The sequence below is a fragment of the Camelus bactrianus genome, chromosome 10 (genome assembly GCF_048773025.1).
Source record: "Camelus bactrianus isolate YW-2024 breed Bactrian camel chromosome 10, ASM4877302v1, whole genome shotgun sequence".
Taxonomy (NCBI): domain Eukaryota; kingdom Metazoa; phylum Chordata; class Mammalia; order Artiodactyla; family Camelidae; genus Camelus; species Camelus bactrianus.
Genome location: NC_133548.1, coordinates 12,301,737 through 12,373,825, shown reverse-complemented (window position 1 = coordinate 12,373,825; position 72,089 = coordinate 12,301,737). Strand labels below are relative to the sequence as shown.

Below are 72,089 nucleotides of genomic sequence, written 5' to 3'. Positions count from 1 at the left end.
TATACACACAGAGACACACACAGTGACTACTATCACTCTCCTGTTGCCTGCTTTTTTAAATAAATATTAAGAAAGTGCAAGTAAAATTTATTAAATTATACATATGATATAAATGCCATGATGCCACAGATACCATGTGCCAGTAACCTAAAATGGAAAAAAAAAAAAAACCTTTTACTATTGCTTTTTACTATCTTGGGGAAATGAACTAGGGAATGAAATTTACTTCTCAAAAGAACAAAACATAAATCAAAAAAAAAATGATAGTTATTATTTTAATTTAAGGATTACTGTTCTATGAAGGATGGTGTAGGCAAAATTAAAAGGTGATAAAATGTGAGGGAAATCTGTTAAGTCAAAAACTGACAAGGAATTCAAATCTTGGATAAACAAAGAATGTCTAAAATCAAGTCAATACAAACGTCTACAAAAAATATAAACTGGCAGTTTACCAAAAAAAAAATTAGAATCCCAAAATTCTAAGAACATTAGACAGTGATCCAATTTACTTGTCATTAAATGGAAAGAAAACAAATAGAAAGTATATAACACATTACACTTGTTTTTCCTGGCAAAAAAAGATTAGGAAAATACCAGTGTTCACTGGAAAGTGACAACATGGAAACCCCCACGCACAAATTGTAGGGATGTAGATGGTGTATGCATTATGAAGAGTGATCTGGAAAAAACGTGGTCAAGTTAAATGTGTGCACACCCCCAGACTCAAAAATGTTCTCCCAGGAATATACCCTAGAAAAATTTCACACTGAGTTCTTTGTAGTGGGAAAAAGTTGTAGGCAATCTGCTACCCATCACTAGGGAAGCTCATAGGTGCTTATATTGGATGGACACGTAGAGCAGCGCTACTCAGTGTGTGGTCCTTGGACCAGCACCTGTGCTTAGATTCTGCTTCTGCTCTATGATGAGATAACCACTGAAAGTGAGATCAATCATTTAAACTATCACAGAATTTTGACAATGCTGAGACCTTTTTATTGCATTTTATAAAAATACAGGGCCTCAACAGATTGGAAATTTTACAAAGAAAATTATCCTTTACCGTAATACCTTGATAAACACTTCCATAAAGGATTCTACAACTCCATGAGACCATCGTGGCAGAGAAGAGTTACTAAGGAAGGCAAAAGGATAAAATGAAAATATGGAGATAATTGTGAGCAAGATCATTTAGAAATCTATGGATATGTGAAGATTTCAAATATAATGCTTAGTATTTAAGCAAGTTGGGTTTCTAATTAAAATATAGTGAGCATAAAAGAAAGCATACTTAAATGTCTATGTATATTTCATTTGTTGCTGAATTGATAGATTTATGAAATACCAATCACTCTGCACCCTGAAAAACATAGATACCAAACCATGACAACTTCCCTCAACTGTAAATGAAAATATCTGAGTCAGGTGTCAAGGTTCAGTCTTTAAAATCTGAGTTAATTATGTCACAGAAAATATTCTCTGACCCCACTATGAGATTAGATGTTATACCATTTTCAATTCCAGAATTAGGTAGATGATCATGATGGTCTTAGCTTTCTCTGCTCTTCTTTCTTTGCGCCTTTTCAGCTAATATTTCATCTTTGCCAGCCATGGAACAAAACAATGGCACCAAAGTGACTGAATTCATTCTCCTGGGATTTGCTGGTCAACACAAGTCTTGGCATGTCCTCTTCATAGTATTTCTAGTGATCTATGTGCTCACCCTAGTGGGTAACATTGGCATGCTCCTACTCATCAAGATTGAGTCTTCCCTTCACACCCCCATGTACTTTTTCCTCCAAAACTTGGCTTTTGTTGATCTCTGTTATGCATCTGCTATCACTCCCAAGATGTTGCAGAATTTGATGAGCAAAATAGATTCCATCTCATTCGTAGGATGTATAGTGCAACTCCTTGTCTATGGTACTTTTGTAACAAGTGACTGCTTCATCCTGGCTGCTATGGCGGTGGACCATTACGTGGCCATCTGTAACCCCCTCCACTATGCAACAGTCAAGTCCCAGAGAGTCTGCGTTCAGCTCTTAGTTGTCTCATACTTCATGGGTTTCCTAAATGCTTCTGTAAACAAGTTTTACTTTCTCACTGAACTTTTGCAAATCCAATAAAATTAACCACTTTTTCTGTGATGAACCCCCAATTGTTGCCCTCTCCTGCTCCAATATTTACTTCAGCGTCACGCTACTAGCAGCCTTTGTGGGGTTTAACTTGATGTTCACTGTAGGCGTTGTCATCTTTTCCTACATATTTATCCTGGCTGCCATCCTGAAGATCTCTTCTGCTGCAGGGAAGAAAAAAGCCTTCTCCACGTGTGCCTCCCATCTGACAGTGGTCACCATTTTCTATGGGACGCTCTCTTACATGTATCTGCACCATAGTACCATAGAGTCTCAGAGCAAGAAAAAATGGCTTCTGTGTTTTATGGTGTTATGATCCCCATGTTAAACCCCCTCATCTACAGCCTGAGAAACCAAGACGTGAGAGAAGCCCTGAAAGGGGTTGGAAAGAAGTTCTTCTAGTTTGAACATCAGTTACTAAGTCAGTGCAGTTCAACAAGCAAACCAACAGTTTTCTCTTATTTCCCAACAGCAGACGGGATGGCAAATATCTGTGGGTTACAAAGGCATTCCTTAATTATATCAGTAGATCTGAAATGTAATGAAAACATCTTAAATGAGTAAATAAGTTTCTAATTCATGTGTTTCTTAAGGAGAAAGCATATGAAAAGGTCTTTGATATTGCTTTTGTACATTTTGAGGAGCCTTTTTCTTCAAATACCTGCCCTTAAACAAGAAAAGAAAAATACAGAGAAGTGTATAAAAACTGTTGTAAAGTACCCATAACAAGTATAACATGAATGCTCACCAGGACAAAAACCTTTTCTGATTTCCCTTGACAGATGCTGTTACTCTTACTGTGACTCTATAGCTACATTATTTTAATTTTATAAAGAATAAGTCAAAGAGCCAGTTTTTGGAGCAAATATGCGGAAAGAGGGAAAAAACACTAGAGCGAATTGCTACATAGACATTATGGAGAAATATCCCTCTTTTCTATACATGGTCTGTAACCAACTAGGAAATTGACACAGGAATTAGGCAAATATGGATCATAGCAACTTACTTTGGTAAAATTTTATTTTACATGAAAGTTGAATCTCCAGCCAGACGTAATGCAGGGTTTGGTGCTACAGAACAGACTCATTTACCCAGAATTGGCATCTTATTTCCCTCAGTCTCCAAGGATGTGGAGAGATGGAGGAATCCAGGTGAAACTTGAGAAGTCATACTTAGGCTTGGGCATGAGTGTTCCATCCACTCGGGAAAAGACAGAATCAAGCGCACACCCATCCTATTGCCAGGCGTCTGAACAAAAAGATATCACATGTTGTAGTTCTCTCAATCTCATTAATCTGGTAAAACCACAGTATGTTGCTACTGAGAGGATTGAGAAGATGAGAGTTTACTGCCTTTTTCAGCATTTCCAGAAGTTCCAAATTGTGGGTGGAATTATGAGCACAGAAGTGCTGTGAAATGGATCCAATCATAACGCGAACAATATCAAAAGAAACCAGACGGTACCAGCCCATGTAGCAGAGTGCACTTTTCTGCACTCTGGAAGAGACTCGCAACATTCGGAAGCTCTGATCCTACTCCAGGTTGCCTGGGACCTGCCCAGATCTTCCTTTGCAGAGAGAAACTGTACTTTCACTTGGAATGTAAGCAGATCCTCTTCAGAGAAGGAAGGAAAGGTCTTTATCTTCACTACCCAAAACCGTCTCTGGAGACAGAGACAACTCTAACTTTTTCCCTTCTGATGTGTCTCCTTTTACAAACATCCTTAAACGTATTGGCTGTAAATGCTTTGTATAGAGGAATTGGACTGTGCAGACATATTCTTGGAAAAATCTGTAAATTAAATAATATTGCCTTAATATTCATTAAGTAAAAAACAGGAAATACACTGATGAAAGAGACATGTTACTGTAATAGTAAATGTCAATTTACCTCTTGCAGTTCATGGTAGATCAAACTGAGAAAAATAATTTTAATAAAATGACAGAAGAGTTATTTGACATAATTAATGAGAGTAAATACCATATACAGAAACTCTATATTGGTGAAGCCTACCAATGAAACTCACTTGGAGTCAAAATTTAGACTTATTTTGCTTCTGCAACTCACTCCCCAGAAGCTGTGGATACATCAGTAAGAGGAAGGGGAGAGGGCTTTTTGCAGTGTATGGGCTTTGCTGATGTTTCCGAGTATGGATTAGGGAAGTGGATACTCTCTCTAGATTTGGAAACTATCAAAAAGCAGGAGAAGAACAACAACTGGGTATCTCGGTAAGCACTGCTCAAGAAGCAGAAGGAGGAAAGTAGTAACAGTATGTCACTGGTGAGAAGGTAGCAGTCACTTAGAAGTGGGAGTTGTTAGTCTTTTTACAGTTGCCTTGTGGACTTGGGAGGTCCAGTTAGACCCGCAGCTTCTGGTCGGCTTTCTGTGACTCCTGGCACTGTGTTAGACACATCACTGTCTGATTACTGGCAGAACTGATTTTCATCTTCATAGTAGCTTGAAACCAGGAAACCATCCTTATTTGTTCCTTCTACTCTCTTTCTTTTTCTTTCTTTCCTTCCTTCCTCCTTCCATCCCTTCGTTCCTTTTTTCCTTCCTTCTTTCCTTTTTATGTGCCCATAGAAGAATTGCAGCAATACAATAAACTCCAAAAATCAGAAATACATGGAAAATATTCTGTGATCCAATGACTTAGAACTAGAATTTAACAGTAAAACTTCAAGGTGAAAAACAACTAAAATTCTACCACTTTAAACTGAAACTCTCATTTAAACAACCCTTTGGTTGAAGATGAAATAAAAACAAAATTGACAAATACATATAATATAATATTTTATCAACTATCACGTAAAATTCTATAAACTACAGGGGTGTCCAAATAAAATTTTAATAACTCCATAAGTAATTGTGTTAATAAATAGGAAATAATAATAAATTAAATGAGTATACATTTCAAGGCATAAGAAAATAAGATTAAGGAAAGAAGAAAAGTAATAATTATTTTAATTGATATTAAAAACCACATAAGTGTTAGAAATAATAAATCTAAGGATTCATTTTCTGAAGTTAAAAGTAACAATAAAATGGATAAATGATATGCTAATTTATCAAAAAATAATACTAAGAAACAAAGAAAACCTTTAAAAATAAGAGAAGAATACTTAGCTGAGCAATATCTAAATGTATTAGAGAACCTGATGGAAAGGATGTCTTTTTACTAAGAGAATACTGATGGCAAAAAGTTATTACAGAAGAGATCAAAGAACAGTTAACATGGAAAGAATAAGTAATGAAAGGGCAGCCTTCTCCCCAAAAAAAGCACCAAGCCCTTTTGGAGGAACAAAAAGCCTAGAACGGTCAAACATTGTTTAAATGAAGACCACAGCTGGAGGGCCTATGCGGCCTCTTTTCAGGTCTAGCTTAAAGATGTGGTATATAGACCAGCATTATAGTAACATAAGAAAGACACATTGAACAATGGAACAGAGTTTTAAAAAAAAGCTCAACAAACATATGATAAGCTGATTGTCAAAAAAAGTACTAACCAATTCCATTACGAAATTACTGTCTTTTCAAAAACAATGGTCTTGAAAATAACTCTATGTTCTTCCTACCACTTCTGCAGTTTCTGAATTAGTCGATTCAACCAACCATGGATCAAAAATATTGCACCCATATGGTGGCTCCCTGGAAGACCCCCCTGTCATTATTTGACCTAACTCAAAACTCTCATGTAATGCAAAGAGATTTTTTCCCAAGCAAACTTGTTTAAATATATATATATATGAGGTCATGCTGTAACATTGCAGCTGCCTAAAGATATAGATAAGTGTTGAGCCAAACAATAGGCAAACCAGAAGCTTAAAAATAAAAGCTGGAGAATGAAACTTTCACAAGGATATTGAAAACTTCCAATATATTCCTAAGAACTACAAGACTATGACCATCTGTAGTACTGTGAGCTTGCGCCGGGCTATGTTCATGTTCATGAAAAGACCTAAGAAGATCTTAAACACTCAGTCTGGCTAACCCTGAGGCTGACACTCAAGCAGCAAGTGAAGGCAAATGTGGCATTATAAACTACATTTACTGAGGATTAAATGCATAACCCAACATATACTCAGAGTTCATTGGCAAAGACTGGGAGATTTATGGGTTTCAGGCATTTAAATAAATCTCCTTCCAATCACTAGCTGACCACAAAGTAATTAAGCAGACACTTCAATGACCACACATGAAAAGGAATACAATCTTTACGGGATTCATTCAGACAAGTCACTAAACACAAACATTAACAAGAAAAATAAGCAACAAAAATAAATGCTGGGGAGAAAGATAATCTGATTTCCAGAATTTCTACATTGTTTATCATTATAAAATACTTATTTTTCAGTACAAATAGTGAGAAAAGAGAAGAATGAAGAAAATAAGACTCTCACATGGCAAAATGGCCAATGAATGGAAACTGTCCCAGAGAAACCTCATATTTTAGATTTACTAGACAAAGATTTTAAATCAGCTATTTTAAATATGTTCAAAGAACTAAAAAAAAACACTTATAAAGAACTAAAGAGAAATATGAGAATAATGTTTCATGAAAAAGAATATCATTAAAATATATAAAATTTTTAAATAACTATTCTGGAGTTAACAAGTAAAATTATTGAAGTGAAAAATTTACTGGAGTGGCTCACCAGCAGATCTGAACAGGCAGAGGAAATAATCAGTTTACCTGAAGCTAGGTTAATTGAGATTATCCAGTCTGAAAATGGAAATGAAAAAGAATGAAGAAAAATAAGCAGATTCTGAAACATCTGTAGAACACCATCGAGAATACCAATATACGGTAACGGAAGTCCCAGAAGGAGAGGTAAGAAAGAGACATAAAATCTACTTTAAGATTTATTGGCTGAAAACTTCCCAAATATGGAAAATATTCATCTACACAGCCAAGAAGCTCAATGGACTCCAAGTAGAATAAGAGAAAAGAGATACATACCCAGATGATAGTCATTCTGTCAAAATTCAAAGATAGAATCTTGAAAGCAGTGAGAACTGATTGATCATATAAAAGGATTCTCAGTAAGATTACTAGCTAATTTCTCTTCAGAAAGCATGGAGGCATATGGATGGACCTTCAGAAGGGTATGATGCTGAATATATAAGCCAGGCAGAAAAGACAAATATAGTATGTTCTCACTTATATGTGGATCTGAAACGAAAACAAAACAAAAAACAACCAAAAAAACACCAAGCTCTTAGGTACAGAGAACAGAACAGATTGGTGGTTGCCAGAGGCAGGGGGTGGAGGGTGAATGAAATGGGTGAAGGGGGACAAAAAGTACAAACTTACAGTTATAAAATAAATAAATAATGGGAATATAATTTATAGCACCACGACTATAGTTAATACTGTATTGCATAGTCAAAAGTTGTTACAAGAGTAAATCTTTACTCATCACAAGAAAAAAAATCTGTAACTATGTATGGTAATGATGTTAACTAGATTTATTATGGTGATCATTTTGCCTTGTAAACAAATCATTGTGCTGTACACCTGAAACTAATATAAAGTTATATGTCACTTATAATTAATTAAAACCATCAATAGGACATTTTGGCTAACACAAATTATATGATTGTGTTAAGATAATAACAGTAACTTTATATATATTCAATGTAATTATAATGAAAATTCTAGTCAAAATACCTTGGAATTTAAGATTGAGCTTTTCAGATGTAGGTAAAAATACCTATTAGAAATTATATCTTTTTCAGGGCTAAAGATATGAATAGTTCAGACTTGGTTAGAAATACACATGTTACATATTTAAGGTTAATGAGTAAAATAATATAACTTTAGATTGTAAATCAATTAGTCAATCAATCAATCAATACTTAACCTTAAGGGCAGTTTTAAAGTGTATTTTAAAAACTTTAAAGTGAATAAGGCCTTAATAAATATAACAAAAAAATTGAAAATAACTTTGCTGCATAAAAATCAAAGTTTTTTGCATGTAAAATATAAAATTAGCAATGTAAAATGATTAATATTAAGAAATACATGTTTGCAAATTTTATAAGGAAGTAAGGGTTCTTGACTCAAAACATCAGTATAAAAGCAAAATATTTTTAAGAGGGCAACATATATAAACATAATTCACAGAAAATGAAATACTAATGGTTCTCAGACATGGAAAAAGATATTCAATCTGGTTTACAGGAGAAAACAGCAAATAAGACTAAAATATACTGTTTTTATGTATGAGACTGTTATCAGCATTGTATTAGAGAATATTTGCAGAAATAGTCACTCTAGACTTGCTAGAAATGATTTAAATTGACAGAGCCTACTTCTGAAGGACAGTTGGGCAATATCTATCAAAACGTACAGTGTTTTACACTCTTTGACCTGGAGTTTATCCTTCTAAATATCCTTTAATCCCACACTTATGCTCGTTAATATATTTATTATAACTTTTTTTAGTAAAAATTGGAAGCCATCTAAATATGTACCAATAGAGAAGAGAGTTTAATTAAACATATTAAGCAATGCAGCTGTTCAATAAAATACTATACAGCCAATAAAGAGTGAGATTTCTTTTTCCATGTAGATCACCTAAGAATATTAAGTGAAATGCAAGTTGCAGAACTATGTGGGTGATACACTGTCATTTTTATTGATGAGGAAGAAAGAATATAATGTTAGTATGTTTTCAAAAGCAATGCAAGGCTAATATAGAAGAATACAGAAATTGTAACAATGACGATATCCAGGGAGGGAAACTAGAGATTGAGAATCAAGGGATAGGCAGCTTGTTTTTCACTCTGTGCACTTTGGTACATCTGGATTTTTAACCATGTGGATGATTGGCTATACACCTCCCCACAAAAAGGAAGGCAAGAAGCCAGAAAAGAGGAAGGGAGAAAGGGAGGAAGGAAGGAAGGGGAGAGGTAAGAAAGAAGGAAGACAAGGAGAAAGGAAAACACAGAGGGAGAAAGGAAGGGAGAGAAGGAAGGTAATTTGTCAATAGTAGGGCAACTCTTAACAACGAAACCAGGAAGTCCCTAAAGGCAATAACACAAAAATATATTTTGTCCCCTCTGGCAGTCTGAACTCTTATACAGCAGAGAATAACTAATGAATGTTGTTTTTTCCGATTCCATTGCAGGCCCTGGAAGCTCGGGTTCTCAAGGGATCCAATATTGAGCCCTTAGGTCCCAGCTATAAACTCCCAACTGGAAGGAACCATGCAGAGAGACTTGGTGAGCAATCAGCCTCCATCATTTGCAGAAAGAGAATCTGGAGACAGCTTTGGTGTAAGTAAAACAAAGTAAATCCTATTTTTCAACATGAGACGTGTATCACTGCAGTGTGTGCAGGGAGCAGCAGAGTGAAAGGGTGAGGGTCAGTGTTCCACCATGCCTTGCCCCAAGACCAGGAGCAATCACTTCATCACTGGTGATGTAATGGAAATGCAGTGAGGTCACTCAGTTGGGCTGAGCATTGCCTAGCAAAGGACATAATCGAGCAAATAGTTGAGTGAATTAATTGATCAGTCAATCAATATTGTATGCCCTTAAATAAACATTTGCATGTGTTACTATGGCCATTCTTTGAGCACGTAATACAATATCTAGCCTTCTGCAGGCAAGTTTACCTAAGTTTGCTCACTTGCACCTTACAACATTGCAAAGCAGATTTTACATTTTCCTCTCCTTCATTTTTTAGCTTCTTATTTTGAAATAAATATACATTCATGAGAAGTTGCAAAGCTAGTACATGGAGCTCCCATATTTGATATCATCATGATCAGGGAAGGTACACTATGATTTCAATTCTTCTAAATTTATGAAGGATTTTTTATGGCTTAGGATATGATCTACTTTGGTATATATACTTCTAGCACTGTGAAAAAAGTGTATATTCTCTTTTAGGTGGAGTGTTCAATAAATGTCTATTAGATCCTGTTGGTTGATGATGATGTTGGGTTTTCTATATCCTTGTAATTTTCAGTCTAGTTTCTCTATCAAGTGTTGAGAGAGGAGTATTGAAGTATCTGATTATAATTATGTATTTCTCCCTTCAGTTTTGTCAGTTTTTGCATCATATTTAAATAGCAGTTCTAGTCTTTGGTGCCCACACCCTAAGATTCCTATTTCTTCTCGGTAGGTTAACCCTTTTATCATTACATGTTGTCTCTCACTTGTCCTTGGTAGTTTTCTATGCTGTGAAGTCTACTTTCTCTGATATTAATGTAGCCACTCTTTCATTTTTGATTAATGTTTGCACAAGTATATATTTTTCTCTTCCTCGAAACGTATATGTATCACTACATTTGAAGTAGCTTTCCGGTACACAGCAATTCAAAAGCATTTAATTGCTGTGTACAGAAACCTGCTTTGTTCTTTCCACCTGGTCAAATTCTTCCTTTTAATTGGTATTTAAAAAGTGAATCTTGGAACATAAAGAAAGAAGAGAGAGCAAAGAAAGAATAAAAATATGAGTAAAAACAGCAGACCTTCTTTCTCTTCAAGTTTCTAAATTATGTTTGACAATAAGGCAAAAACTTTAACCTTGACGAATATGATTCCCAGTGTATTCCACATTTCACTCAAACTGTTAAATGTAACACCAGCTATGTACATATAATGTAAACTTTGAGTGGCAACTATTTTATAAAAAAACTATATAGATTTGCAGTAAAACCACTATAGATAAATCAAAATGAAATTCTTAAAAATGATCAAGTGACCCACACAAATGCAAACAAATTAAACCTGAAACAAAAAAGAAAACAAAATATATGATACACTTAAGACTTAGCAAATCAATGAATCCATAAAATGTAAATGGTCATCTTTATTTTTAAAACAAGAAACATTATCAATTACCACTTTTAAAAGAAAGCAAAAGTGCAGAAGTTTATAAATTTAAAAATTGAAGTTTTCTCTCATCCAATCCCACACCTATGAATAATTTAAGAATTTGAGTACTTAATCCCTAAAGACTCCACACAAAAACCAGTAGAGCTGACGAGCAAATTCAACAAAGTAGCAGGATAGAAGATTAACATACAGAAACTGTTGCATTTCTTTGCACTAACAATGAAATATCAGAAAAGGAAAGTAAAAAAAAAAATCCCTTTTAAAGCCACATCAAAAAAGTTAAATACTTTGGAATAAACTTGACCAATGAGGTGAAAGACTTATACGCTGAGAACTATAAAACAGTCATAAAGGAAATTAAAGATGATTTAAAGAAATGGAAAGGTATCCCATGCTCTTGTGTTGGAAAAATAAGTATTGTTAACATGGCCATACTACCCAAAGCAATCTACAGAATTACTGTGACCCTATCAAACTACCCAGGACATTTTTCACAGAAATAGAATAAATAATGCTAAAATTTATGTGGAGTCCCAAAAGACTCAAAATTGCCAAAGCAATACTGAAGAAAAAGAATGAAGCTGGAGGAATAACTCTCCCAAACTTCAGACAATACTACAAAACTACAGTAATCAGAACACCATGGTATTAGCACAAAAAACAGACATATGGATCAATGGAACAGAATGGAGAGCCCAGAAATAAACCCACACACCTACAGTCAATATATCTTTGATGAAGGGGGCAAAATAAACAATGGAAAAAAGACAGTCTCTTCAGCAAGTGGTGTTGGAAAAGCTGGACGGCCACCTGTAAATCAATAGTTAGAACACTCCCTCACACCATACGCAAAAATATACTCAAAATGGCTCAAAGACTTAAGCATAATGCAAGATACTGTAAACCTCCTAGAAGAAAACATAGGCAAAACATTCTCTGACATAAATTTTAGCAATGATCTCCTAGGGCAGTCTACCCCGGCAATAGAAATAAAAGAAAACAAAAAGACCACCTACAGAATGGAAAAAAATTGTTTGCAAATGATGCAACTGACAAGGGCTTAACTTCCAGGATATACAAACAGCTCATACAGCTCAATAACAAGAAAACAAACAACACAATCAAAAAATGGGCAGAGGGCCTAAACAGACATTTCTCCAAAGAAGACATTGAGATGGCCAGTAGACACATAAAAAGATGCTCAATAGCACTAATTATCAGAGAAATGCAAATCAAAACTACAATGAGGTATCACCTCACACTGGTCACAATGGCCATCATTAAAATATCCACAAATGATAAATACTGGAGAGGCTGTGGAGAGAAAGGAACCCTCCTACAATGCTGTTAGGATTGTAATATGGTACAGCCACTATGGAAAACTGTTGAGATTCCTCAAAAAAGTAAAAATGCACTTACTATCTTATCCGGCAATCCCACTCCTGGGCATATATATCTGGAGAAAATTCTAATTTGAAAAGGTACTTGCACCCCAATGTTCATAGCAGCACTATTTACAATAGCCAAGACATGGAGGCAACCTAAATGTCCATCAACAGATGATTGGATAAGTTGTGAGATACACACACACACACACACACACGCACATACACAATGGAGTATTACTAGCCATAAAAAGAATAATATAGTGTAATTTGCAGCAACATGGATGGACCTAGAGATTATCATATGAAGTGAAGTGAGTCAGACATAGAAAGACAAATATCGTATGATATCACTTATGTGTGGAAGCTAAAGGAATAGCACAATTAACTTATTTACGAAGCAGAAACAGGCTCAACAGACATAGAAAACAATCTTATGGTTACCAAAAGGGAAGGGGAAGAGGGATAAATTGGGAGTCTGGGATTTGTAGATACTAACTACTATGTATAAAACAGATAAACAAGGTCCTACTGTATAACACTGGGAACTATATTCAGTACTTTGTAATAGCCTATAATGAAAAAGAATATGAAAAAGTACATGTATGTATGTGTGTGTGTGTATATATGAATTCATGTATATATATATATATATATATATGAATCATTATACTGTACCTCAGAAACTAATAGAATATTGTAAATAGACTATACTTCAATTTTTAAAAAAAGAGTTTGGTTACTTAAGTAAGAGTTGTTACTTAAGAGTTTGGTGTGTTTTTTTCCTGACCTTCATTCATAAATAAATAAAAAATGAAATCAAAAGAGAGAATGGGAGTGAGAGAAAATTTGGTTTTTAGAAGGGTCCATGCTGTACCTATTATTCTACAACTTTTATCATTTGATAATAATACATAGGCACTTTTTTGGTAAAAGTATATATTTATCTCACCTTTTGGGACTGTGTATTGATCCATAATAAGAATGTGCTGTATCTATTTAACCCTATTTCCAAACTTTTGATTATAAACGGTGTTTTGATGAATATCATTAAATTCTAAGCAGTTCTGGGATCTCAATGTTACAGAGGAAGGAACTGAGGCTGAAAGAGGTTACACCCTTTGTCTCTATTAACTGGTAGGACAAGAATTCACCCCAGTTCTGCTGGTTTCCTTTCCACTGCCCAATGCTGAATATAAATGGAGCCTCAGAAAGACTGAGACTCAGCCTATGTTAAGCACATTCAAACTGCTCAGTAGTTGGCCATTTTCTACATATCATTCATTTGATTAGCAAATACCTTCACCTTAAATGGAACAAAGAAAGTGAGGGTATAGCTCAGTGGTAGAGTGCATGCTTAGCTTGCACAGGGTCCTGGGTTCAATCCCCAGTGCTGCCTCTAAAAATAAATAGGTAAACCAAATTACTTTCCCTTCCAAAAAAAAAAAAAAAGAGAGAGAGAGAAATTCAATGGAAGAAAGAACTTCACACTGAGACAGCCCACCTTTAACGTACACATTGTGTGCCATATATGGGTTGTGGGGCTTCTACTAGTTTCATTAGCTCTTGAGAAGAGGCTGATCAAACTCAAGTTGATATGGTAAATGTAGTAATAATTACCCTATCAAGATTCTCCATTAAGTGGACCCCTGATCTATTCTAGCTTCATCCTATAAGTGCTTACACCCAAAGGATGGACGCCTCCTTGAAAGGGCTGCATTTCAGCTATTTTACAGCAGATTAACCTGAGGAAGGGACTTGCACCAACTTGTTTCTCCTCAGCCCTCACTAAATGTTGAACTAAAGAGAATGGCTTCTTGTTCTCTGACAACAAAGTTATCCACCTGTGCTTACTCCAAAATATTTTAAAGAACCAGAGAAGCCCATATCAACAACAGGCTTAGTTTGCTGCATTTCTACCACTAAAGACACATTTTTAGCATCTTATATATGCAGATACACAGCTCGGCTTACAGTTACTGACATCAGGGTAAAGGAAACTCATTTAATAAACTCAAAGTGAGTTTATTAAATGAGTTTCCTTTACCCTGATATATATATATATATATATATATACAATGAGAGGACTCCTTGGTTTGCAAAGAACATCATCTAAAGGGAGGTGCATGGTAAACAGCAGTACAAACTTTCTGAAGCCTTCAGACATAAAATAAATCTCAAAAATTTCTCTAATTGAAAAGCTACTAATTTCAGCACCTTGAACTAGGATTAAAATGATAAATGGCTGAGAAAAACTATAGGTTACTAAAAAAGGACATGATTATGTTTGAATATTACTCTATGAAACTATAAATACCTGTTTAATATAGTGGAAATATATGTTGTTCTATATTAGAATCGCAGATATTAGACATGAGCCTACTACTTCTGTGAAAACTTCTTTATTTTGAAAATGTATCCATGGCTCACACATCACTGTTTCTATGGTGGGTTCTTATCAAGAAAATAGAAAAAAAATTGGAAAGAAATAAACGCTGTTGTGAGTGCTCACCATGAAAATCTAATTTTTAAAAAGTGACGTAAAATAAGAGCCCTTCTACTCAATAGCTCACAAAGATTTCCTTTCCTTTCTTGGTCCTCCTCTTGGTCCTTTCTAGACTTTTGATAGTCATGACACAAGGAAATAGCACTGAAGTGACTGAATTCTTTCTTCAGGGATTTGGTGCCCAACACAAGTTTCAGTATGTCCTCTTCACTGTATTTTTGGTCATCTATGTGACCACCATGGTGGGTAATAGTGGAATGATCCTACTCGTCAAGACAGATTCCAGACTTCAGACACCCATGTACTTTTTCCTACGACATTTGGCTTTTGTTGATATCTGTTACAGTTCTGCTATCACTCCCAAGATAATGCAAAACTTCATAGCTGAAAACAAATCAATATCATTCAAGGGCTGTGTCATGCAATTATTGGTTTATGCAACATTTGCAACGAGTGACTGTTACCTCCTGGCAGCTATGGCAGTGGACCGTTACGTGGCCATCTGTAACCCACTTCGCTATCCCATGGTCATGTCCCGAAGAGTCTGCATCCAATTGGTAGCTGGTTCATATGTCATGGGCACAATAAATGCTTCTGTGCACACAGGGTTTACATTTTCAGTGTTCTTCTGCAAGGGCAACACCATCAATCACTTCTTCTGCGATGTTCCTCCAATCCTTGCCCTCTCATGCTCCAACATTGACATCAACATCATGCTACTTGTAGTCTTTGTGGGATTTAACTTGATGTTCACCGTGTCAGTCGTCATCTGTTCCTACACATGTATCCTGGCTGCCATCCTCAAGATGTCTTCTACTGCAGGGAGGAGAAAAGCCTTCTCCACGTGTTCCTCCCACATGACAGCAGTCACCATTTTCTATGGGACCCTCTCTTACATGTACTTACAGCCTCATTCTAAAAATTCCCAGGCGAACATGAAAGTAGCCTCTGTATTTTACAGCATTGTGATTCCCATGTTGAACCCCCTGATCTATAGTCTGAGAAATAAGGAGGTAAAAGAAGCTCTAAAAGTGATGGGGAAGAAATTCTTCTAGATTGGATCCCAAGGGTTAGAATTCAGCACACCAAAGTATGCAGTAGAGATGTTTGACCATATTTAATGTTTCTGAAATAGGGAACCTGTTCACCTCTTAAACCAATGCTACCTCCTTCAGTGGATAATTTCTTAGAATGTAATAAATATAGTGACATCTCATGGGACTAATTTTTCAGTTATATATTTTGAGAAACATCACATACTACCCATGAAGAACTGTTTTAAGCTTATTTAAAATATTAAGGAATATGTGTAGACTTTACAAAGTATAGAGTTATTACAAATATATTGTAGATATGTTCTTAAAGACTGTATTTTGCATATAATCAATATTAAAATTGAAGTTCACTGTTCCCTATCCATCTAAACAAGTTTCCTAAATTATCTATGAAGAGGCTCTTCATATGTTCTGTTCCAATTGTTGTGTAAACCAGAATGCAAAATAAACATAGTGCTTTGAAAAGCACCTTATGGCTCAGGCCATTGTACTTCCTACTTACAGCACTTGAAAACACTTACTTTTTATGTGACATTGTGACTTGTTTTTTCATTAGTTACCCTCTTTATTTTGAATCCTTCCTTTTCTTGAGGAAGTTAAGGAAACTTCTAGAAATAAAGAAACTTCTCTATTGGAGAGACAGAAAACCTAGAATGTAAGTGGATCTAAAATGGCAGTGGTCATTCATTTATGAAAGGTATACCAATCATTTTAGACCAGACAGAAAACTTTAAACTTAGAAATGAAGCGAGAAGTTCAAGAGTCCAAGAGTGCTTTGAATCAGGAAGACAAACTGTTAACAGAAAAAACTTTAGCACATGGATTGTGGGTAAGTGATGGAAATCCTCACATAAATCTAAAGCTGCCATGCTAGCTAGATGAAAGAGGAAGTTTCATATTAAAGTAATGGCAGCCAATCTAATGAACTGGCCAGAGAATGTACTGTAAGTAACAACACAGGGAGAATTGGGCAAGAAAAGAATATATTTTTTTCAAGTACATTATCCTACATAAATTCTAAGAGATGAGTTAAAATTAACCTGAAGTCAATGCAGCATGACCAGAATCTGCCCAGCAAAACTCTACCTTTAGAAAGAAAGAGATCTTGTATCCAGGGCAGATCCATGTGTCTTCAAAGATCAGGACCAGGGACAATAGCTGGAGATTCATGGAAAGTACAGAGGATTTCCTGAGACCCTGGAGGGGAAAACTGGAGACTAATGTACAGCATGGTGACTGTAGTTAAAACGCAGTGCTATATACTTGAAATTTGCTTAGAGAGTAGATTTTAAGCATTGTCACCGCAGGAAGGAGAGAAGGAAGGAAGGAAGGATAGGAAGGGAGGAGGGGGAAAGGGAGGAAAGAAGGATAGGGAGGGAGGAGGGTGGAAGGAAGAGGAAGGAAGGAAAGGAAAGAAAGAAAAGTTTAAATATGTGAGGTGATGGATATTTTGAACTTAATTGTTATGATCATTTTACTATGTATATCTATATCAAAATACCAAGTATATACCTTAAGTATATACAAATGTTATCAGTTATACCTCAAGTAAATTTGGGAGGGAGGTGATCAAGCAAAGAAGAACTTAGTGCACATTGTTAAGTCTAAGTGGCCAAATTGGAAATAGGGCACAAAATGGAGAGTTGTGTAGTACTAGGCATTGAATACCTAAGTGAAAGAAACCCCAAAAGGAAATAAACTGAATGGTAAATGGACAAAAGTAGCAAAAATCCCAGAGGCTTATGTAAGGACGAAACAGTTGATGTGGGTTCTGACACAGGAACAATTAGCAATTGTTAGCACTTGTCCAAGAGAGAGACATCCCTTCTGGCATTGTGTAGAGTAGCAGTGGTCTGATGTTACATAATCACATATGTTTCATAAATCATCAGCTGCCTTTAAGCTGTTTGGGGCCGGTCAAGACTGAGGGGAGCAGGAAATACAAACCCCCATCTTGAGTGAACCAGTATTCTGTGCATCCATTCAGGTTTTTTGTTTGTTTGTTGGTTTGGTTTGGTTTTTTTGTTTTGTTTTGTTTTGTTTTTTTGCAATTTCAAACATTTACTGAGGGTAGTGTAGAATCACAGGGCACCCACAATTGAATCAGGTACTAGCAAGAGATTTAGGAAGCACCTAAATCACTAAAGAAATAATAATAATAACTTGTTGACCTAATTCCAAGGAATCACAAGGATAGAAGTAGGGCTCGTTCCCAGCCTAGAACAGCAGCCCGGGAGCCAGGGAGAACCAACTGGAAGAGTAGCTGGAGGCTGAGACAGGATGAACGCTAAGCAAATATCCACGAAGCAGAAGCCCAAAGCTCAACCGTTAAGAGGACACCCTCCTAAAAAGTGAAATTAGTAAAGAGTAAAATGAAAAAAATTTTGATACACACAACAACTTGGATGAATTTCCAGGGAATTAAGCTCAGTTTAAAAAAAAAAAGCCAAACCCCAAAGTTGTACACTGTATAGTTCTAGTTATAGAACATATTTGAAATGACAAAATTATAGAAGTTGAGGACAAATGAATGGGTACCAGGGTTAGAGATGGAGTGAAGTAAGGGCTGGGTGAGGTGTAGGGTGTGTTCTAAAAGAACAATACATGGGATCCTTGTTTGCAACTGTTCAGTATCTCGACCGGGGTGATGACTATAGAAATCAGCATGGATCATAAAAATTTTTAGCAGGGGAGGGATATAGCTCAGTGAAATCCATGCACAAGGTCTTAGGTTCAATCCCCAGTACCTCCATTAAAAAAGAAAGAAAGAAAAGAAAAATTTATAGAACTTATTACAAACACACACACACACACAAATGAGTTTGGAGGAAACTGGAGAAATCTGAATAAAATCAGTGCAATGCATCAATGCCAATATCCTGGTTGTGATATTATACTATAGTTCTGCAAAATGTTACTATTAGTGGTATATTAGTTTTCTATTGCTGCTGTAACAAATTACCAAAAAGTTTAATGGCTTAAAACAACACAGATTTATTATCTTAGAGTTCTGGTAGTCAGAAGTTCCAAATGGGTCTCTAGATCAAGTGTTAGCAGGGCTCTATTTCTTTGTGTGTAAACTAGAGGAGAATCCATTTTCCTGATTTCTTTTCAGCTTTTAGAAGCCACCTGTATTCCCTGACTTATAGCTTATTTTCTCCATCTTCAAAGCCAACATCATAGCATCTTCAGATCTCCCTCTGACTCTCACTCTTCTACCCTCCTCTTCCAATTTTAGGGATTCTTAGAAAACTCCGAGTAGTTTCTTGATCTCAAGGTCAGCTAATTCGTACCCTTCATTCTATCTGCAACCTTAGTTGCTCTTTGCCACGCAGTCTAATGGGTTTACAGATTCCAGGTGTTCGTAGATGAAGATTCTTTGGGAACTGTTACTCTGCCTATCACAGGAGGAATCTGGGCAAACTGTACAATGGATCTCCATCTGTTATTTCTTACAACTGCACATAAATCTATAATCATCTCAATAATTCAACTGTAAAATATTTCATGAAAATATTTTTAATCTATCCTGTGATTAACTTCTTTTTGAACTGTGTTGCTCATTATTTTCTCATACACACACACACATCATCTACCATCCTGAGCTTGCCCTCGGGAATAGGGGAAGTAAAGGACTTCTGTCACAGATGTCTTGCTCCTGACAGCTCTTATCTTTTCTTTAGGGCTCCCTCTTGCATGTACTTACAGTCTATATCTACCAACTCTCAAGAGTAGGGAAAACATCCTTATTGTGTGGCATTACGATTCCATGTTAAATCTCCTCATCTACTGACTATGAAATGAGGAAGTAAAAGAAGCTCTCAAATCAATAAGGATTAAGTCCTTCTTGCTTGGGCATAAATCTGACACCGAGTGCCAGAGGAATCCAAGCAGGGTGTTCTTCTGCATTAGCTGATGTCACATTGGCCATAGCAAGTCACATAGCCAACCCAGATTCAAAGAATTGGAGTCACTGACTACCACTTAATGGAAGGACCTGCAACATCACATTGAAATGATGTGCCTGCCTTGAAGGAAATAATTTGTGACCTGATTTATAACCTACCAGAACATGTTCCTGCCTGGAATAAATATTTTTTAGCTGACACCCTGATCAGGATATGATTTATACTGCCATAGGTGTGTGCATGACAAAGACTCAAATTTAATCTCTGTAAACATAATGATAATTTGTCTTTTGCTCATTATTATGTCCCCAGCATCCATTAATTAAGGAATACATTATGTGCTCATTAAGTGCTTACTAAAAGAATGAGCAAAGAATACACACAAAAATTTGACTATGGCCCCACAATGAGAAAAAAATACTAGCTACAGCCCAGTACAGCTAACTGTTCTTATAACATCTCACGTTGCATCCCAGGTTGCTGTGTCCACCAACTGTCTCTAAGACATTATGATAAAGGCTCAGTTCTTCAACCAAAATTTGAGATCAAGGAATAGCAAAGATGGCTAACTTTGTTAGTCTAGACCAAAATGGAAGAAAAGATGGTATCACACGTAAAAGTTTTGAACAAGAATGACATGGAGAAGAGAAAACTTTAAAAAGCTGAAAGACAAAGAATCTCTTCACCACCACTAGTCATGGCAAAATATACTGGTTTTTCTGCCCACTCTCCATTCTCCTCTCATTCCACCCTTAAAAACCCAGTGTTATGTGGCAGGTGATGCAGCCAGATAAACAGGTACTTATTCCTAGCTTCCACTGGAGCTAGAGTGGTACGTGTCATAGTTTACGTCCCTGAGATGTGGCCTTGGGTAAAGGTAATGTATGTAGGGGTGTGTAGTGAAGAATTAACCTTATCTGAAGAAAGGTCCCAACTTTGTCTCCACCCACTGGGAAGTGACCTCAAAGACCCTGAAATGCCATCCTTAAGAGGAGTGGCTTTGTTTGCCTGGAGGCTTTGGCCACTGGACAGTCCAACAGTGTGATTTATGATCAGGGCTTTGGGATGTGCCCTATCAGCTCCAAACTCCAGAGGAAATGGGGACTAAAGGTATAACCATGAACCTGATTGAGAACTAAAGATCAGCCACATGAGCAGTGACAGAGAGCCCCAAAAGGAACTGTGGACACTGAAGGTTCAGGTGAGCTTCCTGACTTGGCCACAGTCCATGCGTACAGCCACATGTTGACACTCCAGCAGGTACTGTGTCCCCGAGGACAATGAAAGCTTCAAGTTTGGAACCTCACAGAATTTACCATCTATATATGTTTATCGAGGTGGTTATAATTTGTGTCTATTTGCTGTAGTAAAATTGGAATGTATGTGTAGTGGTTTCCAGTTGTGTTCGTTCAGGCTCTATTATAAATTACATAGACTGAGTGGCCTCTAAGGTACAGAAATTCTTGGCCATCTGAATTTCCTCTTTGTAAAAACGTGTGTTCAATTTTTCTACCCATTTTTTAATCAGATTGTTTGGGCATTTTTTTTTTTTTTGATGTTGAGTTGTATGAGCTGTTTATATATGCTAGCTATTCACCCCTTATTGGTCGTGTCATTTGCAAATACCTTACCCATTCAGTAGATTGTCTTTTCGGCATCCTTTGCTATGCGAAAGCTTTTATGTTCAATCAGGTTCCATTTGTTTATTTTCCCTTTTGCTTCCTTTGCTAGGAAATAGATCCAAAAAAATTATAATCTTAAATTCAGATTAGCTTTGGATTTCTTTTTTCCAGATTGCCATGTCTTTTGCTGATTTGGGGGACAAGATCAATTTTCTAGACCTGAATACAACTTTATAGACATAGCAAGAATTGCTCAACCCGACTCACAACAAGAAAAAATTTTAAAGCCTTGCTCTATAACAAGGCAACACACACACAAAGTCCCTGATGACCGTAACATGATTAATTTTATTTCTCTAGAGGAAACTTAAATGTTCTTCAGCTGAAAATAACTACTAAACATTGTTTATTCCAATTCCATTACAGCCCCTGGAAGCTCAGTTTCTCAAGGGAGCAAGTATCAGTCCCTTAGTCTCCAGCTTTAAACTCTCCAGTTAGAAAGAAACATACAGAGACATTGGTGGCCATCAGCCTGTGCCAGCTGCAGAAGGAAAATCTGGATGCAGCCCCGGTGTAAGTAAAAAAAAGGCAAACCCTGTTCTTCAAAACCAGCCACATGCCCTCCCAATGTGTTCTGGAAACAGCAGAGCAAAGGGGTCAGAGACAAAGTTCTAGTAAGTTTCAGCCAAGACCGGGAGTAATCACTTCATCCCTGGTGACACAATGGAAATGGAGTGAGGGACCTGAACTGGGCTGAGTGTTGCCTGAGAAGGATGTGGATGAACAAATGATTGAAAGGTTGAATGAATGAATGGATGAATGAATGAATGATACTATATACCTTCAGTGTATTATTTGACTGTGTTATGATCAGTTTTGAGCTCCCATTCAGCGCCTGGCCCTGTGCTGGGAATTTTACACAAATCACCTTGCCTTAAGTCACATCACTGCAAACCAGACTTCACTCTTACTCTTCCTTTTCTGTTTCAAAATACTTAAGGCTATTTTTAAAAGGAAAGTTGATGAAGTTTATAAATTTAAAGACTTTCTCTCCCCACTCCCATTCCCAAGGATAACCACTTGTATGTTTGGTGTGAATTCTTTCTGAGCTTTTTCGTGGGTAAGGAAAATGAGAAAAACAGAGTTGGGAGTGAAAGGAATTTTTATTTTGAAAGGGTCTACACTCTGTATATTATTCTGCAGCTTGTTCTGCTCATTTGAAAACAACATGAGCACCGTTCATAAAACATATATGAAAGTATATATATTCCTCATACTTTTTGGACTCTGTATTGATCCATAATACGAATCTGCTCTGACTTGTTTAACCCTATCCAAACTTCTGCTATTGTACACATTGTTACGATGAACATTATCAACTTCTCAGTAATTCTGTGATCCACATTTTGTAGAGGGTGGAATTGAGAAGAAAGGAATCTAAATCCTTTTCCTCTAAGAGATGGTGCAACCAGAATTTGAACCCAGCCATGCCTGTCTCCCTTCTACTGCACAGTGCTGGGTATAAATGAAGCTTGAGAACCTCCAGGGTTCAGTACAGGATAAGAGGTTCAAAATGCTCAGGTACTTGGCTTGACAGTGTGTGTGTCCCTTGTACTGGTTTTCCAGAGCTCTTGAAAATTGTCTCCATATGTCATACATTTTATTTTAATTCAAAAGGAATAAATTAATATGGTAAATGTCATTATCTCATAAAGATTCTAGTTTAAGTGGACACACGACCAGTGCTAGCTTCCTCTGGCAAATGCTTCCACACACTGCATGGAAGCCTCCTCGAAAGGGTTGCAGTTAATCTGTTTTACAATAAATTTAACCTGAGGAGGCAGCTCACACATACTTATTGGCCCGTGACCATCACTAAATGTTGAAAGAGAAGAATTGTTTCTTGTTCCAGCACCACAGAGTTACCCCACTCTGTTTATTTCTCAAGATGTTTGAGAGAACCAGATTGCCCACATCGCCACAGGTGGGTTTGCTGTACTCCCCACCTCTAAAGGCACCTTCTTATCCCAAACTGACCCTCCCGTCCATGGAGCTACAGCCCTGCCCGGAGTTACCCACATCAGAGTGAGGAGCCCTCTACTGAGGTTTGGGGGTGGGGTTTTGTCTTTGTGAGAAACTTCTGTCCTTCTGTCCTTGCACAATATTTAAGATGTACAAAATTATACGTAAAAGAATTCAACCATTCATGTAGCCACCATCTAACTTCTGCACCTTACTTTTTATTACTGATTTATTTAATAGTTTATATTTTACTATATTCAAAGATGCTGCTATGGATTTTCTTATATGTATATAAGTATATTTACACGTACACATATTCATACATATATTTACATGTGTATGTAAATGTGTGTACATATCCTTGTTTACATGGTCAAAAATTAATCTAGATTATATCCCTACAGTAAACATTCTGGACCCAGGGACATAAATGTTTAATTTTACTAGTATTTCCAAATTTGTCTCCAACATGAATATGCAAATTTACTTCTACAAAAAAAAAAAAAGCGAGTCCACATTCTCCCCTAAAGTTTGCATTTTAGAGGCTAAGGACTATAAAATTATATTTCCATGCAATATTAATACATTGCCTTACCAGTGAGCTGTGTGTATATATATCCATGTATATCCATATTTCTATTGACTATTTAAGATTTTCCTTCTATAAATATTCTGATTATGTCTTTTGGGAATTTTTACCTTGGGGAAATTCATAGAAATCACTTAAACGTACTGGATACTAATTGTTTGTCATGTATATGTGTTGCAAACAAACTCACCTGAGTAAATTTCCAGTCAGTATCTAATCTTTCCTTTTTAAAATGTTGGTGTTTTTAAAGTTAAATTTTCAATGTTTTACATTTTGTGCACTTAAGTCTTATTTAAATTTTTTACTTCGTAGCTAAGTCATAGATATTCTGTTATGCTTTAATCTTACAACTTTACAATTTAAATCTAATTCATTTAGAATTGATAAAATGAGAAGTAGAAATATAACATAACATTTCATACATACAAGCATTTACAGCACCGTAGTTTAATGGGCCATTTTTCATTGTTGCACGTGCCACTGTTCTCATACTTGAAGCTTCAGTGCCTTGTGGGCCTGTTTCTGGGCTTTCTAACAGTTCCATTGACCTGCTTGTCTCTCCTCACACCAGTGCCACACTGTCTCTATTATTGTAGCTTTATATTAAGTTCTGATTTCTGATAGGGCAAATCCCTCCCTTTTATCCATTGAAATTCTCTTAGCTATGTTTAGCTCTTTTCTCTTCCATAATACATTTTATAAGTTTTGAAGGTGTACTTGAAATTCTCTCAAGCATTTTGCTGAAATTGCATTGAACTTATGAATTAATATGAGGGGAAATACCACATTGGTACAACTTGGTCATGACTGATGCTGGAGAATACTTCGTCCCTACTCCTGATGTTTCTCTCCTGCAAAAAGAACTGAATCTGTGTAATCACGGCCACCCTGTCCCCATTTTATTCACTGCCTTCCTAGAAAGGTGGAGGGGCTTATCTGATTGTTAAATCTGAGAACAACCTGGCGCGCCCTGCTCTGCCCTAACCCTCAGGAGCAGCCAGGCTGTTGAAGCCCACGGGCCCCTGCATTTCAGAGGTGCTTCCCCACAGTGTGCAAGAGGGCTGCCCGCGTCACTGCCACCAAGACTGGGTGGATAAGCCTGTCTGCTTACAGTGTTCATTGGGAGCAAGCAACTTGACTAATAAGCTTGAAGTTTTCCCCCAGGTGTCTGAAGGTGATATAATGGTCTCCATATATACACGCCATCTTTTATTTCTCAACTTGTTCAAATCCTGGGAAAGGAAGAAAATAGCTTTTCACTTGGACCCTTCTTTGAAACCCTAGCAATCAGTTGTTTAATGTATTAATGAATTTGATTATTGAACGTATATTTTTAAAGCAGTTTCCATCTATATTCACAAGTGAAATTGGTTCTAGTTTTTTTCTCAGAATTTACTTAATTGGGTTTCAAGGTTGCACTTGCCTCATGAAATTAGTTGGGTAATATTTTCTTTGAGACTTACAGGAAAAGATTATATAATGCTAGACTTATCTGCTCCATAAATGTTTCGTAGTAGTTTCTGTAAAATAGTTGGGTCTAGGGTCTGTGTGTAAATTTTTAAATAACAAGTCAAATTATATAATTGTTTAAAATATTTAAGTATTTTGCACACACATACAGAGACTCACATAGAATACAGTAAGTATCTTCTTAGTCTTATTTCTTTTGTAAAAAAATAAATATTGAGAGAACACAAACATTTATCAAATTATTTGTATGATATGAAAAGTCATAATGCCACAAATAACATATGCCAGCAACGCAGTATAAAACAGGAAAAAAAAGTTTTCTTATTGCTTTTTACTCTCCTGGAAAAATAAGCTAAGGAAAGAAATGACCTTTATTCAATTATTTTTTTAAAAGAAACTGTAAGGGAAAAAATGATAGTTATTTTAAATTTAAGTATTTCATTACAAAAAGGATATCATAGACAAAATTAGTAGATGGTAGAATGTGAGAAAGATTTAAGTCAAAAACTGACAAGTGATTCAAATCTTGGATAAACATAGACCATCTGCAATCAACTCAAAAGAAAATTTTACCAAAAAAAATTAACAAGCAATTTACAAAACAATAGAATCCCAAAATTCTAGGAACATTAAATAATGATCAAATTTACTTGTAATTAAAGGGAAAAAAAAATAAAATCAGATATCACCTATTACATCTATTTTCCTGGCTAAAAAAAATTAGGAAAATACCAGTATTCACTAGGAAGTGAGGGTGTGGAATCCCCATACTCAAATAATAGGAGTGTGCACTGGTGTAGCCATTATGAAAAGTGATTTGAAAAAACTTGGTTAAATCAAATATGTGCATATGATCAGACTCAAAAAATTTGTCTGTAGGAAAATCTCCCAGAAAATTTTTCACACTGAGTTATTTGTAGTGAAGACAAATTGCTGGCCATCTGCTATCCTTCACTACGAAAGCACATAGATAAATTATGATGGATGGACACCATAGAGCAGTGCTACTCAATGTGTGGTCCATGTACCAATACCAGTCCTTGGACTCTCTGCTTTCACTGTATGATGAGACACTACTGAAAGTGAGATTGAGCATTCAAACTATCACAAAATTTTGACAATTTTGATACATTTTCACTGTTTTTGCAAAAGTATGGGGCACAACAGATCATAAATCTTACAGAGAACATTATCATTTACCATTAATACTTTGATAAACACTTCTGTGAAAGACTCTATGTGCCCATGAGTCCATCATGGCACAGAAGAGTTACTAAGCAAGGGAAAAGGATAAATGAAAATATAAAGATAATTAAGAATAAGATAATATAGAACTTCATGTGTATGCCAAGATTTTAAATATAATGATTAGTATTTTGGCAAATTAGGGTTTCTAACTGAAACATAGAGAGTATAAAAGAAAGCACAGGTAAATAAAATATGTTCTAACATGTTCCCTAATTGATATATTTATTAAATACCGTCAGTTTGCACACTGAGAACATAGCTAATGGTCCATGGCAACTTCCCCAAACTATAGATGAAAATATCTAAGTCAGGTTCAAGGTTCAGCCTTTCAACTCGAGGTCAGTTATGTCATGGAAAATATTCTCTGACTTACCTGTAAAATTAAATATACCATTTCCAATTCCATGATTAGATAAATATTCAGAATGGTCTTACATTCTCTGCTCTTCTTTCTTTGCACCTTTTCAGCTAATATTTCATCTTTGCTACCCATGGAACAAAACAATGGCACCAAAGTCACTGAATTCATTCTCCTGGGATTTGCTGGTCAACACAAGTCTTGGCATGTCCTCTTCATAGTATTTCTAGTGATCTATGTGCTCACCCTAGTGGGTAACATTGGCATGATCCTACTTACCAAGATTGAGTCTTCCCTTCACACTCCTATGTACTTTTTCCTCCAAAACTTGGCTTTTGTTGATCTCTGCTACACCTCTGCTATCACTCCCAAGATGCTGCAAAATTTTGTAGTGACAGAACAGTCCATCTCATTTGTAGGATGTATAGTGCAATTACTTGTCTATGGTGCTTTTGCAACAAGTGACTGCTTCATCCTGGCTGCTATGGCAGTGGACCGTTACGTGGCCATCTGTAACCCACTCCGCTATCCAACAGTCATGTCCCAGAGAGTCTGCATTCAACTTGTAGTCGGCTCATACTTCATGGGTTTCCTAAATGCTTCTGTAAACACAAGTTTTATTTTCTCACTGAATTTTTGCACATCCAATAAAATTAACCACTTCTTCTGTGATGAACCCCCAATTGTTGCCCTCTCCTGCTCCAATATTTACTTCAGCGTCACGCTACTAGCAGCCTTTGTGGGGTTTAACTTGATGTTCACTGTAGGCGTCGTCATCTTTTCCTACATATTTATCCTGGCTGCCATCCTGAAGATCTCTTCAGCTGCAGGGAAGAAAAAAGCCTTCTCCACGTGTGCCTCCCATCTGACAGTGGTCACCATTTTCTATGGGATGCTTTCTTACATGTATCTGCACCATAGTACCATAGAGTCTCAGAGCAAGAAAAAATGGCTTCTGTGTTTTATGGTGTTATGATCCCCATGTTAAACCCCTTCATCTACAGCCTGAGAAACCAAGACATGAGAGAAGCCCTGAAAGGGGTTAGAAAGAAGTTCTTCTAGATTGAACATCAGTTACTAACTCAACGTGGTTCAACAAGCAAACCAATAGTTCTCTCTCATTTCTCCACCACAGAAGAGATGGCAAATATCTGTGGGTTACAAAGGCATTCCTTGATTTTATCAGTAGATCTGAAATGTAATGAAAACATCTTAAATGAGTAAATAAGTTTCTAATTCATGTATTTCTTACAGAGAAAGCATATGAAAAGGTCTTTTATATTGCTTTTGTATCCTTTGAGGAGCTCTCTTTTCAAATACCTGCCTTTAAAATAGAAAAGAAAAATAAAGGAATGTGTGCAATCAATGTTATAAAATACCCCCAACAGCTGTAGTGTAAATACGCAACAGAGCAAAAACTTTTCTGATTTCCCTTAAGAGGTACTGTTACTCTTGCTATTACTCTCTAAGCCATTTTAGTATTGCAAGGAATTATTTAAAGAAATTCTCCATTTCTTTGGAGAGAATGTACAGAAAAGAAAGTGGAAAATAAGAACAGTTTGATGGATTCTCAAAATGTTACGGAAAAATGTGTTACAGCTCCGTGTTACAGCTCAGTTGTGACAGCAACCTGGATCCAGGCGAGAGACCAAGCAGCATTCGGAGAATTGGAGAACTCAGGTTTATTACACCAGCGGGCCCAGAGGAGTTAACACTCCAAGCTCTGGACCCTGCTTGTAGGTTTACACGGGCCTTTATAGGCTGCCAGTTTTACACTTTGCAACATCATATGCAAATAAAGTATAACAGAAGTTGACCAACCAGGAACAAGCTTTGTAGAAATAGACCAATCAGGAGTGAGAGAAATAACCAATCAGGAGTGAGCTCCATGCAAATAAAGTACTACAAATGGACCAATCAGAAGTTAGGGAAGTGGACCAATCAGAAGTGAGAGTAATAACCAATCAAGAGTGAAGGAAATAACCAATCAGAAATGAGCTCAGGGAACCAACAGAATTTTAGGAGTAAGTAAGCCGTTTCAAAGGCAAAAAGAGAGAAAGCCTCTGGGCCAGGGAACTGGATGGTGCTGGCAGGAGAGTAGTGGCCCTGCTTGGGGGTCCTGCCTGTCGTTTTTATAGGGCTTCCCGCCTCAATACATATTTGCACATTAGGGAGCAATATCCCTCCTTTCTATGCATGGTCTCTAACCAGCTAGAAAACTGGCACAGTAAGTAGGCAAATATGGATCATATCAATTCATTATCAGTAAAATTTTATTTTAAATATAACCCTCTTGCAAAAGTACAAATCTAATGCAGAGTTTGGTGCTACAGAATAAACTCATTTATCTAGAATTGATGCTTTATTTCCCTCAATCTCCAAGAGTGGGGAGGGATGAAAGAATCCAAGTTAAATATGAGAAGTCATACCTGGGCTTGGACATGAGTGTTCTGTTGACTTGGGAGAAGATAGAATCAAGCACACACCCATCATATGGAAAGGCAGTGTTAACAAAAAGATTGAGGTCACATATATTTCTTCTCTCCACCTCACTAATCAATTAAACTGTAGGAAGTTGTGAGTGAGAGGATTGGCAGGATGGGAGTTCTCTGCCTTTCTCAACATTTCCAGAAGCTCCAAATAGATGGGCTGATGCCATATCACTGTGATTTAGAGCCAGTCATAACCCAAACAATACCAATAGAAACCAAGTCCATGCAGCAGGGTGCAGTACCAGAGAGGACTCCCAAAATTTGGTAACTGATTTTTCTTAGGGTTGCCAGTGACCTGCCCATATTTCCCTCTGCAGAAAGAGACTCCGTTTTCTTTCTGTAAGCAAATCCTTTCCTGCGAGTGGAGGAGAGGTCTTCATCCTTACTACCCTGAACCATCCCTGGAGATGGGGACAGTTCTAACTTTCGCTATCCTCTTGTGACTCCTTATAGAATCATTCTAAAATGCACTGTCTATAAATGCCTTGAAGAGGAATTGGACTGTGCATAAATATGAATGGAAAAAAATATATGCTTTCAATAATATTCATAAAGTGAAAAGTAGGAAATACATGGATGAAGAAAAATGCAATAATAATAGTAAATTTACTTCTTCCAGTCCATGACAGATCAAATTGAGAAAAAAAGTTTTTAAAAAGTTACAGAAGATCTATTTGAGATAATTAGTGAGAACAAACCCACATACAGAAATTCTATATTATTAAAGCCCACCAATCAAACATGCCTGGAGTCGAAGTTTAGGAGACACAATTTTGCTTCCGCAACACACACTCCATAGGGGCTGTGGACAACTTAACAAGAGGGTATAGGAAGGAGCTTTTTATAGGGTGTGGGCTTTGCTGAATGTTTCCAAGTATGGATTACAAATGCAGGTACTCTCTCTTTTGGATACTGTCAAAGAGCTGGGATAGATCAGCAACTTGGTATCTCAGTAAGCATTGCTCAAGAGGTGGAAGGAATAAAGTAGAAAAAATTATGTCATTGGCAAGAAGGAGTCTCAGTCACTTAGAAGAAGGAGTTGTTAGTCTTTTTATCGTTGCCTTGTGGACAAGGGAGGTCCGGTTAGAAACATTTTCTCATTGGCTTTTTGTGACCATTAACATCGTGTTAGATGTACCACAGTCTGATATATTGGCAGAACTGATTTTCATCTTCATAATAACTTGAAATCAGAAAAACATCTTTTTTCCTTCTCTTCTTTTTCTTTCTTTCTTCCATTCTTTCCTTTTCTTCCTTCCTCTCTTCCTCCTTTCCTCCTTCCTTACGTATTTTCTTTTTATTGTGTGCCCATGGAATAATTATAGAAATACAATAAATTGCAAAAGTCAGAAAGAGTGTATAAAATTTCCTCTGCTTCAAAGACCTAGAACTAGAGTTTAATAATAAAGCTTGCAAGTGAAAACACCTAAAATTCTACACCTTATAACTGAAAAGTCTGATTTAAACAAAACTTAAGTGAAGATGAAATAAAAATAATATTGCCAAATATCTATAAAACAATAATTCAGAACCATTACATAAATATCTATAAACTACAAGAGGTTTTCAAATAAAATTTTATAACTCTATAAATACTACTTTTAATAAATAGGAAATAATAATAAATTAAGTAAGCATACATTTTAAGACGAGAAAATAATGTAAGGAAAGGAGAAGAGAGTAATAATTATTTTTACATTAACATTTAAAATCTCTTAAATTACAGAAATAATAAATCCAAGAACTTATTCTCTGAAGCTTAAATTAACAATAAAATATATAAATCATTTGCTAATTTATCAAGCAGAGTAATACTGGAGAACAAAGAAGTTTTTTAAATGAGAGAATACATAACAATATACAAATGTATTACAGAATCTGATGGAATTTTTCTAAAGGATCACTAATTGCAAAAAACAATTACCATTGAAGAGATTCAAGAGGAATTAATTTGTAAGGAATAAAGTAGTGAAAGTGCAACTCTCTCCCCAAAAAAACACCAAGCCCTGGAGTTCTATACAAATATTAAGAAATAGACAATATTTCTTACAAGAGAATGATGCTTGAACTGTTGGAGAACGTGGGAAAAGAAGGAATGTTTCAAAATGATTTTTATAAACTAAGCAAACAAAGACAGCTCAAAAACTATAGCCCAGTGCCAGTCTCAAATATTAATATAAAAATTTATAATAAAAATGTCAGCACACACAAAGAAAAAATTTCAGCAGCATATTAAAAAAATAAGCCATAACCAAGTTTAGTTGTATTATAGGAGCACAAAATAATTTAATATTAGTTCATATAATAATGTATTAATTAATTTTTAAAAGATAAAGCATGAAATATGTTCAAAGATACTGAAAAATATTTGCTAAGAAAAACATTATTCTTAATCTCAGTGTTTAAGTAAAAGTTAAAATACCTCAACCCAAAGACTTGATTACATTTATAGGTAAACACTGAGAACATTCCACTTAAAGTCAAAAACAAACAAAATATGGTCTTGCTCAAAATTATCCTCAAAATTGTTCTGGAGCTACTGATCAAAGCACTTGGATTATAGAAATCAATAAAAATCAATAAATCAAAAAGGAGTGAAAATTATTATTTGAAGATGAGGATTTTTTTCTGGATATTACAGAGAATTAATTATTATAAACAACATAAGTCAATCATGTGGCTAGACAAAATTATTGTACATAAATCATTAAATTAATTAGAAAAACAATAAACTATAATAAATGAAAATATCAGTCTTATTCCTATACAACAGCAAATGTGGAAATGAATTTTTAATACCACTCACAATAACATCCAAAAGCATGAAATACATAGTGTTAAACTTGACAAAATATGTGGAGCATCTATGTGGTGATACCTCAAACGTTTCTGAGAACATCAAGAAATCCTGTATAAGCAGAAAGATATATCATGTTAAAAGAATTGGAAAACCCAATATTGTTAAAATGCCAGTTCTCACAGGATTGATCAATACTTTCGTGAAATTCCACCCAAAATGCAAGCAGGTTTTCTACAGAGATTGATAAGCTAATTCTAAAACTTAATTGGAAAAGAAAAAAACCTGGAATAGTCAAAAACATGTTTTAAATAAAGAGCAAAGTTGAATGATCTTTGCTACCTGATTTCAAGATTAACTAAAAGATGTAGTACATAAACCAGTCTTGTAAATCACAAGGAAGGTATATTGGCCAATGGGAAAATATAGAGTGAAAAAAATATATCAACAAATGCATGGCAAGTTAATTTTCAACAAAAGTACTAAGCCAATTCCATGATGATATTGGAAAAAAATAACTGTACAGTTGATCCTTTCTGCAATTTTCGAATTCATGAATTCAATCAACCACAGATAGAAAATACTATTTGACCCATATGGTGATTCCCTGGAAGACCATACTTGCAAGGCTGTCATTATTTGACCTAACTCAAAGCTCATTCAATGCAAAGAGACTTTTTTCCTGAGGGCATTTGTTAAAAACAAAATGATACAAGTGAACTAATTTATAAACCAGAAATAGACTCACAGACATAGAAACAAACTATGTTCCAGGGACATAAGGATGGTTCAACATATACAGATCAATCAGTGTGATACACCACATCTACAAAAGAAAGGATAAAAATCATCTCAATAGATGCAGAAAAAGCATTTGATAAAACTCAACATCCTTTTTATAATAAAAATTCTTACCAAAGTGGGTATAGAGGGAACATACATCAACATAATAAGGGCTATTTATGACAAACCCACAGCCAGCATAAACTCAATGGTGAAAAATTGAAAGCTTTCCCACTAAAATCTGGAACAAGACAAGGATGCCCAATCATCACTTCTATTCAACATAGTATTGGAATTCCTAGCCATAGCAATCAGACAAGAAAAAGAAATAAAAGGGACCCACATTGGAAGAGAAGAGGAAAAATTGTCACTATATGCAGATGAAATGATATTATATATAGAAAACCCTAAAGAATCCACACAAAAACTACTAGAGCTGATAAAAGAATTTGGCAAGGTAGCAGGATACAAGATTAACATACAGAAATCTGTTGCATTTCTTTACAGTAACAATGAAATATCAGAAAAGGAAATTTTAAAAACCACCCCTTTTAAAATCACATCAAAAAATGAAATACTTAGGAATAAACCTGACCAAGGAGGTGAAGGACTTATACATGCAAAATACATGCATTAAATAGGAAATTAAACATGATTTAAAGAAATGGAAAGATGTCTCATGCTCTTGGATTGGAAGAATTAATATTGTTAAAATGGCCATACTACCCAAAGCAATCTACAGATTTACTGTGACCCTATCAAATTACCCGGGATTTTTTTCACAGAAATAGAAGAATTCTAAATTTATATGAAATTACAAAAGACCTAGAATTGCTAAAGCAATACAGAAAAAAAAAATGAAGCTGGAAGCATTATTCTCCAAGACTTCAGACAATACTACAAAGCTGCAGTAATCAAAACAGTGAAGTATTGGCACAAAAGCATATGGATCAATGGAATAGAATAGAGAGCCTCAAAATAAACCCACAGACCTAGGTCATTTAGTCTTTGACCAAAGAATCAAAAATATACAATGGAGAAAAAACAGTCTATTCAGCAAGTGGTGTTGGGAAAACTGGACAGCCACATATAAATCAATGAAATTAGAACAAACCCTCATACCATACACAAAAATAAACTCAAAATGGCTTAAAGACTTAAACATAAGACAAGACACCGTAAGCCTCCAAAAAAGAACATAGGCAAAACATTCTCTGACATAAATCATAGCAATGTTTTCCTAGGGCAGTCTACCCAGGCAATAGGAATAAAAGCAAAAATAAACAAGTGGGATTTAATTAAACTTATAATCTTTTTCACAGCAATGGAAACCATAAAGAAAATGAAAAGACAATCTATAGAATGGGGCAAAATATTTGCAAATGATGTGACCAACAAGAGTTTAATTTCCAAAATATGCAATTCATACAACTCTGTATCAAAAAAAAACAAACAACTCAAGCAAAAAAATGAGCAGAAAACCTAAACAGATATCTCTCCAAAGAAGACATACACGTGGCCAAAATACATATAGAAAGGTGATCAGTATTACTAATTATTAGAGAAATGTGATTCAAAATGACAATGAGGTGTCACCTCACACCAGTCAGAATGGCTGTCATCAAAAAGTCTACAAATAAATGCTGGAGAGAGTGTGGAGAAAAGGAAAACACTGTTGGTGAGAATGTAATTTGTTGCAGTTACTAAGGTAAACAGAATAGGACTTCCTCAAAAAACTAAAAATAGAGCTACCATATAATCCAGCAACCCCCCTCCTGGTTATATATCTAGAAAAAGTGAAAACTCTGATTCAAGAAGATTTGTGCACCGTTGAAAACTCTGATTCAAGAAGATTTGTGCACCCTAGTGTTCATATCAGCACTATTTACAGTAGCCAAGACATGGAAACAACCCAAGTGCCATCAACAGATAATAGTTTAAGAAGATGTGGTATACACAAACAATGTAATATTACTTAGCCATAAAAAAGAATGAAATATTGCCATTTGCAGCAACTTGTATGGACCTAGAGAATATCTTACTAAGTGAAGTAAGTCAAGGGAGAGATAAAAATATTATATAGTATCATTTATATGTGGGAAATCTAAAAAAATAACACAAATGAATCTATGTAAAAAACAGAAACAGACTCACAGACATAGAAGACAAATTTATGATTACCAAAGGGGAAAGGAGGAGAGGCATAAATTAAGAGTATGGGATTAACAGATACAGATACAAACTACTACCACAAACTATAGTAACAGATACAAACTACTATACATAAAATAGATAAGCAACCAGAATTTACTCTGTATCACAGGGAACTATATTCAATATCTTGTAATAACCCATAATGGAAAATAATCTCTGTGTGTATATATATATTTCTGAATCACTTTGCTATGCACCTGTAATTTTAAAAATATCATAAATCAACTTTACTTCAATTTAAAAAAAAAAAAGTATCTCTGTTTGCCTGAAGGCTTTGGCCACTGGACAGTCTAACAATGTGACTTATAATGGAGCTTTGGGTATCGGTTCCAACCTCCAGAGGGACGAGGGACTAAAGGTATAACCCTGAACCTCCAGGAGGGAGTGAGAACTAAAGATCAGAGACATAAGCAATGACATAGAGCCCCAAAAGGAACTGTGGACACTGAAGGCTGAAGTGAGCTTCCTGAGGTGGCCCACTCCATGCGTATTACCATATGTTGACACCCAGGTGGGAAATGCATCCCTGGGGATGATGGAAGCTTCAAGTTTGGAACCTCACAGACCTTACCCTCTAAGTATCTTTATTTAGGTGGTGATAATTTGTATCCAGTAGCTATAATTACTGTAGTGGTATGTGTAGTACATTCCAGACTTTGTTAGTAACTTCAGGCTCAGTTACAAATTACATAGATTAAGTGGCTTCTAAACAACAGAAATTTATGTCTCACAGTTCCGGATGTTAGACGTTTGAGATCAGGGTGCCAGCATGGTTCAGGTCTGGTAAGAGCCTCGTTCTGGGTGACAAGACTGCCAGCCTCTCATTATGTCCTCACGTGTTTGAGAAGAGCTGGAGAGCTCTCTGGAGGCTCTTTTATAAGGACACTTGTCCAATTTATGACATCTGCTTTCCATGACTTAACTACTTCCCAGATGCCCCACCTCCCAATACCATCACACTTGTGGGTTAGCATTTCAACAGATGAATTTGGGAGGGACACAAACATTCAGTCCATAACATTGATTTATTATAGTGAATTATCAACCTGAGGGTGACTGTAGAGACCCCTAATTGTAGACAGGTAAAAATGAGAGCAATTTCTGGTGTACAGCATAATACATATATTGTTTTCATATTCTTTTTCATTATATATAAGATACATGATGTTGTATGAGCTATTTATATATTCTGGAAATTAAACCTTTGTCAGTCACATTGTTTGCAAATGTTTTCTCCCATTCCATAGGTTGTCTTTTTACTTTGTTTATGGTTTCCTTTGCTGTGCAAACACTTATAAGTTAAACTGGGTCCCATTTGTTTATTTTTGCTTTTATTTCCATTGCCTGGTAGACTGCCCTCGGAGAACATTGCTAAGATTTATGTCAGAAAATGTTTGCGTACGTTTTCTTGTAGGAGGTTTATAGTGCCTTGTCTTATATTTAATTCTTTAAGCCATTCTGAGTTTATTTTTGTGTATTGTGTGAGGCAGTGTTCTAACTTCACTGATGTATATGTGGCCGTCCAGTTTTCCCAGCACCACTTGCTGAAGACACTGTCTTCTCTCCATTGCGTATTCTTGCCTCCTTTGTTGAAGATTAATTGACCGTAAGTCTGTAGAATTTTTGTCTAATATGTGAACTGACATCAGCCCTGTGGAAAATGTTCTCTCAGACTATGCAGTTTGCCAGACTCTTTGAAAGGGTTTATCCCAAGCAGCACAGAGAGGAGCAGGAAGAGTGAGGTACAGAAGGACAAAAGCAAGGAAAGAGTGAATAACTAGCTGCCTTACACCCTGGGACCTGGACCTCAATCCCACAGGGGACTTTGGTAAACTACGTAGAATGTCCCCACAGCTGTCCCTCTGAAGGACAACGGCTGAAGACAGTAATTTGCTTCCCCTCCCCCATTGCTTGGTGGTCACCCAGCATCTTCCACAGCTTCTGAGATACTCCTGAGGAGCAGGGAGCAGAGGTGCCACAGGAAGCCTGCCCCGGGCAGCACAGACACGGCCGCACACACGGATGCACTGAAACCCAGTAGCTGAGGGTCTGTGGTGCGGGACAGAGATTTCTGCTGCTCCGTGTAACACAGTTCACGCCAACGCAATGGAAGTAGAAGTCCACTAGATGTGGGCAAAGCTTTTGTCTTCCTGATCAAGAGTGTGCATGTGGTTGTCACCCTGTCCTCCTGGATCTTTAGCTCCCGAACTCCTCTCACCTGCTTTGAAAGAGTGTGTGATGTCTGGCACCGTAGCAGACATGATAGACTGTGAGGCAACCAGCATGTGGGAGAGACCAAGCACATCACAGAAGTGCGAGTCCTGACTTCCAGGCTGTGGCTATGAAGGAAAAATAAGTCCTTGTTTTTATAAAAATAACAGCCAAAGTTAAGTTGGGTTTTTCTTTATTGCAGTCGAACATATTCCTAACTAAGACGCTGGTCATGCAGGAAGGAATAGTGAGTGTCAACTCACCAGACTTTTAACAATAGCTCTCCTTCACAGGTATACTTGTTAATCAAAAAGTTACAGACTTGGTTAAACTGCTTTCTCCTTTCACTGATTGAAGGTTTAATCCTCGCAGCATTATAGCCAAACAATACTCAAGATCTCTTTCTCCACAAATGACCAAAATATTCTGAAGCTGTAAACTCTAACCAGAAGAAAAGGTGTCTTTATCCAGGGACGGTTTTTTTAAGATACACATTTTTACAAGAAGTGAAGAAGGGATCAAAAGTAAATTTTTTCTTCAAATAAATAAACAATGGTCAAAATGATAATAAAAAATATATTTAAATAGTAGTGACTTACATTAGGAACATAGGAACTTAAATTTAGATTAGCTTTGGATTTCTTTTTTCCAGATAGCCCTATTTGTTGCTGATTATGGTGACAAGGTAGATTTTCTAGACCTGAACACAAATTTTTAGACATAATAAAAATTGCTCAACCTGATTCATAACAAGAAAAAGTTTTAAAGGAGTTATTCTATAACAAGGCCACACAGACAACAAGAAGTCCCTGATGACAGTAACATGATTAAATGTACTTCTCTAGAGAAAACTTAAATGTTCTTCAGCTGAAAATAACTACTGAACATTGTTTATTCCAATTCCATTACAGCCCCTGGAAGCCCAGGTTCTCAAGGGAACAAGTATTGATCCCTCAGGCTCCAGCTTTAAGCTCCCCAGTTAGAAGGAAGCACACAGAGAGCCTGGTGGCCATCAGCCTGTACCAGTTGCAGAAAGAAAATCTGGATGCAGCCCCAGTGTAAGTAAAACAAAACACAGCCCATTTTTCAAAATGGGCCGTGTGCCCTCCCAGTGTGTGCTGGAAACGGTGGAGCAAAGGGGTCAGAGACAAAGTTCTAGTAAGTTTCAGCCAAGACCAGGGGTAATCACTTCTCCCTGGTGACAATAGAAATGAATGGATGAATGAACGAATGAATGAATGAGTATTCTATGGCTTTTGTGTGTTATTTGTAAGTGTTCTGACCAACTTTGAGTTCCCATTCAGTGCCTGGCCCCATGCTGGGGCATTTACATAAATCACCTCACGGCATTAAGAAGCAGACTTTACTTGTCTCCCTTCCTCTTCCTTCTTAAAACAATTAAAGCTATTTTAAAATGAAAGGTGACAAAGTTTACAAGTTTAAAGAATTTCTCTCCCTACCCCTTTGCCCAAGGATAACCATTAGAAGTTTGGCATGAATCGTTTCAGAGCTTTTTCATGGATAATTAAAGAAAATGAGGAAAAGAGAACACGGAAGTAAAAGAAAATTTTATTTTAAATGGGTCCAGGTCTACATATTATTCTCCAACTTGCTTTGTTCTTTTGACAATATGATATGAGCTCCTTTCCATAAGAGCATATTATTTATCTTGTAGTTTTTGGACTACGTATTCATCCATAATATAAATCCACTCTGACTTATTTAACTCTATTTCCAAACTTTAACTATTGTACACAGTGTTACAATGAGCATTGTTACCTTCTCATAGTTCTGTGACCCCCATTTTGTAGAGCATGGAACTGAGACCAAAGGGAGTTACATGCTCTGTCTATATGAGGTGGTGCAACCAGAATCCAAACCCAGGGCAGTCTGTTTCCCTTCTGCTGCACAGTGCTGAATATAAATGAAGCCCCAGAAGCACAGGGTTCAGTACAGGATAAGCACGTTCAAAATGCTGGGTACTTGGCTTGAGTGCATGTGTTTGTGTGTGTGTGTGTGTGTGGATGTGTTATGTGCCTTGTACTGGTTTTCTTTAAAAATGCCCCATGATGTCATACGTTTTATTTTAATTCGAAAGGATGGTAAATTACCTCATCAAGATTCTAGTTTAAGTGGACTCACGACCAATGCTAGCTTCCCCTGACAAGTGTTTTTACCCACTGAGTGGAAGCCTCCTTGAAAGGATTGCATTTGCTCTGTTTACAGCGAATTTACTTGAGGAGGCAACTTATACTTGTTGGCCCGTGGCCATCACTAAATGTTGAAAGAAGAGAGTTGTTTCTTGTTCTGGCACCACAGAGTTAACCCACTCTGTTTATTTCTCAAGATGTTTGAAAGAACCAGATTGCCCACATCCCCACAGGTGTGTTTACCGTACTCCCCACCACTAAAGGCACCTTCTTATCCCAAACTGACCCTCCCGTCCATGGAGCTACAGCTCTGCCGGGAGTTACTGACATCAGAGTAAGGAGATGTCTACTGATGCGTAGGAGCGTGGTATTTTTCTTTGTGACAAAGCATTTAAGGTGCATAAAAATGTATTTAAAGTAATGTATTAAACATTCGCGTAGCCATCATCTAACTTCTACAACTTGCTTTTTATTACTCAACATCCTCTGAGATATTTGTCCCACAGATGTTCTAGCACCAGTGTACTGAATTCTCACTGATTTATTTAATAGCTTATACTTTTTCTCTGTTCAAGAATGCTGCTGTGAACCTTATATGTATATATTTACATGTACACATATTCATAAAAATACAGGTGTATGGATGTGTATGTGTGTCTGTGTATCCTTGTTCATGTGGTCATAGATTTATCTAGAATGTGTACCTATAATGGAAATTTGGGACCATAGTGAGGCACATATTTAATTTTATTAATATTTCCAAATTTGTCTCCAACATGACTGCCTAGTTACCATTCCACCAGAAATATGTGAGTTGACATTCTCACTTAAAATTTACATTTGAGACTGAGGAGTATAAAACTACATTTCAATGCAGTATTAATATACAGTTATGTGATTACTAATGAGTTGTGTGTATCTCCATATTTCTATAACCATTTAAGTTTTTCCTTTTATAATTATTCTGATTGTATCTGTTGTGAATTTTTCCCTTTGGGCCATTTATAGAAATTACTTAAATGTACTGGCCACTAATTCTTTCACATTTATGTGTTTTAAACAAATTTACCCGAGTAAATTTCCAGTCAGTATCTGTTCTTTCTCTTTTTTATAATGTTGATTTTTTACTTCAGATACAGTAGAATTTTCAGTGTTTTCTGTTTTATGTACTCACGTCTTATTTAAATTTGTTTCTGCATAACTAGATCATAGATACTCTGCTATGTTTTACTCTCCCAGCTTTACAATTTCATACTGTGATCCACTTGGAATTGTAAAATACAATATAGTTTTTTCATATGTATGAGCATTTTTAGCACCACAGTTTATGGGGCCATTTTTCATGGATGTTCATGCTACTGCTGTTATACATCAACAGTCCAGAGACTTGTGGGCCTGTTTCTGGTCTTTCTCACAGTTCCATTGACCTGCTTGTCTCTCCTCACACCAGTGCCACACTGTCTCTATTACTGTTGCTTTATAATAAGTTCTGATTTCTGATAGGGCAAATCCCCCCACTTTTATCCATTGAAATTCTCTTAGCTATGTTTAGCTCTTTTCTCTTCCATATAAGTTTTACAAGTTTGTGAAGGTGTACGTGAAATTGTCCCAAGCATTTCATTGAAATTACATTGTAAATTAATATGAGGGGAGATACCATGTTGGTACAACTTGGTCGTGACTGCTGCTGGAGAATACTTTTTCCCTGCTCCTGCTGTTTCTTTCCTGTAAGCAGAGCTCAGTCTGTGTAATCATGGCCACCCTGTCCCCATTTTATTCACTTGGTTCCTAGAAAGGTGGAGGGGCTTATCTGATTGTTAAATCTGAGAACAACCTGGCACGCCCTGCTCTGCCCTCACCCTCAGGAGCAGAAAGGCTGTTGAAGCCCACGGGCCCCTGCATTTCAGAGGTGCTTCCCCACAATGTGCAAGAGGGCTGCCCCATCACTGCCACCAAGACTGGGTGGATAAGCCTGTCTGTTTATGGTGTTCATTGGGAGCAAGCAACTTGATTAATAAGCTTGAAGTTTTCCCCCAGGTGTCTGAAGGTGATATAATGGTCTCCATATATACACGCCATCTTTTATTTCTCAACTTGTTCAAATCCTGGGAAAGGAAGAAAATACCTATTCACTGAAGCGTCCTTTGAAACCCTAGCATTGCTTGTTTATTGGATGGATGGACTTGATTACTGAATGTGTATTTTCTTAAAACTGTTTGCATCTGTTTCCACAAGTGAAATTGGTTCTAATTTTGTCTCAAACTTTACTTAATCAGGTGTCAAGGTTGCACTAGCCTCATGAAATGAGTTGGAGAATGTTTTCTTTTGAGACTTATAGGAAAAGGTTGTATAATGTTAGAATTATTTGTTCCATAAGTGATAGAACTTTCCTATTACATAATTGAGTCAAGTGTCTATGTGTAAATTTTTAAATAACAAGTCAAATCACTTAATGGTTTAAAAATATTTAATATTTTGACCAAATACCCACTGACTACTATACTCTAAATCTTGTCAGTGTGCTTTCTTTATTAAAACATAAATATGGAGAAAACACAAACAACATTTATCAAATTATATGTATAATATAAAATGTGATAGTGCCACAGATACCACACGCCAGCAATTCAGTATAAAATGGAAAAAAGAGTTTTATTACTGCTTTTTACTATATGGAGAAATAAACTCAGGAAATAAATAAATGTTATTCAATTATTTTTTTCAAAATAACAAACTAGAAGGCCAAAAAATTGAATTACAATACAAAATTTAAGGATTTCTATTCTATGAAGGCTATCATAGGCAAAATTAATAAATGATAAAACATAAGAAAGATTTGTTAAGTCAAAAAATTACAAGAAACTCAAATTTTGGATAAACAAAGAGCATCTGCAATCAACTCAATACAAACTTTTACCCAAAAATGCTAACAAGGAATTTGCAAAACAATAGACTCCCAAAATTCTAAGAACTTTAGACAGTGATCAAATTTACTTTTGGTTAAAGGGGGAAAAACAAAAATAAGATAACACTTCATACCTATTTTTCCAGCTAAAAAAATAATTTGAAAATACCAATATTCACTAGGAAGTGAGGACTTGGAAACCCCATGCATAATTAGTAGTAGTATACATGGTACATCCATTATGGAAAGTGTTCTGGAAGAACTTGGTTAAGTTAAATGTGTGCACACCTCCAGACTCAAAAATTTTCTCCCTAGGAATATGCTGTAGAAAAAGTTCACACTGAGTTCTTTGTAGTAGAGACAAATTGTAGGCCATCTGCTATCCACCACTAAGAAAGCACATAGGTAAATTATGATGGACCGACACCCTAGAGCAGTGCTACTAAATGTGTGGTCCATGGACCAGCTCCAGTCCTTGGACTCTGCTTCCATCCTATGATGATATAACTACTGAAAGTGAGATTGAGCATTTAAACTATCACAAAATTTTGACAATTTAGAGATCTTTTTATTGCTTATTACAAACATACTGGGTCACAACAGATTGGAAATTTTACAAGGAAAATTATCCCTTATAATATATACTTTGATAAATACTTGCATAAACAAGTCTACATATCCATGAGTCCACCATGGCAGAGAAGTGTTACTAAGGAAGGAAAAAGGATAAAATGAGAATATGGAGATAAATGGGAGCAAGATCACATAGAACTTACTGGGTGTGTCAAAAATTCAAATATAGTGTTTAGTATTTAGGCAAATTAGGATCTATAATTAAATTATATACAGCAAAAAAGAAAGCATAATTACAAAGTATATTTTTAAGTATATCCCATTGCTTCCTGAATTGATAGATTTATGATATACCAATCACTCTGGACCCTGAGAATACAGATACTGATCCATGACAGCTTCCCCAAATTATAGATGAAAATATCTAAGTTGGGTGTCAAGGCTCAGCCTTTAAAATCTAAGTCAATTATATCACAGAAAATATTCTCGGACTTACCTATGAAATTAAATATTATGCCATTTCTAGTTCCACAATTAGATAAAGGATCACAATAGTCTTTGATTTCTCCATTCTCTTTCTTTGCAACTTTTCAGCTGCTATTTCATCTTTGCTACCCATGGAACAAAACAATGGCACCAAAGTCACTGAATTCATTCTCCTGGGCTTTGCTGGTCAACACAAGTCTTGGCGTGTCCTCTTCGGAGTATTTCTAGTGATCTATGTGGTCACCCTAGTGGGTAACATTGGCATGATCCTACTCATCAAGATTGAGTCTTCCCTTCACACCCCCATGTACTTTTTCCTCCAAAACTTGGCTTTTGTTGATCTCTGCTACACCTCTGCTATCACTCCCAAGATGCTGCAAAATTTTGTAGGGACAGGACAGTCCATCTCATTCGTAGGATGTATAGTGCAATTACTAGTCTATGGTGCTTTTGTAACAAGTGACTGCTACATCCTGGCTGCTATGGCGGTGGACCGTTATGTGGCCATCTGTAACCCACTCCGCTATCCAACAGTCATGTCCCAGAGAGTCTGCATTCAACTCTTAGTTGGTTCATATTTCATAGGTTTCCTAAATGCTTCTGTAAATGTAAGTTTTATTTTCTCACTGAACTTTTGCAAGTCCAATAAAATTAACCACTTTTTCTGTGATGCACCCCCAATTGTTGCCCTCTCCTGCTCCAATATTTACTTCAGCGTCATGCTACTAACAGTCTTTGTGGGGTTTAACTTGATGTTCACTGTGGGGGTCGTCATCTTTTCCTACATATTTATCCTGGCTGCCATTCTGAAGATGTCTTCTGCTGCAGGGAAGAAAAAAGCCTTCTCCACGTGTGCCTCCCATCTGACAGCAGTCACCATTTTCTATGGGACGCTTTCTTACATGTATCTTCACCATCGCACCATAGATTCTCAAGAGCAAGAAAAAATGGCTTCTGTGTTTTATGGTGTTATGATCCCCATGTTAAACCCCCTCATCTACAGCCTGAGAAACCAAGACGTGAGAGAAGCCCTGAAAGGGGTTGGAAAGAAGTGCTTCTAGATTGAACATCAACTTCTAACTCAGCATGGTTCAACAAGCAAACCAACAGTTCTATCTTATTTCTCAACAGCAAGAGATGTGGCAAGTGTTGTAACATACAAAGTCATTCCTTAGTTACATCAGTAGCACCTGAAAAGTATTGGAAAATGTCTCAAATGATTAGATAAACAATCTTCTAATTCTTCTAATTCATGTGTTTCTTAAAAAGAAAACATCTAAAAAGAAGATCTTTGATTTTTTTTGTACATTTTGAGAAGCCCTCTTCAAATACTCAACATTAAAAAGGAAAAGAAAGAAAAAGATGATTCAGATGTACAATTTTATGAATTTTGATAGCTGTATACACCAATGAAACCACCACCAAAATCAAGATAGCTAACATTTCCATCACTCCCCAAGAGGTGCAAGTTTCAAATTCCCAATTTACTCCTTCCAACCCCCTTTCCCCCCTGGTAACCACAAGTTTGTTCTCTGTGTCTGTGAGTCTGTTTCTCCTTTGTAAATAAGTTCATTTGGGTCCTTTTTTTTTTTTTTAGATTCCACATATAAGCAATATCATATGATATTTTTCTTTCTCTTTCTGACTTACTTCACTTAGAATGACAATCTCCAGGTCCATCCATGTTGCTGCAAATAGCACCATATTACTCTTTTTTATGGCTGAGTAATATTCCATTGTATAAATATACCATAGCTTCTTTATCCAGTCATTTGGGATGTTTCCATGTCTTGGCTATTGTAAATAGTTCTGCTATGAACAATGGGGTGCATGTGTCTTTTCTAATTATATTTTCCTCCAAATATATGCCCACAATAATGAATGCCAGGGAAAAGGATAATCTGATTTCCTGAAATGCCGCATTATATTATTTAAAATGTTCAGTTTTCACAACAACAAAAATATATTTTGACATGCAAAGGAAGAAGTATGAACCACACACGAAGAAAAAGATAGTCAATGAAACAGTCTGAATAGCACAGATGTGAGAATTACTAGATAAGGCTTTAAATCAGCATTTTGAATATGTTTTTAAAACCTTTTTAAAATCCTGAAGTACTAAAGGAAACTGTGAGAATATATTCCACCAAAAAGAGAATATCAATAAAAATGGAAATTCTGGAGTTAAAAAGTAGAAGAACTGAAATGAAAATTTCACTAGAGAGGCTTACCAGCAGATTTGAACAGATAGAAGAAAGAATCGGTTAACTTGTGGAAATACAGCAACACAGTCTTAATCAATGGCCAAAAGAAGAAATCAGAGGAAATTAGAAAATACTTTGATAAATGAAAGCAAAAACACAATATTACAAAACTTATGGAATGCAGTGAAATCAGTGCTCAGAGGCAAAAGAAAAGAAGGAAATAATAAACACTTGTCATTTGATCCATCAATTCCACTCCTACTTATTTATCCACTAGAAATAAGAATGGCGGGGGATAAATTAGGAGTTTGGGATTAACAGAATCAAACTACAATATACAAAATAGGTAAACAGCAAAGTCCTACTGTATAGCACAGGAAACTATATTCAACAGCTTGAAATAACTTACAGTGAAGAAGAATATATATATAATGTATAACTGAATAACTATGCTGTATACCAGAAACTAACACAACATTGTAAATCAACTATATTTCAATAAAAAAGAGAAAAAATAAGAAGTGAAAATATATGTTCACACAAAGACTTGTATAAAAATGTTCATAGCATTTTTATTCATTATAGCCAAACATGGAAACAATCAAAATGTTCATCAGCTGGTGACTTAAATATAAAAACAAACTGTAGAATATTCATTCAATGGAGTACAATACAGCAATTAAAAATGGAATGTACATACAACATATGGCTACATATAGTATATACAACAATATGACTAAATCTGAAATCAGATCAGTGGTTACCTGAAAGAGTTAATGACTGGGAAAAAGCCCAAGATTTTTTTTTGGATGATGAAAATATTTTATATTTTCATTTTAGTAATGACTACATGAATATAAACACTTTTCACAACTCAAAAAAATACACTTCAAATGAGTATGTTTTATTGTATGTAAATTATACCTCAACAAAGATGATTCTTTAAATATCTTTATTTTAAAATGGCATGATTCTTTTCTAGAACACCCAGAGAATCAACTGTTACAAATAATAGGAAAATTCAGCAAGGTGACTAGATTAAAATTACAGCACATAAATTAATAATAATGTTGAAAACAACAAATTATGTTAGAATGTAAATAAATTTCTCCTTGGAAAGACCTAAAAATACACTTAGCAAGAAATGTGCAAGATTTCATCAGGAAATCTATAAAAAGCAGACTTCAGATAATCAGAATACTCTTCCATTCTTTGACAAGGCCTCATATGTCAATATATACATTTGATATGAACTCAATAAATAAGTTAATAGAATATTTTGTTGGGTGGGTGATAATATATTATAAATTGGTTCTATACTTTCATACAAAAAAAAATGACAAGCAGTTGTGGTCAGAAAAATTTCAGGGATAAAAAGGAATAATATGGTGAAAATAACCCTGCCAGCTACTAACACATTATAAAGCTATAGAAAAATTGTGTGGTACATAGGAAACAGGAAGATTAATACAACAGATATGAAAGTCCAAGAATAGGTCGAAATCCGTAAGATGACTTATTATGTGATAATAGTAATATTGCAGTCATGGGGCATAAATGGACAATGTAATCATTGAAATAATGAAATATTGACTATTTGAGGTGAGGTAAAACTGGAAACTTACCTCACAAACTGCATAAAAATGAATTTAAAATGGTTCAATGACTTTAGTTTAAAAATTAAACTTTAAAGACAGTAAAAGAAAACACTAGATTTTTTTAAACTTTACAGTGAAGAAAGCCTATAAAAATATGACACAAAACAAAAAATAAATTTGCTTCATGAAAGTCAAAGTTTTCTGCAGAGCAAAATACACCATTAGCAAAGTAAGACAATTAATATTGAGAAATAGATGTTTGCAATACTTACAAGAAAATACCAATATAAAAGCATACAAAAATCCTTTTTAAGAGGGCAACATATATCAACAGATATATACTGATTTTTTTTTTGTGGAAATATGGAAGGATGTTCAACCTCACTCATGGAAGAAAAAAGCAAAAGAAACTAAAATGTATTAATTACACTTCAATTAAAAAAAAGAAAGAAAACAATGGTTTTTTTCCTAATATGTTTTTACTTATCATGATGACAAAGTCTAATAAAAGTTTCTCAGCATTGTGTTGAAGATTTGGAGAAATACTCCTTCTGGAGCATTTGCTAGAAGTGATTTAAATTGATGGAGCCTCTCTCTGAAAGGCAGTTAGGCTACATCTATCCAAATATACCATGCCATCCCCTTTAACTCAGATTCCTCTCCTAAATATCTTCTAATCAAAAATATATATTCACAATTATGCACACTAATATATTTACTATAACATTGTATTGATTAGTAAAGATTGGGCACCATAATTGTCAAACAGTGCTGGGGTGGGGCCCTGATTAAACAATGTAAGGAATGCTGCTATTCAATAAAATATAATACAACCAAGAAAAAGGGTGAGATTCCCTTTTCCATACTGATCACCCAGAAATATTAAGTGAATGTACACTGAGGAACCATGTGCATAGTATGCCGTCATTTGTGGGTAGGAGAAGAAAGGACAGAAATGTTAGCATATTTACAATGCAATGCACAGTTTATATCTGGAAAAATAACAGATGATAACAGTGGTGATCTTCAGGGAGGGAAACTAGAGATTGGGAATCAGGGGATATAAGGAGACAGGTTTTACTCCATAAATTTTTGCACATCTGAATTTTTAACTATATGACTGGTTTGTTATACACCCCCTCCCCCCCAAAAAAAGAAAGCAAGGAGACAGGAAGGGGGAGAGGCAAGAAGAAAGGAATGAAAAGGGAAGGGAGGGAAGAAAGAAGGAAGGAAGGGAGAAGGGGGAAAAGGAAGAGGGGAGGAAGAAGTCAAGCAGGAATGATAGGAAGGGAAGCAGGATAAAAAGCAATTTGTCAGAAGCAGGACAACTGTCAAAACTGAAAGCAAGAAGTCCCTAATGACAGTAACACAAAAATAAATGTGTCCCCTCCAGAAATCTGAATTTCCTTCAGCAGAAAATAACTACTAAATGATGTTTTTTCCAATTCCATCTCAACCCCAGAACCTCAGGCTCCCAAGGGATCCAGTATTGATCCCTTAGGTCCCAGCTATAAACTTCCCGATAGGAAGGAACCACACAAAGAGCCCTTGGTAGACAATCAGCCTCCATCAGCTGCAGAAAAAGAATCTGGGGTCAACTCCCATGTAAGCAAAGCAAAGTAACTCCCATTTCTCAACATCAGCTGTATAACTTCGCTGTGTGTCCAGGAAGTGGCAGAGCGGAAGGGCCAGAGCCAAAATTCCACCTGCCCAGGGACCAGAAGGAATCACTTCATCACTGGTAATGTAAAGGGAATGGAGTAAGAGAAGTCTGTTGGGCTGAAAGTTGCCCAAATAAGGACATAAATGAGCACATAACTGAATGGCTCAGTCAGTAGGTCAACCAAACAATATTAAATGCCCTTAATGTATTGTGTGTATGTATTATTATGGTTATTTGATGAGCACTAATTCACTATCTAGCCCTTAGCTGGAAAGTTTGCATAAATTTGCTCACTTGACCCTCACATAACTGCAAAACAGGCTTTACTTTTCCTTCATTTTTTTTAAGTTTTATTTTGAAATGAACATGCATTCACAGAAAGTTGCAAAGATAGTACAGAGAGCTCCCATGTATCCTTCACCCAGTTTTCCTTCAATGATTATATCTTATAAAATTATGTTATTTATGGCATTCAAGCAAGATATTTTTTATTGGTGTGTATGACTGTGTGTGTATGTCATTTTATCACATGTGTAGATCTGTGTCACCACCACTACAATCTAAAGACCTATTCTATCACGGATGCCAGCTATCGCATAGATCTCGCTCATGCTACCCCTTAGTGTCACACCACTTCCCTCCCTACTACCCTGACCCCTGGCAATCCTTTCTCCATCTCTATTTGTCATTTTGAGAATGTTAGATAAAAGGAAACACGTGACACTAAGTGATCTTTTAACATTGTCTCTTTTTCACTTAGCATAACGCTCTTCAGATCCGTCCAAGTTGTTGAGAGTACCAATAGTCGGATCCTCTTTACTGCTGAGCAGTATTCCATGGTATGGGTGTCCCAGAGTTTCTTTAACCCACCACCTGTTGGAGGACATTTTGGTTGTTTAGTTTGGAGCTATTACTAGTGAAGATGTTATGAAATAATTTTTTGGTATTGTCACTTTTTTATTTTAGCCATTCTGTTGGATGTGTAGTGATACCTCATTGTATTCTTAATTTGCATTTTCCTAATGCCTAATGATGTTGGACATCTTTTCATGTGCTTACTTACCACCTATGTAGCCCTCTTTGGTGAACTGTCCACGTCATTACTCATTTCCTACTTTGTTTTTTTTAAAGTTGAGGTTGAAAGCTTTTTATATACTCTAGCAATGAGTCCTTTGTCAGATATATTTCATCAGTTTGAGTAAATGTAGAGACCTTTTTACCCTTTGCATCCTTTACTCTTCCCATTTGTAATATACTGGTCTTAAATATTTCCTCCACACTATACTGAGAGCCACATTAGACAGGGTCAAAATTTTTGCTTCAAGTGTCAAATATGGTTTAGAAAACTTAAGAGAAGTTAAGTCTATTGTATTTATCCATATTTTTGCTCTTTCCATGCTCTCTCTTCTTAATATTCCAAGAATCCTCCTTTTAATATCAGTTAAAAGAAAGAGAAAAAAAGAATAGCCATTATCTCAAAATGTATAAGTCTTCATGGCAGAGAAAAAAGAGAAAACTGGAGTGTTTGCATCAACAATTAAATATTTTAAGCCTGAAATCATTACATGAACAAGTCCTGGGTAGTCTGATGAAAGATAAGAAACCATATGAACCAAAGATGAGTCAGTCCAATTTCCCTAGCCAAAAATCTCAGGCGTATGAATGAACCAGTTGAAAACAGCAAAGCCAACCACGGAGCTGACCACAGAGACACAAGGGAGCCCTTTTGAGAAAAAAAAAAAAAATCACCCAGCTGGGTCCAGACTAAATTGTCAATTCATGTAATCATGAACTAAGTAAATATTGGCTTAAGCCAATAATTTGAGGCAGCTTGTTTCACAGCAGTAGCTATAATACATGTTCAAACCTAGCTATAAAAGAGGCAGTAAAAGCAGTAACATATTGTGCCCAGAAGATGGAGAGCAAGAGAACTTTGGCAAATAGCTCTAAAGACTACCATAAAAGGGCAGTGCTCAGCTCTTTTAGGATACAACAAAGTTTAAGACAGAGTTTCCATGCCCTGGAAGTTATATAATATTGATTGAAAGACAATGAATAGTGAAATATGATATGAAACAATATAATATAAGGATACATAGAATTATCCAAATTGAACAGGAAGCTGGATCCACTTTTTAGAAACCTTTCTTTACCTATTCTTTAAACAAGTTGTCTTAGAGTTTTCCTTCATCTGAGAATGTTGTGATATCCCTTGCATTCCAGAGGGATATTTTTTGCCAGATATAGAAAATGTAATTGACAGTACTTTTCTTTCAGCTCTTGAAAAATGTTGTGCAACTTTTTCCTGGACTCTGTGGTTTCAGATGCTAAATTTGCTCTCATTCTAATTGTATGACCCTATAGGTAAGAGTTCTTTTCTGGCTGCTTTCAAGATTTTTTCTTGGTCTTTATTTTTCAGAAGTTTAATTATGAAGTGGCTTGGCATGAATGTCTGTGGATTTAGCCTATTTGGGGTTCACACAGCTTCTCCAATCTGTGAGCTCAGCTGCCCACTTGGCCTTGCTGACATCCGGGCAGGGAAAAGAGGAGTGCTTACTAGACCCCACTGGCCCTGCCTTCTTCAGTCTTGTTGAGGCTGAATGGGGCAGATGGGAGATGAGCTCACCTCTGCACCCGACTAACTTTACATTGGTGAGGGAATCAAAGGACTCTGGCTACTACTAGGTGGGAGGTGGAAGATCAGCTCCCGGCCCTGTACTCCTACTGTCCCCTCCCCAAAACACACTATCCTGGAAGGGAAATCAGACCTCCATATGGTTATACCAGGTGGAACATAGAACAGATACCCATGTGATCTACTGATATCAACTGGCAGGGAAATTGTAGTACAACACCTGCATCAGTGGGGTGAGGAAAGGGAGAGGGATGAGTGGAAGATCTAATTCTCTCATGGCTCAATGAAATTGCATGGGTGAGTGTGGTTTTTCCTTAGGGGTTTGGCTAAAGTAGGGAAGATATTCTTTAAATTTACATGCCAGGACCCATCAGTTAACACTTACTACAAGTGATGAGGTCTTCATCATATTCTCTACGTTGAGTGACAAGGTTCAGCCGCTTGCATGTTTGCCTTTAAAATTTGAGTCAATTATGTCATAGAAAATGTTCTTTGATCCTGCCATGAAACCAGATATTATACTGCTTCCAATTCCAAAATTAGTTAAAAAAACACGACGGTCTTAGCTCTCTCTGTTCTTTATTCTTTGATTCTTTTCAGCTATTTCATCTTTGCTGACCATGCAACAAAACAATGGCACCAAAGTCACTGAATTCATTCTCCTGGGATTTGCTGGTCAACACAAGTCTTGGCATGTCCTCTTTGTAGTATTTCTAGTGATCTATGTGGTCATCCTAGTGGGTAACATTGGCATGCTCCTACTCATCAAGATTGAGTCTTCCCTTCACACCCCCATGTATTTTTTCCTCCAACATTTGGCTTTCATAGATCTCTGTTATGCATCTGCTATCACTCCCAAAATGTTGCAGAATTTTGTGAGCACAAAACAATCCATCTCGTTCATCGGATGTATGGTGCAATTACTAGTCTATGATATTTTTATAACAAGTGACAGCTACATCCTTGCTTCTATGGCAGTGGACCGTTACGTGGCCATCTGTAACCCCCTCCACTATGCAACAGTCATGTCCCAGAGAGTCTGCATTCAACTCTTAGTTGGCTCATACTTCATGGGTTTCCTAAATGCTTGTGTAAATGTAAGTTTCACTTCATCACTGAACTTTTGCAAGGCCAATAAAATTAACCACTTCTTCTGTGATATACCCCCAATTCTTGCCCTCTCCTGCTCCAGTGTTTATTTCAATGCCATTTTACTAGCAGCCTTTGTGGGATTTAACTTGATGTTCACTGTGGGGGTCGTCATCTTTTCCTACATATTTATCCTGGCTGCCATCCTGAAGATCTCTTCTGCTGCAGGGAAGAAAAAAGCCTTCTCCACGTGTGCCTCCCATCTGACAGTGGTCACCATTTTCTATGGGACGCTCTCTTACATGTATCTGCACCATAGTACCATAGAGTCTCAGAGCAAGAAAAAATGGCTTCTGTGTTTTATGGTGTTATGATCCCCATGTTAAACCCCCTCATCTACAGGCTGAGAAACCAAGACGTGAGAGAAGCCCTGAAAGGGGTTGGGAAGAAGTGCTTCAAACTTGATCCTTGATTTCTAATTCTCTACACTTGTACATAACCAGACTGAAAGTGCCAGCTTTTAGGAAATCAAAACAAATAGCCAAATAACTTAGGAAAAGTTGCTCAATTTACTAATACGGAGCTGCAAATTAAAGTTGCGAGATACCACGTTGCACTAATATGACTGGTGAGAATTAGAAAAGAGTGATGATGCCTATTCATATCTGTGATGTAAGGAAAATTATCCTCTCACAGATTGTGAGGAATAGGAAATTGAAGTGTTACTTCACTTTAGAAGGAATCTGGCAATACCTTTTTAAAAAGAAAAAAATCTTCACTCCAGAATTTCAGCCTTGCAGATTAATCTATGGAAATAAAAGTTTTAATCAATAAGGAGATTATATATATATAAGGATGTTTATTGTAGCATTGTTTAGAAAAGCAAGATCAAGAAAGTAAATATTGCTCATGGGGAGATAAATCTGTATTGTTGCCATTCTAAATTGTGTCTGTTGCTGTATAACAAATTTCCACAAGTGTAGGAGCCTTAAAAACACACAATTATTATCTTAAGAGGTTTATGGGCCAAGAATCTGGATGCCCCTTGACTGGATCCTCTGAGATGCTATACTCAAGGTATCAATCAGGATTGAGAACTCATCTGGAGAATAACTGGGGATAGATTTGCTTCCAAGCTTCCTCGTTTATTGACAGAATTCATCTCCTTGCCATTGTTTAAGCCAGAGATTCCTGTCTTCTTGCTGGCTGTCAGAGCTCTTAGAGGCTAATTCACAATTCTTTGCCACAAGGTCCTCTCCACAATCCCTGTCATAGCATGGCAGCTTACTCATTCTAAGCCAGAAACCCACACTTGGTTATTCAGTATATACACCACGCGGAACAACATACCTTCACGTGCGCAAATCCTACAACCAATTCAAGAGTCAGTCTCTCCCTGAAATTTTCCTAGCTCAGTATTTGTTTCCTGACAACTTCCTGCCCCTGGAAGTAATTTCTTCTTCCACTGAATACCCATCACCCTTCACTTGCATCAGTAAATATTATTTACTACTTATAACTTCCTATCTAAATAATTTATTTACATGTAAGACCTTCACTATCATCTATAAAGCTGTTGAAATACATTTTCTTTCTATGACCTTATAACATCTGGTATAGAGCCTTGGACACAGTAGGTAGGCTATAAATATTGAATGAATGGATAGATGGATGGTTATTTAAAAAGAAAAAAACAATAATATGGGCAGCTTTCTAACTGGAAGTCATGGGACTACATAGCTACACTTGTGGTCTCTAAATACCAGTCTCCAGACAGCAGCATTCAAATGACCATGGAAAATTTTTTAACGTGCAAATAACTATAGTCTAGCCCTGGAGATACTGATTCAGTAATGTTAAATGCAGCTCAATATCTTTAAGTATCTACGTATGAAGAATGCTGCTTTGATTGCATGCTCCACTGGAAAATACTTTTTAAAAACACAGGATTTAGAATCTTTTAGAATGTGGTGTATGCCCTAACCCTGCCACTCCCCAGCGGTATCTTTTTGGAAGTTAATTGCACTTTAAAACCTTATTTTTCATAATAATACATATCTCATGAGATTTTTTAACGTGTTTGTTTGCTCGTTTGTTAGAAACAGGTAAGATAATGCAAGCATATCATAGTGCTTGGCACTAATAAACTCTAGATAAATGTTAATTAGTAGTAGTAATAAGGATTATTTCAACATGGATGTGACAGGTATTTCGAGAACCTCATCACTCACACACACACACACACACACACACACACACACACACACACACACACATATACACACAGTCAGTCAGTCTCTTAAGATTTGCAACATGAAAACTTTCCCTTCTGGGAAGCTCCTCTCTCGTTCAACAGAAACTAATAAAACTTGTTTTCTTTGATCCAGTATCAGCACCTAGAGTCATAGATCCTCAAGGGAGCAGGTAGTAATCCCACAGAACTCGGCTGTGCACTTCCTCCATGGAGAGGGCATTTGATGGGCAATCAGCCTGCACTAGCCTGGGAAGAAAAGCTTAAACACAAACCTCCTGTAACTAAAACAAACTGCGTTTTTTTTTTCCATTCAGCTGTGCATTATTCTGGCATATAAGGACCACAGTAAAAGCTTTAAAATTAGAGCCGATATGCCAACATCATTAACTTCAAGGTTGGATAGAGTCATCTTATCATCAGCAAAACAGAGCTATAAATGGAGAGAGGAAATTATTGATGGTGGGGAGAAGTTATAAATGGCCCTGGAGATGACATATCTGATATCTGACAGACCTGATATATTAGCTATAATGTTCCCAACTGAATATAAATAACTCTTACAGAATACGAGCAATAATTCGACAAGGCCACTCCATGACTGAGATGGGACAAGATAGAAAAAAGGCCACTCTGTGAGTTGTCTGAAATAAGACAGGAACCAGGACTCTTAGCAACCAAAAAGAAAAAGAGCTACGCCTTCCCCTCTTCCAGCTAAAATGAGTAAATTCTCCTTCTCTACCTACTTCAATTTTCTCACCTCTTGGGTGTAAATTACCAAAATATTCAATCATTGAATTCCTGAAAACACTCAAAACAAAACTTACCTTCGCCTAAATCTTTCTTATTGGCCTTTCCGATCTCTTCTTGTCCAACATTCTGGTCTGCTGGTGTGTGCTCTTCCTTATTATGAAATAAGCCTGACTTTGCTTGACTACGTATATACGTACTCCTGGTGCTTGTTGGCTGTTGGGCACTGTGGAGTGAACGGTGCCAGGGACATCTATTATCTCGCTTGAACTTTGCTTCTTTTGTTATTCATTTTTTATTGCAAAAAAAATTAATATGTGTCCATTATTTTTTGAATACAGTTGTTTTTAAGGTTAAAAAAGAGATTCTCTGTTTTCCTCAGTCCTGCTCATTAAGTTAAAGTGTTCATATATTCCTTCTAGCTGGTGTTTTCTTCATGTAACTACACACACACACACACACACACACACACACACAGATTTTCTTAATTAAAAATCAGTTCACACCCCACTTGTTTTTCTGCAAAATGCCTCACTCACTTAACAGTATGTAATTAACATTTTTCCTAAAACTACATATAGATTTCTCTCATTATTAGGTGCTTCATGGAAGTACAAACTATAGATTAACTCTGATTTGTTTTAGTGTTGCCCTACCTATTGCCCACATTTTGCTCAAAAAAACAAAAAACAAACAAAAAACCAATATGGCATAGAACCCCTTGTGTTTAAAGTTAATTTTTTCCGCCTCATTTTATCAAGGATTAAACTGAGGTTGAGGGAACTTACATCTCTTGCCCAAAATCAGATTACCTATTAAATGGCAGGTACAAGAGTCAAATCGAGATCTTTCCAAGTTCAAAGCCTATCTGCTTTTCATTGCAGATAATATAAAATAAAGTTTCAAAGTGGATTTGAATACAGTATAATTGGATACAATACAATTTGGGCAACTTAAAAACACAGGTATTATTCATGAAACTAGAAGTCATTTCCAGAACTTCCACTTTTGCCCAAGATAGAGAACTAGAGATTGGATTTACCCTCCTACCTAAAAAAAGAAAAACTGGACAAAATATATGAAATACTAGTTTGCAAGATGTACATTAGGCAATAAAGACAGTGGCTCCTGAGAGGCAAGAAACAAACGAGGACTAAAATTGCCCCAGCCTTTCTGTCTTAAGAAAGCTTCTAGACCACAACAATGCAAAGAGTGAGTACTCAGGAAATGGTTCGTGGACCTCCTAGAGGAAATGGAGATGAAAATTTGGAAAGAGCAAGGCAACTAAAGTTTGCAGGACAGAATACTGAAGACAGGGAGTTTTGCAAAGAAAGAACCCCAAGATCTGCAGAGGATCCTCCTCAGTTATTTGGCTCTAAGCAGCACCCACACGAGGAACCAATTTGAGGGAGAGAAGGAAATACTGAAAAAACTATAAACAGTGCTTGATACTCACACGAGGCTGGGAATGGTGCCTGTTCTAACCAGCCTGACTAGAAAACTAGAAACCAAGATTCATGATGCATTGAGTAGAGTGCACAGGAAGGACTTGCCTCAGTGGTGGAAATGATCAGCCTATGCTAAGCTCTGCTCCAGTTACAACTAGCAAATCTACAAAGCAAGACTCAAAGGGATCAGACAATTTCCAAGTAACTTAATTGTTCACCAGAACAAAGCTCAAGAATATTTATAAGTTTACGAAAATACCTAGCAGCAAATACAGTAAAATTCACAATGCCCGGCATCTGATCTGAAATAACAACACATGCAAAAAGCAGGAAAACATGATAATGAGAAAAAAAAGAAAAAAAAAAAAAACCAATGGTCAAAACAGATGAAAACTGTCAACAAAAAGCAGAATTAGCACTGAAGGACATTAAAACAATTATTATAGCTATGTTCCATATCTTCAAAAAGATAAACAGAGATGGGAAAGACAAGCTAAAGACTATGGTATCTGATGGTTTAAAAAAAAAACGGATGGGATTAACTACAGATTAGACATTCCAAGAAAAGTGATTAGTAATCTTGAAGACATAACAATAGAAACTATCCAAAATAAAAGAAAAGGGAATCAAAAAGATAAATGAACAACACATCAGTGAGCTGTGGAACAATATCAAGAAGTTTCTAGATGCCTAATTTAAAGGACAGGAGAAACAGTGTTGATGTAAAAATTTTTTTTAAAAAAATAATGCTGAAAATTTTGCAAATTTGGCGAAACTGTAAACCCACATATTCAAGAATCACAAGAAATCCCAGACAAAGCAAACATGTAAAACTACACCAAGCCATATCATAATCAAATTTCACAAAACCAGTAATAAAGGGGAAATCTTAAACGTATCCAAAGGGGGGAAAAAAGACACATGATGACTAGCAGAACAAAAATAAGGATAAAAAAAGATTTCCTCTCGAAAACAATGCAAGTGAAACCACAGTGGACCACCATCTTAAAGTGCTTAAAGAAAAAATGCTTTTATAATAAGCTAAAGAATCTCATATCCATCCTTTCCTTCACACACACACATACACGTGAATCCTTCTGACTTTGCAGTGAACTTGAAAAGTGCCCATCCAATGTTAAATCACTTTTCACCTTTTATTTAAGTTGTTCAAGTGACTTAATTTCAGAATTGTTAAAGACAGTATAAGACGGTTTAAACAAATCCAGTCATGCTGGTATATCGTCTTGCTCTGCTTCCCACTAGATTCAAAACTGCTTGAAGGAAGAGACCAAATCTTACTCATTTACATTACAGACTCTCCTCAAGGACACATCTTGCATAAAGATTGACTTAGAGTGAAATTGTCGCTCATTTTCTTGCTAAAAAGTTACTTGGCTGTGAGTCTCTATTTATCAAAGGATTTGAAAGAAACAGAGATGCTAAGACCAGACGACTTAGTTTGCATTATGCCCCATTTACCATAGTCACATTCTGACTTTACCTTAATGATAAAGCATCAGTTACAAGGTTTTTGATGTTAATGAAGACAAGACTTCTAATGATATACCAAATCGTTGTATTGTTTTCTTATCTACAGGCAACCTCTTAAGCTGCCCACAGAAACCCTAAAGCTATCCCTAAGGCTGGTCAGAGCCAGACAGGAGAAGCTATGAGTGTGGTCACATTCAAAAGCTTAACAGTTCCTACAACAGTGCATGAGGATTTAAATCATCATAAAAATAATATGTGAAAGTAATTTTCATGTTGAAAGACCCATTTAATAAGTGAACATAAACTTCCTAGTTGGGGCAAATTATTCTGCAAAACTTCATCATAGATGATCATAAATTGAGGCAGCAGTACGTACTGGCACCATAATCCAGTGACTTATATAAGAATGAAATGTGAGGACTGCACCTCCTTGATCCTTGTGGGTTTTAGGCAAATAGTGAGCATAAAAGGAAGAAGGAAAATTGGCAGGAAAAAAATGGGACCTTTGCCCTAAGGATTGTAAAGGGAGAAGTTGGAGTGAATCAAACATTGGAAGGGTCTCTTGCAAAATCATTTGATGGAAGAACCCTTGAATCACCCTAGCATCATTCTACGAACAAATGCCACGTATGGTCTTCCTTCATGCAAGAAAGTTTATCATAGGCCTGGAGAAGGAATTAAAATTATTATTACCTAACATTAGTATAGGCTTTCTAGGTGCCAGCATATAGAAAGTGCATTATCTCAGTGAACCTTGACAAAATAGTCCCCATTTTTAAATTATTAAAAATTTGTAATCCCAATTTTCACATTATATGACTCAGGGCAGTTAAATAATCTATCAATCCACATATCTAAGTGGTGGAACCAAGGTTTTAATTAAATTTTACAACCTGTACTCTTGACCAACACAATACACATTTTTTTTTAACTGAAGGAAAAATAATTAACTGGAACATTTTAATCTGACTATGGGCTCCACTGTTTTAATTCTTAAATGCACATTTCTTTCATGGTTTAATATTTCTGATGTTAGGATTATTTTAAAATCATGTGTACATTTAACAGAGCAATGAAGCTATAAAATTGATGGTGAATTGTTCAATCTGTCTAAGATAAGATAGGAAATGCATTTTAACAGCTTAGAACCCATGTTCCCTATATAGTATAGTTTGAAAATACCTGTTTAAAAAAAAAAAGCTGGCTAAGTGTTTTATAAAAGTAACTAGAGTGAGCAGATTATTAAAATACTAGAAAACATCATTTAAAGAGTATCGTCAGCTCTAAATAGAATACCACATTGTATATCAATGATCAATTTTCTATTCAGTCATTAACCCAAGTGCTTTAATGATTTTTACTGGGAAGCACGTCATTTACCCTGTTCTAGTTTTTGTGGATGGATATTAAATGTCTTTATTTCTTTGAAAAGTATCCAGTGATTCAGGCTGGCCATTTCATACAATCTACTTATTTTGGTGAATTCTTAGTCCTTGAAAACACGTATTACTGTCATTATTTACTAGCTTTAATATGAGTCAGCTTTCTCCCTCGCCTAAGGGAAGTGAACCTTGTAAACACTTTCTGGAATCCCAACTCATGTTTACCCAAAGAGTGGAAGTGAAATCCAGCTGTGATCTACTTAAGTTTCAGGAAGGCTTGGTCATGCCTACGCATCACCTCGCCCTGACCATTCCGTCCCATCAGGGTACCGCCAGTGGCCTTGACAGAGCCAGTGTGTTCCTATCTGTATTCCTTTGTCAGAGCCACTGTGACAGTGTATCACAAACTGGGTGGCTTAAACAACAGAAACTTATTGTCTCACAATTCTGTAGGCTGGAAGTCCGAAATCAAGGGATTGGCAGGACTGGTTCATTCCGAGAGTTGCAAGAGAAGGGGCTGTTCCGGGCAGCCCTCCTTGGCTGGCAGATGGCTGTCTTCATCTTCACGTAGTGTTCTCTCTGCACATGTGTCTGCCACCAAATTTCCCCTTTTTATAAGGACACCAATCATATTGGATTAGGCCCCACACTAGTGACATTTTAATTTGATTAATCTCTCTGTAAAGACTGTATCTCCAAATAAGGTCACATTCTCAGGTACAGGGGGTTAGGACTTGAACACATGACTATTGAGGGGAACACACTTTAACCTGTAACACTGTCTAAAATAGTAAAGGGCACTCAACTCTTCAGGACGCCAAAAATCTTTTTTTCATACAATTTTTAAAGGTTACTTTACATTTGCATTTATTTTAAAATTTTGTCTCTATTCCCCATGGTGTAGAATACATCCTTGAGTCTATCTTATACCCAATAGTGTGTGCCTCCCACTCCCCAACCCCTCACTGACCCTCCGCCCAACTAGTAACCACTGGTTTGTTTCCTGTATCTGTGCGTCTGCTTCTTTTTAGTAATATTCACTCGTTTGTTGCATATTTTAGATTCTACATATAAATGATATCGTACAGCATTGGTCTCTCTCTGTCTGATTGACTTCGTTAATCATAATGCCCTCCGAGTCCATCCATGCTGCTGCATAGAGGAAAATTTCATTCTTTTCTGTGGCTGAGCAGTATAAGAACCTTACAAACATCATCTGGATCTAAAGCAAACCCAGATCAAGCCTATATTTTCTCTTCCTTTCTTGATAGACGAGTCTCTGCCTGGCAGCTGGACCTGTCATGGCATTCAGGAATTATTGGAATTGCATTTTCTCGTCGCCAGGATGCCTCTCACACCCATCGGAAGAAAGTGAGCTCTGGTTAAAAAGACCAAAACTGGATACTAAGAGAGAACTGAGCCCTGATGTGTTCTCAGGGGTATGACAAGCATAAGGAAGATAATAAGAAGGTAAGAGATTATTATTATAAAAAGCTCAATTTCCAGTTTAATCACTACCTTCAATGGCACCAAACCTGAAATCTAAAATTCCACAATAATAACAAATAATAATGATAATCATAACAGCCATTTATCAAGCAGTTACTATGTGCCTGGAATAGGTTCTTTAGTGTGCATGATTTTACTTAATCTTCACTACCACTGGATGAGGTTGATTCAATTTGATATGTAAGTAAAGAGCCTTCCACAAACTCTGACACAAGGTATGTGTTTAATAACCAAAAGTTAATGTACTTGCCCATTTTACAGATGAAAAAACTGAGCTTCAGAGACACCTAGGATTACACTGATAGTGAGAGATGTTGCTTGTATTTGAATCTAGGTATGTTAGACTCCAAAGCCTGAGATCTTATACACTAAACTATGCTGTAGCCCATTTCTATCTCTATCCCAAAAGTTCAAGATTATATAAAACTCTGGAACCATCATGTCCTCTGTCCTCTCTGAGTCACTGAAGACTTTTACAGCTGCCCCTATTTAGTCCCCAGAGCTTGAGAATTACTGTTTTAAGATTAAACTAGGACTTCAGAAATGGGGTTTGTGAGCTTCGTCTTTTTCCAGGGTCCCTTTCTCCTCCTCCACGCAGACACCTAGGTAGTTCCAGAAACTCACTGTAAGCACCAGGAAGGGTCCCAGCTATCTTTCACGCACTCAGGTGGTCTATGGCTCCTGCTTCCCAAGAGCTAGGTGGCTGGTGAAGGAGACCATCCCCTGACACAGAGAAACCGAAGTCACTATTTCAACTGCATTGCTTTCCTCTTTCCCAGCATCTAGCAGTCCTGGGGACTACAGACCCCAGCTCTGTGCTTGCCCCATAGCTCAGTTACCCGAGCTCTTGAACCCAAAGTCAGCATGATCCTGGAGTCTTCAAAGTTAGTTTGTAGGAGTTTCTTCAGGTTAAGAGAGCTGTCTCAGCAGAGCCTCTTCAGTCAGAAAGGCCAGCATATAATGTGGCCTTTCCCCCCCATCCCCAAGGCCCCCCTAAAACTCTCATCATCAGTACAGGAGACACTATGTCCCAGCGCAGCACAACATGGGACACTTTTGAAGATGCATGCTCTTTACTGTGACCTCAGCTGGTGAATGTACCAGATAAGACCTTAAGATCTCCCAATAAATGAGTCAGCTGATTGAGGAAGGGCCCTCTACTTGGCTAGTTTCTACATCAAATGCTCTTCTTCAACTCACTTTAGAATTACCATTTCCTTTTCTCAATTTCTGCACCAGAGATATGTACAGTGTCCAAAACTACACAGAGCACTTTTACAAAGTACACCATCTTATCTGACCTTCACAGCAACTCTATGAATCCACTTTGTGTCACTGAAAAAAAAATGATACTTAGGGGAACCAGATGGCTTTCCAAACCCCTCAGCCAGGGAATCTCAAGCAAAGATGGGCATTTAGAGGATTTTTGGTACAATTCTACTTTCTCTCCACTATAACCTATTGCATCTCTGATTCTCAACACCCCTCTTCAACTCTAATGTCAATGATTACCTTACAGAAGTCTTACTTTAACCATCCAAGCTCAGTTTTCAATCTTACTTGACATTACCTAATCAATTTTTAGAAATTCATTTCTTCAGCAAATGTTTTTGGGATGGATGCTCCATGTCAGATTCTGGGCTGAGTAGGGGCATAAAAATGAGCAAGACAGACATGACTTCTCCCTTCATGAAGTTCTCAGTCTAGCGTTAGTGTCACAACCAGTCCAGAACTTAGCTGAAGATGTCAAAATCACTGTATCAAAGAAGCTATGGTTCGACCATACTCAAGACCAGGGATAAAGGGCCTTTTACAAGGAAAGTAAAAGGAAGTCAGAGTTTAATTCCTGAAAGTGTTCACCAGGAAGAATTTGGGTACTAGGAGAAATGATTCAAGAGACTAAAGGGAACCATCTTTAAAGAGGATACCTAGCCTTCTGATTGCAAGAGTTAAGCAAGTGTGTGGAGATGAGTTCATTAGGAGAACATTCTTATCTTCCCTTTTTAACATGTGAAATTCTCAAACTGAATCAGACAGAGGAGGTCTGGAGTCTATGTTTTTATAACAACTTATTCATAACAATGATGAGAACCAGAGTCTGTCTGACTAATGCAGCTAAAGCACTGTCTACACTGGGGAATAGGCCCCAGGCTACTGGTGTCTGGAACCCTTGTCAACAGGCCTGTATCTTTAAATCTCACAGGGTGGTCATGCTCTCGTCTGTAACATGGGGATGTAATAACCTGTCAGAAATGATTGCTGGAGAATTCTTTGAGAAAACGTAGTCCATTGCACTATGAAAACTCTTCTTATATATCCCTCCTAAAGGCTCTGTCTTAAGACGTTTCCTAAGCTCAAAGAGGGACCATTTTAGAGTAATAAGGACGTTTCTGCCATCTGGTTTGAAGAATAAAATTTGCCTTTGCAAGAGTCTGTTGTTTCTGGAAGAAGCTTTTTAATTAGCACATTTAGTTTTGCTGATGTTAGGTGAGCATTCATTCATTGTTTGTTTTTGAGAGGAAGACCTGAGTGGAATCACTTTAGATTATTGGCTCAAAAAGACAAACACTCCAAGGACTGAACTGGCTTCCATTGCAGTTTGATCCAGAGGCTCAAATAATAGCGTCCAGACTTAGTTTCTTTGCATCTCTCAATTCTGCCTCCTTCATGAGTGGTCCTCAGCCCCGAGCTGGTCTCCTTTCTGATGGTAAATGGCTGTAACAGCTCCAAGCCTCACAGGACCAAATCCAGTGGTGGAGACAAAGCCTTTTTTTCCAGGCACCTCCCCCCTCCACAGAAAATACCTCCTCGGAGCTCACTGGCTCTGCTCGGATTGTGTGCCCCTCTCTGACACAGTGGCTGAGGGGAGGCATGATCAGCTCATGCCCCTGACTCTGGAGATGGAGCCAGTCATTCCCAAGCAAAAAGACTAATGTAAGACTTTCAGCCTTGACCGACAGACATGGCCTCCTCTTCCCCACCTCTGGGCCTCTGTTCGTACTCCCTTCCTCTTGGAATGCCCTTCCATCCCATCCCTGTTCCGCTCTCTACATTACCCTCTCCTCCTTTCAAATTCCATTTTAAATGCTGTCTTCCATCGGAAGTCTTTCCTAATCTCTCTGCTGGGAATGAGACAAGCACCTCTGAATTCCCACAGCACCCTACCTCTGCTACGTCAGTGATGAGAAAGTATTCCGCTGAAAGAGATCTCTGCTCAAACCCTGATTCCTCCATGATAGTCAGCCTCATTCTGGACCTTGCTGAGAACTGGGCCTGGTTCATGCCTGCGTAAGTGACAGAACACTACGATAATGTCCAGTATCAACAAGGACTTTTCAATCTCTTTCTGTACATGTGGTAGGCAACCTCTGACCGTCTCCAGTGAGCCCTTCTTCCTGGTATGCATGCCCCCTGTTAATTTCCCCTCCTTGACTCCTTGAGCATAAGTAGGACATAGAGACTCCCATATAGTGAATAGAATATTGTAAGAGTGATGAGATGCTGCTTCCAAGATGAGAAAGATTAGAATTAGGAAACAACTCTGGCTTCCATTCTCAGTCTCTCAGTCTCTCTCTGTCTTTCTTCCACTCTCCCAATAAGGGCAGTCAGCTGCCATGTTTTGCATTTCCCTATGCAAACATCTATGTGGCAAAAAACTGATGTCTCTGGCCAACAGCCATGTGAGTGAGCTTGGAAGAGGATCTTCCCCCAGTAGGGCCCTAAGATAAGGCCACAGATCTGGCTAACACCTAGATAGCAGCTGGGAAGAGGCCCTGAGCCAGAAGCACTCAGCTATCCTTGAGACCCAGAGCAATTGTCAGATAACAAATGTTCCTTATTTTAAGTCATTTCATTTTGGGGTAATTTGTTATACAGCAACAGATAACTCATACAGTGACTAATCAGACATACTTTTCAGAATCCTCCTTTTTTTTGGAAAAAAATGTCTTTGTTGCCCTATATCCATCCCTCACTCCACTCTTTGGCATTTATTATTCTTCGAAAAGTCTATTATTTTCCAGGCAGTATGCTGATCTAGGGAATTAAGCTCGGAATTTGATGATTCCCATGAAATTGGCTCTTTTCCAAGAGATGGTATAGGTATCCAAAACTTCGAACAATCCTTTCCTGCTAAAAATGTCGTCCCTGAGATGTTATGATAAATTATTTTATGCATATATATTTCCCACATGATTACATCAGTTCAGATAAACACATATTTTGTACTAATAAGCCTGGACTATGAGAAGAACAAAATCCACTCAAATGTCTTGAAACAGCTGGGCAATGAAACCTTCTTATGAAGCCAGCAGACTCCCAAGTGAATCACTCTGCGGTCATCAGCTGACATTTTTAACGTCCTTTTCACCTATTCATCATGTCCCTGCACAAGCCCCAGCATGACCATCACTGGTGGGTGGCTTCAGTAGCTGAAAAGCAGGGGGCCTAGCCCCATAGGAAGAGTCCCCGTGGTGGTTCTTAACTCTTAAAGGTCACAGCCGCTGCTGGGAGAAGAGATACTATTCTCACTGAAAAGGAATCTATTAATATTTTATCAAAGTCCTTGAGGCTTCCTTCTGTGTCTGAATCCCTCACTGGTTTGGTATTAGATGAGTTCACTTCAGCCTTCCAATTCTTAAAAATTAATCCATGGATTTTTAGTCGAATCAACTCTAAAAACATTTCTTGTGTCTGCTGGGTGCAGTGGGAGTTGGGGAGAAAAGAAAAGTGCAAAGATGACTAAAACAAGAGGTTGTTCTGACAAGTTTAGAGTCTGTACAAAGATTCAACAATAGCTTTACAATCAATGACCTCAAATAGCACTGAAGTAGGGAGCTGAAGACCAGAGCAAGAATTCCAGCTGTGCCAGCCTTGTTTTTTTCATCTGCACAACAAAAACTTGGACTAGACCAAGGCTGCTATACTAGGCAGAATGCTAGGAAGGCTTCCCAAGTTTGCCATCCCCTGATGCACATGCCTCGTGTAATCCCCTCAACAGTGTGGGTGAGATCTGTGTATGTGCTGGGACCTCACTCTTGTGATTAAGTTATAGTGCAAGGAAGAAATGAAGGGATTTTTTTTTTTAAAGAAATAATTAAGGTCCCAAGTTAATTGGTTTTTTAATTAATCAGAAAGGAGATCATCTGTCTTAATCAGATGAACGTCCTTAAAAGAAGTACCAGGCCCTTGCTGAAAGGAGAGATTTTTCCTGCAGGCCCAGAAGCATGGAGCCGCTGTGTATTGCGGGAGCCTGTGAGTCGACCATGTGACCAGGACTGTGTACACCCTCTAGAGCTGAGAGTGGCCCCAGATGACAGCCAGAAAAAAAAAAATCTCAGTCCCACAACTGCAAAGAAATCAATTTGGCCGACAAGGAGGACCTGAGCCCCAGGAAGGAACACAGTCCAGCCAAAGCCTTGATTGCAGCTCTGTGAGACCCAGAGTTTCCAGCCAAGCCATGGAAACTGTGAGATAACAAATATGTTGTTACAAGCCACCAAATTTGTGGTAATTTGTTACACAGTAATGGAAAACCAACATAGATTTTTGAGTTCCATCTTGCCTGCTAACTGCAGTGATTGAAAATGTCTGCCTGCAGCACCATTTGGAAGAGGATTCAAAATCTGCATCTAAGCTCAGCCACCAAAAGCACCATAACTGATTAGTAACATCCACCATGGGTATCCATCAGTTAGGACTCCTCTGGTTGTAAGCAACAGGAAACACCCCACAAAGTGGCTTAAGGAGAGAAAAAGAATTGTTAGAACTGGTATTTATTCAGGAAATTCTTAGTGAACACTACTGTGTGGTGGCGAACATGGTTCTAAGCACTGAGGTTTCCAAAGAAGTGAAGTCCTTGCCCTCACAGAACTCACACTGTAGTCACTTATTAAAATGAAGAGTCCAGGGGTAGAGTTAGCTTCAGGCAGATTCTGGAGTTCAATGTATAATGTCCATGTTAGAGCTGCTTTAGGCTCCAGGCTGACATTCTCTCTGCTACACATCAAATGGGAAAAGATTATTCTTAATCTGGCTACTCAGGCAGATAGCCCAGGATTCCCTCTTTATTGGTCCTGATTGAAAAGGCTTGGGTGACACATCCATCCCTAAGCCAATCACTGTGCCCTGGAAAGAGTGGTGTCCTACAGGGTCAAGCTGGATGTTATGGACCACATATCTGTGTCCCCCTCATCCCCACCAAATTCATATGTTGAAGTCCTAACACTCAATGTAATGGTATATGGAGGCGATCCTTTGGGTGATGATTAGATTCAGATAGAAGCCATGAGAGCTGGGTGCCCATAATGGAATTAGTGTCCTTATAAGAAGAGGGAAGCAGACCAGAGATCTCACTCTCTCTCAGCCACGTGAGGACCCAGCTAGAAGGCAGTCATCTGCAAGCCAGGAAGAGGTTCCTCACCAGGAGTAAAATCTACTGGCATTTTGATCTTGGACTTTCCAGCCTTCAGAAGCATGAGAAATAAATATCTGTTGCTTAAGCCACCCAGTCTATGGAATTTTATTATACAACAGGCCAAACTAACCAAGAAATGGGATCAAATACCCCTCCCTGAGGGGAAAAACAAAGTCTGCTCCAACCAATGCACCTGGGACTGTGGGAGAGGGGATTCTTGAGCAGGAAATCAGGGTGCTGCTCTCAGAAAAACAGAAAATAATCAACATCCAGCAGGAATAAGGAGTGGCTCTAAGTTCACCACATATTTGATCTCTGGATAAAAGGTGATCCCTAAAGTCCTCTAAAATTCTAAAATTGGATGATACTTATCCTTCTATTTTACTAAATGTTATCAACCTGTAATGTTACATGAAATAAATGTTCAATGTAATAAAAGAAAAATCAAAAGATGCAGCAATCTAAAAAGCAGAAGGCACGTTCTTCACGAGCCTCCTTAACTGTTATCTTCACTCCTCCTAAAAAAACCATCCTGAAAACCTGCCTTCCCTCCTGGTGACATATGTCTACACACTGCATGTATTTGGTTTTGCTGTGCATGTAGACTTCTTGGCTGGGAGAGGGAGGGGAGGGGAGATAAAAACTCAGGTTTGGGAAAAGAGACTCCAAGCCTCCAGAGTCAAGATCATAGAGAAAGTCACAGATCATGGAAGAACTCCCCTAGGGCACATCAAAGCCAGAAGAACCCCTACCTTTCCACCAAATGCCCATCAGTTCCCAGTAGATTTAATGACTCAGAGTGGTGAGGACCTCAGACTCTGCATGCCCTCTCTGGTAACCATATGATATGATGGAAGGAGCATGGAAGTTAAAGTCAGTCAGACATGAGTGCAAATCCTAGCTTTGCCACAAACTCTGAGATCACAGAAAATTTACCGTATTCTTTGGATCATCAGTCTCCTGGTCATTAAAAGCCAGGATTACCCACCTACTTCAGTGTGTGACTGAGTGAGAGAACAGCTCTCATGGCAACACCTAACACATACCTAGTAATGAAAAGAATGCATAGAGACTGAGCCTTGAGCCTTCACTGTGGCATGGAAAGCCCACTGAACCGGGAGTCCTAGGCAGTCTACAGGCTGTAGAAGTGGGCACTTAAGACCCTGGACCCAGACCACCTCCATTAGAACCCCAGCTCCGCCATTTACTAACTGGGTGAGGTCTTTGAATTTTACAAGTTACGTGAACTCTAAAGTTACCTGGATGTGCCATGTCTTAGTTTCTCTTTCTGTAAAATAACAAGGAGACTAATTGTCTCTCATTCATAGGGTTGTCGTGACAAATGATTCAATAAATATGGAACATTTAGAACAGGGTCTGACATAGTTTGAATTCAATATATGTTAACTATTATCATTATTACTTATACATTCAACACACATTTGTTGAGAATAAATGTTCCAGGAGCTATGTTTGGTGCCAGAACTGCAAAAATGTATGTACGTTAGTCTCTCCCATGGAGAGCTCAACACAAACAGATGGATTTTTTTTAATTGCAAAGTGAGATCATTATTACAGTAAGAGAAAAATGAAAATGCCTCTGGAGCCCAGAAGAGGGAGCCTGACATTGGAAGAATGAGGGAAAACTTCCCAGAGAAGGGAATATTTCAACCACACCTCACCTTAATGAGCCTGGTAAACAAGAAGGCCAAAGAGAATCGGGGAGGTAGATAAAGCACTAGCAAAATTAAAAACAGCTATATCTGAGAAACAGTGGGGAGAGTGAAAAAATACAAATGAGATTTATAACACTGAACAGTTTCTGTAATATAAAGACTGGGACACAAAACAACAACCGACATTTTGCAAACACACACACACACACACACAAAATGCTCATGAAACATACTGCATGGGATTGGAGAATTGGGACATAAAATCGTAAATAAAATTTTTAAAGGCAGATAAGGCAAGGTCATGAACACTCAATGGTGATAACGTACCATCAACTAAAAACCAGAGAGGGGGGCAGGGAGAGTGGGGTCAAGGGAAGCAAAGAGACCAAACACAGAGTACGTGGGGATTTGCCAGTAGTATATTGCAGCTGAAATTCTAGAAGAATCCTATCACTGCTGGTAGAATAAGGTCTCGGGTTATTTGATCTGAATTCTCAAAAGTAGTATTACAGGCAGTGTTCACATGCACGTGCACACAAACGCACACTCACAAGTTTACATGTGCAGAGGAGCCTGCGCTAGCCAACCTGGCCCTTTTATGCAATTGAAAATAGGAGCCTCTTCCTTGGGACAAACACAGACAGGCACAAGCTGGATTTTAGCACCACTCATACCCTCATCAGGGCACCCGTGTGCAGGATTCACCTACACAACCCTGAAAGGAAGTTACTGCCTTTCATCAAGCCTCCAGAAAAAAAAAGACAGAACAGCCCTAAACTACACACAAAATGAGGAGGCAAAGGCACAGAAGGTGTAGATAGTGAAAGTCCCCCCTATTGGCAAATTCAAGAGTGCTGAGCAGGAAGGTTGCCAACTTCAGCCTCCAGCATTAGAGCATCCCCTGGGCTTGGGAAAGGCTGTCTCTTACAAAACAAGATAACATTCCATTTTGTTCAAATGGAACGTCTACAGTGCTGCTTTAGGAATGTCCAGGTCAGCACATGACTCTTTAACCTCAAATTATTTTCCTTCTGGCCAAGACAGTTAGACCCCAATACTTCCTTTCTTTCTCTGGTGTGGGATCCCACGGAGAAGTTCTAACCTGTGAAGAATGGGTGGATATTAACATGCGGCAAAGGGAGAAAAGAGTAATGGAGGATTGGATGAATTAATAGTAACAAGCAACCTGAAGTGCTAAAGAACAAATCATAATCAAAGCGGTTTATTTACTTGAAAAAAAAAAAGAAATTCAAAATTTGAAAAGGAACTTTATATCTGACAACCATGTTAAAGGTACAGTCAAGAGCTTTTACGTCTATGAGTTCACAGGCTCTTCACAACAATCCTGTAGTTGGAACTAAAATCGTTAGTAATGCTGGAGGAGAAAGAAGCTGGGGGGCATCACAGGCAAGGGGTGGGAGGGTTCAAGTCTTAAGGTAGGGAGGCCATGGCAGACTCCTTACCAGAGGACAAAGCATTTTTAACTGTAGAAGGACATGACAGGCAATATAACATGCGTATTAGGTCATAGAGTTTGCAGACAAATGGATCTGTATTTTACCAACTAGAGGAGACTTGAACAAGTCCATTCACTATTATAACCTTATTTTCTTACTTGCAAAATTGAATATAATAATAATACATTATAGGATTGCCAAGAGGGGTAAATATTTATAAAGTGCTTAATGGAATGCCTATCACATAGTAAGTGTTCACTAAGTAGAAGTTGTTACTCATTCACGTATTCGAGAAGTATTACTGAGTGTTTATTTTGAGACAGTCACCAATCCAAGCCCAGAGGTACAATGTTCAACAAAAAAAGACGTGGCATTTGTGCTCATGAAGTACACAGCCTAGTGGGGTAATAGGAAATAATGAAATAATCACCAAAAATACAAGTTGTGAATTATTCTAAGTGCTATAAACTCACACAATGACAAAGGATTGTAAAACTCAAAGCAGCACAGAGTGAAGGAATCTGAGACTTACTGGTCCAGGGGTATCTAATCTAGAAGGGGTCAGAAAGCAAAGCAAAATTTGAGTTGAGCCATGAAGAGTGGATAGGCACTAACAAACGTGTGTAGGAAAGTACTCTACAGAGAAGAATCAGTGCCTGCAGTGGAAGAGGGCATGGCGCAATCTCCAGGAAATAAAAGATGAGTGTGGCTGAAGTAGTGAGATAGAGAGAAAGAGGAGTGTAAGATGAAGCTGGGATGAAGAGG

General features: G+C 37.2%; 3 protein-coding genes and 2 pseudogenes across 3 annotated transcripts; all 5 read left to right on the top strand.

Moving 5' to 3' along the window:
- The first annotated feature begins 1,607 nt into the window (after positions 1-1,607).
- LOC141578940 (olfactory receptor 5AK2-like) lies at positions 1,608-2,534 on the top strand (annotated as a pseudogene).
- Positions 2,535-14,998: 12,464 nt separating this feature from the next.
- LOC105066965 (putative olfactory receptor 5AK3) lies at positions 14,999-15,928 on the top strand. Its single transcript, XM_010952427.1, has one exon. The coding sequence runs from the start codon at positions 14,999-15,001 to the stop codon at positions 15,926-15,928; it is 930 nt and encodes a 309-aa protein (XP_010950729.1).
- An 11,350-nt stretch (positions 15,929-27,278) lies between these two features.
- LOC105066964 (putative olfactory receptor 5AK3) lies at positions 27,279-28,207 on the top strand. Its single transcript, XM_010952426.2, is given in 2 exon segments — positions 27,279-28,086; positions 28,089-28,207. Coding segments are annotated over 2 exon segments (927 nt in total).
- A 15,680-nt stretch (positions 28,208-43,887) lies between these two features.
- On the top strand, positions 43,888-44,817 carry LOC123616126 (putative olfactory receptor 5AK3). The gene has a single exon (XM_045514778.1). It carries the CDS (start codon positions 43,888-43,890, stop codon positions 44,815-44,817), a length of 930 nt encoding a protein of 309 aa, XP_045370734.1.
- Positions 44,818-52,476: 7,659 nt separating this feature from the next.
- Positions 52,477-53,417, top strand: LOC123616125 (olfactory receptor 5AK2-like; annotated as a pseudogene).
- Positions 53,418-72,089: the final 18,672 nt, after the last annotated feature.

Bases quoted from the DNA above. Each gene is read 5' to 3' on its own strand.
- LOC123616126 (XM_045514778.1), top strand. From the start codon at position 43,888: ATGGAACAAAACAATGGCACCAAAGTCACTGAATTCATTCTCCTGGGC.
- LOC105066965 (XM_010952427.1), top strand. From the start codon at position 14,999: ATGACACAAGGAAATAGCACTGAAGTGACTGAATTCTTTCTTCAGGGA.